Source organism: Cibotium barometz, chromosome 46 (assembly GCF_041138505.1).
Source record: "Cibotium barometz isolate CiBa-2024 chromosome 46, ASM4113850v1, whole genome shotgun sequence".
Classification (NCBI taxonomy): Eukaryota; Viridiplantae; Streptophyta; class Polypodiopsida; order Cyatheales; family Cibotiaceae; genus Cibotium; species Cibotium barometz.
This window is the reverse complement of record NC_141091.1, coordinates 38985737-39057825: the sequence shown is the minus strand read 5'-3', so window position 1 is coordinate 39057825 and position 72089 is coordinate 38985737. Positions and strand designations below refer to the sequence as shown.

General features: G+C 46.0%; 2 protein-coding genes across 2 annotated transcripts; one reads left to right on the top strand and one right to left on the bottom strand.

The window, feature by feature from the left end:
* Nucleotides 1-15585: 15585 nt before the first annotated feature.
* LOC147612199 (uncharacterized) lies at nucleotides 15586-71035 on the top strand. The gene is made up of 9 exons (XM_086784090.1): nucleotides 15586-16322; nucleotides 16661-16859; nucleotides 51900-51992; nucleotides 52078-52206; nucleotides 64384-64437; nucleotides 64514-64591; nucleotides 69755-69817; nucleotides 70004-70122; nucleotides 70413-71035. Exons 1-9 carry the CDS (start codon nucleotides 15625-15627, stop codon nucleotides 70498-70500), a joined length of 1521 nt encoding a protein of 506 aa, XP_086640216.1. The 5' UTR covers nucleotides 15586-15624; the 3' UTR covers nucleotides 70501-71035.
* Nucleotides 47262-49305, bottom strand: LOC147612200 (uncharacterized). The gene is made up of 2 exons (XM_086784272.1): nucleotides 49114-49305; nucleotides 47262-49008 (listed from the first exon to the last, which is right to left on the bottom strand). The coding sequence occupies exons 1-2, from the start codon at nucleotides 49156-49158 to the stop codon at nucleotides 48586-48588; spliced, it is 468 nt and encodes a 155-aa protein (XP_086640398.1). The 5' UTR covers nucleotides 49159-49305; the 3' UTR covers nucleotides 47262-48585.
* Nucleotides 71036-72089: the final 1054 nt, after the last annotated feature.

The following is a 72089-nucleotide window of genomic DNA, read 5'->3' as shown; positions in this document are numbered from 1 at the left end:
TTCATAAATTTTTGACATTTTTGGCTTCTCGGTTGTTCCACTTCTACATCTATCCATATCACCCCACATCCATTCAGAGCTCATCACATTCATCCACATCCATTCATCCATTCACATTGTATGGCTTAAAACAAGCACCAAGAGCATGGTCTGACAAGATTTCTGAATATATTGTCACTATTGGCTTTCATCATGTAGCCAATACAGATTTCTCGCTATATGTGAGACACAGTGATAGAGGGGTTGTGCTTGTTGTCATCTATGTAGATGACCTGATCACATGATGTAGAGATATTTGATGTAAAGATCTTGCTTAGACAGAAGTTTGAGATGAAGGATCTAGGGGAGCTCAGATATTTCTTGGGCATTGAGGTGATTAGGTCACCACATGGTATTGGATTACTGTAGAGACAATATGGCTTGGACATGTTGTCCAAGTATGGTATGACAGGCTGTAAGCCTATCTCAGTGCCATTGGATCATAATGGCAAGTTGAGTGCAGATTCAGGAGAGATTTTGGAGGATCCTACTATGTATAGGTGCATAGTAGGAAGCTTGATCTACATGACGATCACCAGGCCAGATTTGAGCTATGCTGTTGGGTTGGTGAGTCAGTTTATGCAGGTTCCTCGGAAGCCGTATTTGGATGCATTGAGACGCATACTGAGGTATGTGAGGTCTACTTTGCATTGTGTACTATTTTATGAAACTGGGACAGAGATATGTGTACATGGATACACAGATGCTGATTGGGCTGGTTGTATCTCAGATAGAAGATCTACTAGTGGCTTCATGTTTTCTTTGGGTAGTGCTGCTGTGACTTGGAGCAGCAAGAAGCAGCCCATGATTGCTCTATCCAGTACCCGAGTATGGAGGTGCTGCTATGGCAGCATGTGAGGTACCTTGGTTGAGAAAGCTACTTGCAGATTTGGGTCTATCAGTGGATAGACAAGTTGTCATTTTCTATGACAACATTAGCAGTATACAGTTGGCCAGGAACCCAGTTTTACATGCTTGCAAAACAAAGCATATAGAGGTCCACTACCATTTTATCAGAGAGAAGGTTTTGGTAGGAGAGACGTTGACCTTGTTTATGTCAGCACCACATAGGATCAGGTCACTGACATCTTCACCAAAGCATTGGGTACAGAGAAGCTCCGCAGATTCAAGGCTTTGCTTGGTGTACATGAGATGGAGTTGAGCTCGATGGGGAGTGTTGAGATATCAAGCTCATCTAGTGAGGCGGACACTGATGACCCGCCTGGGGGATAGGCGGACACTGATGACCCGCCTGGGGGATAGGCCCCACACTTACACCACTGGCATGGTTAGTGAGATCATGGGTGATATGCGGCCAGTGGGATGACAGGCTATGTGACAGCCATTCTAGAGACTGGCATAGTTATAGCCCCAGCTCATTTAGTTGGGTTCACACTATAGAGAACCCTAGTATGTATTTGGTAGAGTACCTTTTAATATTGTGTGTACTCTTATCTTTGTATATGGTGTGTTGAGTGTTGTGTGAAGACGAAGAAGATTTTCAGCCTCTCACCTTGTGTGTTCTCTTTTAGGGTTTTGTCAGTGTGTATTCTTGCAAGAGCTCAAGCTCTCTTCTCCCTTGCATCTTTTCAGGAAGGAACCAAAATATCAGAAATCAAAGGAGAAGGATACGCTCATTTTTTTACTATGTTTGTCTTCTGAGAAGAGTATGGCCGTATGCTTCTCAGAGCCATGCCCGTGTCTTCCTTAGCCACGGCCACTCCTTCCTTCTAGGCATATCTTCCCAAATCTGCTGCATTAATTTGAGCAATGTGTATTCAAAGGGAATAAATTACATTTATAAGGGTGTAAAGAGCATTAAAAAGGGGTACAAAAGGTTACTACAGTATTGTCAGAGAAATATTAGTGGGTGGTGTTAATCCCATTTGGATTAACAACATGATCCTCAATAGAGGACATTAATAAGTGTCATGAAAAGGAACTATGAAGGTTGTACATTATGAGATATTGGCCACCCAAGGCCTAGAAGTTTTGGGCACCCAAGTGTGAATAAGGGCCAATTGTATATAAGGCATTTTCTCATAATGAAAAGGACACAATCCCCTTTGTGCTATTGAGAGTTCTCCCCTTTGTGCTATTGAGAGTTCTCCCCTTGTGCTTTGTGAGAGAGTGAGAGCATTCTAGCATTGTGACTCTTTCATGCTTGTATGAGAGAGTGAGAGAGAGTGTGATTGGTCTATGTGATCATGTGAGCGACTCCATGGTGACAGTGTGGAGGTGGAGCTTGGAGTTTGGAGCTTTACAAGCGAGATTGGAGGCCTCAAGGGACTTGAGATCGAAGCATTGGTAAGTACCCCATGACGGTTGTGTTCTATTGCTCATCCATTAGGTGAATGTGTAGAGTTCTCTCTTGTAGGTGAGGTAGCCCATAACATTTTTGACGCCGCTATCGAGGAAACACCTTTGTTTCTTCCATACTCTCTTTGAGTTTCAGCTCCCATTGCATAGTATTCATTGTTGCCGTTGCATTCTAGTAGTGCATTGTGTGGAAATTAAGAGATAAGGTGTGTGTGGTTGAGAAAAAAAGTTATAGTTTTGAAGCTGTAAATGTTGTGGAAAGTAGTTTAGGAAAGGATTCATTGGTTACTCTTGTTAATTTTAAAGTTAGCACATCACAAAAAACACCAACGTGAAGAAGCAGGTTGGGTGTTGTTTTCTTCTTTTTTCAAGAAAATTCATAAAAATCAAAAACATAAGGGACCATTGATTGAGCCAGTAACTTGCATTTCACTCCTTAGCATTGGCACAATCTAATTTTCATCATTTGGATAAGTAGGACATATGTAAAAGAATGGTCAAGGGAGGTGTAAGGTCAGCCGATAATATTGATGAAACTCGAGGAAACACGAGTTGTTAAGATACTTGGCCATTGCCAGCACCTACTAAGTGGCAGAACTCCAAGCACTTGCAAAGGCCTCATGGACTGTCATCATAGTAATGGGTCCAAAAGGACCTGCTAACAAGCACAAGGCTACTATCAAGGAAATACAGCAATATGGGTTCCCAAACCAAAGACCATGGCCAAAACCACAACAGGTTCAAATCAATATATAAAGAAATGTGAGAGCTTGCAGCATCAACTACCAACACCACACCTGCTCTTGTGTGGAGGATAAAGAAAATTCAGCCAACTGAGTTGAAAATGACCAAGGAAACAACCATACCTACTCTGAATACAGAATGGAACAAGATAGGTGAAGGTAGAGAGGCAAAGGTGTTCCAAATGGAAGCCATACACAACCACAAAACACAGCAACAAAAATATTTAGTTGGGTGGAAGGAATAATAAGAAGCTCCCACATAGAATCAAAAAGACTACATCAGCAAATGCCCAAGAGTGCCAAGGCAAACCCTTGGTTTTCATGGGGACAAGGTAAGAAATGCATCATCATATGCATGTGTGAGTGTTTGAGCATGAAAGATAAAAATTTGATCTTATAAACTCCACGTGAAACTATAGGCCATGAACCACCCTATAGTCGTTCACGCTATGGACCATTCTTTGGTGTTTCACATCGTGAAAGAGTTCGAAGAAATTCATGCCCATGAAACGGTAAGAACTACGGCAGCCAATTATAAAATGACACGTGCCTCCTTCATTAAACATAGCCGCCCTGTCCGATGGCTACGCTATAAAATCAAATTTTTTGTCTTCTTTTCGTCACTTTGCCATGTGATTTCATGTCTTCTTCTTCGACTGCTCTTCGTGCATCACATGCTTGCTTCTAACGTCCTTCAACCACCTACCCAAGCTCATCGAGGTGGGAGCTTAACTTTTTGCTTTTTCTTTTTCTTTGCTTTCCTTGTTTCTATCTTTTGTTCATGATAATGTCAATGGATTGTGTAAGTCTAAAAAAATCTTTTTTGAGTCAACTGATTGAATGCTTGAATGCCTGCCAATGAATGCATATAGATCCATTGAATGCATTTAATAAATGAAGTGTTTCAATAAAATGAAAAATGCTCCATCTTGAACATGTGCACACAATGAATAAAATCTCCGACTGCAGTTTCACGTCTTAGACTTTCACATCTTGGATCTTCATGTCATCAATCTTCACATTCCGACCATTCATAACTTGAGGCTTCATAGCCCACCCATTCATGTCATGATTAACATACTAACACTAACATTATTTATAAAAAAAATAAAAAATAAAAAAGAGAAAAAAAAAGAAAAAAGAAAAGGTAACCTCCCATCGACTAACTGTATATGGTGATATAGATGTCGCCCCCCACTTGGGTATGCTCCATATATATATATATATGCATCCTTTGGTGTACTAGGTAATGGTCTAAGTGCATCCTCACTATGATATAGCATGGGTACTATTGGTAAGTTAGGTAAGTAGCTATCGTGAACTAAGCTATCTAGGAAATCACCCACTATAGCCAAGAAGGGACAAGGAAGTGAAAAAATGTATGCCATAATGATGGTGTATGTCCATAAGTTCTTGCCCTCCTCCACTGCTCTACAAGCTGTTCCTGCAATTCTATCTTGTTGGGGTCCTCCCACTGGGTAATGTACACTGTTACTATATTGTTAGTTAGGATTTTAGTATGTGTAGTTGCTATATTATTGTACACTGTTGGTTCAAGCTATATTGTCATGGATTAGCGTTTTTCCAAAACAAGCTCCCTCTTGATACAGACATGAACTTTGTCAACAGGGAGCAAAACATAGAGGGTGAAAATAATGATATTAGCATAAGTCCCCCTTCTTGCTTTTTATCATACCTTGATGTCATGAAAGGTATTGTAGGTTTTGTAACAATTCCTTCCAACTTTTCTCCATCAATGTTTGTTGGCTAGGAGCGCCCTTTGTTACTTGTTGTGGCATGTCAACTTCTAGCTTTAATGGAGGTAAAGTAATCTCATAAGACCGGATGAAGCTTATGGTTTCACCAGTATTTATGAGCAATGAAGTTGACACTTGCTTAGTGCGTCGCTCTAGGGAATCTAGTGGGGTTGGGGCTTGGATAGCCAACAATGGTTTTTCTCAACCTTTAGTGATGTAGAGGCTTCACCATCAATTACCATGTCTTGTGTGATAGGGTTTCTCTTTGGGATCCAAACTTTTTTGGGCATTGGTGGTGAAGGTTCTTTTACAATAGCTTTTCCTTTGTTGGAATTTGAGCTATTGAATCCTTTATCCATCATCATTGATGAGGAGCTTCAAGAATTTATAAGTGGCAGCTGAGACTAGTGGTTTTATATTTTGGTATTGTTGAAATATGCAAGTGAATGGTGTGTGCGGGGGCAAGCCCTTAGTAAGAGACTGTAAAAGGAAGTCTGTAATTAAGTGGGTAGAAATGAAAAGGTGAGAGGAATCTACTGATGAGAGAATCAAGGATAGCATGAGTGAATATAGGGGTGTGGAAAGATTCTAGGAAAAAGTGCCCCCAGATGTAGAGGAGGTGGCACAAATCAAGGAGAAATCAATGGGATTAGATGCTTGGCATCTTGTGGATGTAAAACCTATAAATTGAGGCATTGGCCTAATGAGAAATTGCTGGTTTTTGAGTATCCATGCCTACATTATCCTATTAGATTAATTGTTCACTAATCTCATCTTAGTCATCTTCTAATTACCTTTTAATCACCTTTTAATCTCATCTTAATCATCTTCTAATCACCTTCTAATCATACTGATTCTTGTGTTTGATCCAACATAGCTCATCACATTGCTGTAAATTTAACTTGGTATCAAAACCAAGCTTAGGATTCATCTAATTTTTAGCCTAATCACCCTACTAATCTTGATTAGGAGTTAATCACCTTTTTTTGTCTTTTTCAACTAACCTTCTGCACCCCCAGCTGGTGGAGGGGCTTGACCTCCCTCCGTCCATGAAATTAGGCAAAAAGCATTTAGCCATAGCTAGCTAACTCCCCCCCCATGCTTCATCCCATCACGTCAAATCATCAAAACGCCACCGGCAGATTTTCCTGATTTTGCCTCGATGCCCTTTTCTGCAGAAAATCTCAAATCTACACTCATTCAAAGTGAATCAAGCTAATTCCTCTTAGCCCCAAGGATTTTCAAGGGTGCTCTACAAGCCTATCATCTCACATTTCAGAAATTCTTTAAGGAGAAGTAGAATAAAGATCTGCATCAAATCTGCAAGTGACTTTGGTAAAACAGTGCTTAATCATTCAATGTTTGGTCAAATATTTTATTTTTGGGCTTGATCCTCTTAACTAGACTAACTTTTATTGATGCCCTTGAAAGGATTTGAGCTCATTTGATCTCTAAGGCACCAAATCTGGCCTCCCCGTATACTCTATTTTTTGCACACAAAACAGGGGATTATTTCACTAATCAATAATTAATTAGCACTAATCACTGCATTCTGATGCAATTGATGGTCCAAATTTACCATTGGGTATCTGATACATATCTCTATCACTTTAGATTGTAATTTGAAGGTGGTTTGATATCCCAACCATCCAGTACAAATCAATTACCTGTGGCTTTATGCAATTTTTGGTGTATTCATGTTTGTAAATCTATTGTAATCATCATTTAACACCAAAATGGAGTTGTAAAAGGGTAGACACTGCCCTTGAATCTTGAATTGGATCAAGAGGTAAGACCCCCTTCACATCATCATGAGCACTGCACAAGAAATAGCTAAATTTAACGGGGAGGAACAGTTCTATACATGTCAAAACAAAGACCATGTATTTGCTCATGAGAGGAAGAATATGTGGGGGCTCGTTGAGGGAAGAGATGAATATCCAGAGGAGCATGGGAAGAATGAGTGGAAGAGCAGGAATGTGAAAGCATTAGGGCTCATTGCACTTAGCTTAAATGGTGAAATCATTCACCACATTACAGGGATACAACAAGCTAAAGATGCATGGGATGAACTTAACAAATTATTTGGCACTCAAGCAAAGAATTCAAAGATAAATCTACTAATGTAATTCTATAAACTTGACATGAAGGAAAGTGAACCTCTAACCACACACGAACAAATACAAAACCATTAAGCAACAACTGGCAGCCATTGGGAAGAACGTAGAAGATGATGAGGCACTAGCAGTGTTTCTAAAGAGTGTGGACAAGGGAGAGTATGAGAACATTGTGGCAACCTTAAAGAATGTACCAGATTTGAAGCTGCATGAGATAGAAGGAGCTCTACTAAAGCAAGAGAACAAAGTCAAAGAGAAGAAAGGATTAGAACCAACAACTGGAGAGGAGAAAGCATTCTACACCCGAGGAGGCCTCGTATGAGGATGAGGACAAGGAAGAGGCAAGGAAGGAGAAAGGACCTTCACTTTCCCACAACTATGGTGGGAAGCCAAGACACATGGCTAGAGGCTACTACAGCAAACCAAATGAAGAAGGATCGACATCGGCAAACTTCATGGAGACTCCTAAGGTAGAGGAGTCAAGACATATTTTATAAGAGAGAAACCCCACAACCCAATGTAACCTTCCCCCAATAGAGTACCCCAATAGAGTAAAACCACCTCTGAGCTACCACAATGATGTAAGCCATGTGGTGGATGTATGTGTGAGCACTTTAGTCAAGGTCACGGGCACTTGTAGTAGCCTTGGACACATAGAGAGAGAGTGTCATGGACTATGAGTTAGGGACTTGAGGCACTAGTCGTGGTCTACCAAACGTAAGAGGGAAACTTGGTATAGGGTCTAGGTGTGCTAGACTTATTCACTTGAGGGGAGGTGTTGAAATATGCAAATTTGGAATCTGCGTGAGATTTTACCCTAATATAGGATTTTAAAGCATCCAAAACGGACACCGGATCAAGCTTATACGCAAATTTTAGTCATTTTAGTTAAAAAGCGACGACCTTTCAACCTTAATAAATGTACGACTAGGCGTCTGATTGACGAACGGTCTGAACCCCAACGACCAGGAGAACCTCCCGGACCAAAAAAAAAAATCGCCCCCTGGGGCAGTCCCGCACGCAAATCGACGCGGGCGTCCCAAATTTGGGTACCCCGTCTCAAAATTTGGACCATACACACTTACTAGGGTGCCCGTACGATAGCCGCCCAAGAACCAAAGGACAATCGCCCACTGTGTGGTCCACACGTACCCCTACGTGGACACCCATGCTGCCCCAGACCAGATAAGGTACATGCGTACCACTCCTTTCCCTGGCAACCGACACCGTACCTTTCCCCTAGACCCATGCAGGCCACTAATCCATAGCCTTTGATGTTACACCGTCCTTTCGTGCTTTGCGGAGCGCCCGTACCCATACCCACAGCTATATAAACCCCCGGGGTGCTCCACAGGCAACACGCATTTTTGTGTAGCGTACCGCCGTCCGTCCCTATGCAGCGTACTTGCTGTGGTGCAGCCGCCCCTCTCACACCCCCTCATTTGCCTCTTTTCAGATAAGCCAATTTTCCTCCATCCCCCTCTTGCTAGGAGGCAGTGTCCTTAACTCTTCTCCCCCCCCCCGGCGTGTGAATAGACTTACAGTAGCCCTCACAGCCCTCCTCCACGTTTTTGGTCTTAAGGACATCTCACAGTCCCCCCCCCCCCATCATTTGCATAAGGGTTTTTTGCCTTAAGAAAGGGTTCATGCGCTATAGTCTTTTGCTCATACGGTGAGCAAACGATCTCAGAATTGAGATCCGACTGAAGCGTTTCGACCCCGCGGGCAGTGAGCCCTATAAGACGCCATCCAGAATGGCCCCTTCTCGAAAACATCAGAATATTTCCCCAAGAGGAGCGCGCAACATTAGGGAAGATGCTCCCGATGCGGCTACAACCCTCCCTTTACAAGCTCCTCAAGGAAATGGTGGCCAGGTTAGCTTGGTTATATTTTAAAGAAGCATTTTTTTTATATTAGTGCTAATAAATGTGTATCTTTTTCTTTTAAAATAATGACATAAAATTGTATGAAGTTATGAATTGTGTGATGCTGTATTTAATAAATTGCATTGAAATTGTTATCTTTAAAGAGTGCAAGTTTTTCCTAGCTTCAACGCTAACTCCGTTTCGTGCTTGTGTAGCCGGGCGGGGTCGTTAGCAAAGCCTGGGATTGGCCCAAGGTATCCCTCATACCATAGGGAGAATAAGGTTCGCCGATTGAGGCGAGAGGTTATGATGCTGCCTAGTTCTAAGGGCCCAGGCTAGTGCAGTGAATAAGCCCACCCTAGTGTGCAGACATCCCTCTGAGGGGCGGGAGGATCGAGCGATGGAGCCTGAGAGGGCGATAGGATAGCTTGAGTCCTCGCCAGCGGCGGCCGATGATGAGGTGTATGGTCCCGTAGGGTTTTGCCCAGCATGTAGAGGCTGGAAGGCCGAATTCTAGATCATCGGCATAATAAAGGAAAAAAATAAGAGAGCCAGTTTGGCTTGTATGGAATTGATTCATGTATAAACTTTTTATATATATATCTTGTCTTTGGCATGATTGTATTGTGTAAAAAGGCTATCTTAAAAAGGGCTTTAATTAAGGAACATGTTTATTTATGTCAAACAGTGTGGCAGGATTAATTAGAAAACAAATTGACGCGTGAGTAGGGTGAAAAGTGGGAGGATGGAATGCCCTGATGGCACCATCCTACGGACGCGTGGACCCGATTATTCGGGTAGCTTTCCAATAGATTAAGTGAAAGCCCTACGCTAGATAATTAAGTTCTTGGGCAACTCTATTCTAGAAGACTAGGTCAGCGGCTGTGCCTTGCATGGATGAGGAAAAAAGAGTTGCCTCTAGAGATCAAGTCTAGTAGTTGCCCAATTTATGATAAATTACCCTATGGGTGATTTGACTTTTAGAAGATCACGCTTCCCCTGCGGGATAGGACTAGGTCTTACCTATGAATCGTATTCTTGAATCTCTACATGATCAAGGTGTCGATCTATAAGAAATTTTCTCCAAGTTAAGACTTAGTGGACTATCTTAAGTGTTTCTCCTATTTTAGAAGGGGGGAACCTTACATGACTAATGGTAACAAAGGTAACCTTTCTGCATAGAAGTCTACATAAAAACTAATTTCATATGATATCTTATTTTCATAATCTTAATAAATGCATAACACAGGTGACATGCTGTACCTTATCTTAATAAATGTGTAACACATGTGACATGCCTTATGTTATCTGCATTTGTACGCTCAAAAAATGTATTCTCAATTCATAGTGATCAAGTTAAAGACTTGAATCTTGGAGAGAAACTTGATGTGGAGCATGGACTCATTCATGATATGCATGTATTTAGTTTCAATTATCTTTGTTTCTATTAAGAATTCGTTTAATTTTGAGTTCGTTTTCAACATTTATGTACTTAGTTATCATTATCTTTATGTTCGTCATGTAGTTTTATTTTGAATGATAATTTATTGAATCACCAGAGTTCCTCCTGAAGATTTGGTTAAAAGAAAGGGCTCTTCTTATAGAGGGGTTGCCATAGAGGCCAGAAGTTTTGCAACAAGTATATCGTTTCATTGTTCAGCAAGCCTGGGGATATTATTGTAGATTTGTTCTCTAGAACTGGGACAATTGGTCTTGCAACATCATATATGAATCACAATGTGATATTATTAGAGAAGGATGAGCACATTTACGAGCGCCTACTAGAACCCATACTCTGCTAAGGTCATAAGCATTTCCAAGCTTAAGTAAAGTTATTTCCACTAATGTGCATTGAAATATAAATTCCTCTAACTAACATACATAATTCTTTTGCAGATTCAGAACAAAGCCAAACAACCTAGAATACCATTGATGCCTTCTTGTTTGGAACATCATTCCATGTTTCGATTCTTGTGTTTGTTTATTTAGTTTCAGAAGCTCCTCTTACACCTAGAGCTTTGAACATTATGGACATTATCTCAGTTTCACTATTGTAGACATTTGTTATGATTAATCTAGGTTCCTTGCCTTTGTTTATTTATGACTAAGAAGCTCCTTTTACCTTTATTTATGACTAAGAAGCTCCTTTTACCTTTATAGCTTCAAATATTATGGACATTATCTCAGTTTTGCTATTGTGGACATTTGCTATGATTTAAGTAGATTTACGATCTTAAACATTGTTTATTTGTGAAGGTCTTGTCAATATTATTACATTTTACAACTTCATTTAATTTTATGTTATGCTATACATTTTTCACATTGATGAGCAAAAAGTGGTACATGGTTTGTGAATTAATTTGTTGAATTCGCTTCTATTAGCTTTGGAATGTTTCTTAATACTTCTATTGGCATTGTCTCTTCTAGACACTTTATGAAAGAGTGTAATCAATCACAAAACTCAAATATGCTTGCTCACAGATCCAAACCATTAAAAAAAAGGAAATTTGCTCACTCAATTGTGGTCGCTTTTTGGCCATCCCCCTCAAGTTCCATAACTCCCTCTTTGACCTTTAGTCCCATTTGTTTTCTTTTGTCTTTTTTTTTTGGGGGGGGGGGTTTCTCATCACACTCCCTGGCATAATGCTCAATTCTCTTGCAGTGGTAACATGCATTTAGAAAAGATGAGAATGGGCTACTTGAAGTAGCCTTCCTATCCCATGTTTGGATCCACCCATGTTGGCGTTTAGCACTCCATCCTCCACAATGCACAAACTCCTCACACAAACTTTGATATTCTATCCCATACTCAATCCCTACTCATCAACCCCTGTTGCTTGGGCACACACAACACCCTACCCAAGCGGAGGCAATCCCATGAATGTGTTCCCTAAGAAATTTTGGTAGGCCTTTGAAAGTGACCCAAATAGGGCATAAAGCAAGAAGTTTATCCTTTGGGTGAAAATGTGGTGTGACCAAGGCATTGCATATGTGAAAAAATTGTTTCCCAAGCATCCACTTTGATATACAAGATCATCTCCTTAGACTTGCATACAACCAAGAAGAAGAAGAATCATCTCCCCAAGGCTACAAACGTGTTTATAGTTGTGTTTCTTCCGAGGGCTCATATGGTCAAGGCTTTTAGAGGGAAGCCTACCCAGACTTGCAGCAATTTCTAAAGACTCTAGGCCGCCCAACAAAAGAAGACGTAAAGGTAAACGTATTTACCTTTACGTATGAAGACTCTAGGCCCAACAATTTTTGAAGACTCTAGGCCCAACAAAAGAAGACGTAAAGGTAAACTTATTTACCTTTATGTTTGAAGACTCTAGGCCCAACATTTTCTGAAGACTCTAGGACCAACAAAAGAAGATGTAAAGGTAAACTTATTTACCTTTACGTCTGAAGACTCTGGGCTTAACAAAAAGAAGACATAAAGGTAAATTTAACTTCTTTTCATCTATTTGGTTTGTGCAACTCTTTGACTCATCCCTTTGATTATTGATCATCTGTTCCAACCCTGTTCTTTCGGTCAAGACCTGATTCTCCTCAACAATTGCTAGGCCACTCACTCCCTTCTGTAAGATTCCTCCCTCCAGCTTTTGAGGCGTAAAGGTGTAAAAACTTCCCCTTCTGTTCTTGTAATTATTCCCCTCTCTGAAATAGAAGAAAGATCTTGTTTTATCCTGTTTTGGCCTAGAGAGAGAAAAAGTCTAGAGAGAGATAATCCTAAATTAAGATATCTTTGGATATAAAAATCCTCCTAGTGTCTAAAATGGATTCCCCTAAAATAGAAATTCAAAAAGAACTTTCCAATGTGCATTTGGAATTAATTGAAAATGGGTATAAAGGACCTTAGCCTAAGGGTCTAGATTTTCAGAATTTTTTGGATTATGATCCAATTAAGGTTACAATGGGCTAATTGGATTAATCCAAGTGTTGGGATGAGATAAATCCAAAGAATAAAAGAAAATACCAAAAAATGAGTAAATGCTCACATAAGATGAAGAGTTGATTGAGTACAAGGTTTATTAGTTAAAAACCATGAGATTATTTCTATTAAAAAAATGAGATATTTTGGAATAATGATGCATTTTTGACACCTTGGTAAGGATAGGGGGACTCTTGAGGTAGGCACCTAATTCACACATGTGGATGAGTTTTTAATTCAAAAAAATATGATATTTTTATCTCTCCTCTCTCTTGGATCAAACCAAATCAAAAGGGAGCCAAATTCATGGATGTGATGTGATGTGATATGAATTGGGATAGATGTGAATGGATGAGATGTGATGTGATGTGAATTGGGATAGATGTGAATGGATGAGATGTGAATGGATGAGATGTGATGTGATGTGAATTGGGATAGATGTGAATGGATGAGATGTGATGTGATGTGAATCGGGATAGATGTGAGTGGATGAGATGTAATGTGAATGGATGTGATGTGATGTGATATGGATATGGATAGATGTGAATGGATGAGATGTGATGAGATGTAATATGATGTTACTAGATGAGAATGGATGAAGGACGATGGGAATACGTATGATTGGATGTGGATTAGGCAATGTGAATTGATGTAGAAGAATGTGGAATAACGAGAAATGATGTGGAACAATGTGGAAAGATGAGAGTTCATTAGAAATTGTATTTATGATCTATTTTTAAATGACTGTTTTATGTCAAGAATATTGGGGATAATGAGGTCATGGGTGGAGACCTAAGTGATAAAGTTGCAACAGGTGACGGAGAGTCAACGGAGGACGTCTCATGTAGCAAGGTCAACCGACCGAGGTCTTGACCAGCCTCGGTTTGATTTAAATGGTGAGCTTCCGGTACGGTGGATGAGGGACCAAGGAAGCGGCCTATGAGTGAAGCGCTAGGTGACCTGTGTGAAAGAGCCTAGAGGGTGCTGACCATACGGTGTTTGGGCTCTGGGTCACCGACGACGAAGATACCCACACGTGCGTTGAGGAAGAAATGGAACAAGGAGTTATAGTTGTTTTCTCTGAACTCGGGCATGGATCTGATTGATTATCCTTGACGGATGAGTCCATGGCTCTTTTATATGGATCTGTTGGTTGATTTTATTGATCTTCAACGGAGAGTCCATCTGGATTTTTATAAGTGAATATATTTTCGGGTACTATGAGCTAGGAACTATTGAAAAGGCCCATGAGTGAACAGGTGGTGAGCGTTCTGGTTGCCAATGAGACAGCCATAGGTACACCGATGATGAAAGAATGATTGAAATTAGAATTCAACCGGATATTTTGGAGGATTATGATCAGTGATACTATGGTTTAATTAAAAGATTGTTTTAAAGACAGCTGAATCTGTGAAATAGGCAATTTCATATTGGGTGTGTAAGTGGTGTGACTATCTTGAAGTTTGCTTGAAGCGCCGGCTAGGGGGCCTGGGAACTCTTTTCCCTGGTACCCGAGACAAAACATAACCAAATTCCTAAATGGATCCTATCACTACAGTGGTTGGGCGGTTGGCTAACCCATGGGAGTGGATGGGGTTAGGCTGGATTGATGGATCCCTAAAATGAGACTCAATTCTGTTATGGTACGATAGATGAAGTAAATCCCGGATAGTCCTTGTTCTATGGAAAAGAATCATTGGCTATGCCTCTTGATGAGGAAAAAAACGTTGGTCTCTATGATGCAAGTGCAAGTCTTTTCCTTGATTTGACCATGTGACTTACACGTTCGGTCGGATCAGTTTGGTTAGTTAAGGCTCTTGACTACGTTAGAATAAAAAAATCATGGAAGAATCGCCCGTGCTTTCTGGGCGAGGGAAGTTTTTCCGAGTTCGGTTTTGGAAGAACCAAGGGATTAGTCTCTTGTCCGGATATCCGTGGTGGACGAGGCCCCGAGTGAGAGACTCTGTCCTGCGTAAGAGGTGCTACTTCCGCTGCTGCTAGCACCCCCGAATTCGTTGCGCGGAGGGGGCAAGGATCTTTCACCTTCCAAGGGTCTTCAAATGGCCTCCCCCATCAACACACCGCCTTAATTTGACCCTTTGTAACACCTCAATGCCTTCCAAACAATAGTGAACACTTTCATGCATGGGAGTGGATTGAAGGGAATTGGTTCACCCATATTGCTTTCTCAAAAATCATAATGCTTACTAATAGTGAGCCCTTTCATGCAATGTTAGGGTGTGTCTTCACAAAAAATAGTATTAATACCATGTTGTTAGGGTCTTCACAAATAATAGTGAGCCCTTTCATGCATCGAAGGAAATTGGTTCACTTATGTTGCTTTGTCAAAGATCATCTCCACATGAATTCCATAGTAAATTCAATATGAATTCCATAGTGATGATCAGAGAGTGCACTCAAATTACCCATTTGTAAAAGGGTGTCTTGCCGCAAATAAGTAAATGCTTATCAAAACATATCTACACTAAATCTAAAATTTTCAACTTTATACACAAAATAAATATCGGCCTGCTTTGCTTTGATGATTGACTGAGTAATAGCTATACTTAAAAACATTAAATGCTTATTAAAACCGATCTACACGAAATCTAAAAAGTTAAAAAAATAAAAAATACAAAAATGAACGAGGATTTCCTCCAATAGGTGAACCGAAAACCCATTCCTTAGATATTCTTGCTATAGGCAGGACTACAGGCGTGAACAGGGCCCCGGCGCCTCAGAGTCCGGACAACCTAGTGTGAAATCCCCCAGGGGAGACATTTTTCGCAATGCCTATTATCAAGATATTTGCCGAGACCTGGGAGTGGGACACGCTCCCTGCCAGTTCATCATATGCTGAACTCTCACCTAGCTGGGGAAGAGAGTGCCATGGCTGGCTCTGCGCTTCTAGGTTCTCACAGTTGCATAGTCTCACGCCTCGAGCTGCCTGCAGGCCATGCTGTGCAACAGCAGCCGCCCCTTGCGCCTCCCCAGCAGACAGCAGCCTTTGCGCCTCTCTGCAAGCTGAGAAAGAGGTTCTCCAGAGTTTCCATCGTGTGTGCTGCGAAGTCCTTGCTGGACCACCGCAGGGACACAGACGCCGCCTTCTTCAGCCAAGAACTGCACTGGAGGGAGGAAGTCCCGTCCGCCTTGCAGCGCTCTCTCTTGGAAAGCCAGTGGGCGTTGCAGTCTGTACAGAACCTGGGAGAAGAGAAAAGAAACCCTAATCTGGAAAATTCTAACTCCACGGGCGCTGTTGTGAGGTCGGGTCAGCCATCTGCGAGACAGCGTAGGTTAAGTGCCAGGTTGAGAGCAAATGCTGTGGGTTCTAACAACGGCGAGGTGGACTTGAGAGGTGTGGATTTTACCGTGCCTGAAGAGATGCCAGAGCGCAAGAGAAGGAGGGGCAAGGCCAAACTTGAGCCCCTGCATGACTTTGTCTCTTCTTTCCTCAGACCAGCTGCTGGATGTGGAATGTTTACCAAGGATGAAGAGCAGGGATTCACCAGACAGATGAGAATTCACCAAAGCCTCGAGAAGGCCAAAAGAAAGTAAGTCTGTGTGTGAGTGTGCACATCGAAGATGATGGTTGTTCACATCAAATTCAATTCCTCGCCTGCAGTCTTGTGCCATAAATTTAGCACAGTTGCTCATGTACAAAAAATTGAATGATAAACGTAACACGTCAACCTGCACTGGACCATTCTTGGATGACCATTCTTGGATGCTGTTGACATGCTTATGAATTTTCCAGTGGCTGTGTTTGCTCTCAAAGCATATTCACATAGCATTTGCAGATCTGATACCCAACAAGCACTGTGGCACATTCGCTTTACGAGTTGTGATTGCAAGTTTTAAGGTTAAACTAACAGCTGACCTTGATGATCAGGTTAGAGAAGAAACTTGGCTATGAACCACCATATGAGCTTTGGGCGCAGTCCGTTCAAGTATCAACTGGAGAGCTGCTTTCTATGGTGGCTGAGGGTGAGATTGCAAGGAACAAGATGCTCATATCCCATCTACGGCTTGTTGTTTCTGTTGCAAAGCATTATCAGAACCTAGGAGTGGACATGGCTGACCTCATTCAGGTTAGTTCACAAAAAGTGATGCTCAAGGTTGGTCAGATCTTGTTTGCATGGTGTTTCTTTCCCTCCTTTGGCCTGTTGAGTTTGCATAGCCTTTCACGCGAATGCTTCCTTCCATCCAGTGCAATGCTTCCTTCCATCCAGTGCTTTACTTTGGTACTGACTTTATTGAAGTATTTTTTGTTTCAATTTTAGATGCCATGACTTTAGTCTTGTCACATAACTTTCAGCCTGTCTGAGTTCCTCATATCTGGTGCTTTCTACAGGTATCCACAAGATAGCAAGACAGCTCATTGTAGTAGATAAATTTTTGGAAGCAAGTCACATCTTCAAATGTACAACTTGAGCTGCTGGTGTAATCTTATTGGTTTTCTAGATGAGTGGAAATCTTGGTCTTTAGTTTAGTCTTTGCAGGCTTGTGTGTGACATGTATAGAGCTCCCTTATATGTCGTATGAGTACTTAAAGACATGATCCAAATGATCTAACAGAAGAGAGAGAGACAAGAGATGTAGCCCTAATTTACTGAATATTACACTATCACTCACAACAAATGGAGCATAAGCATGGGTGCACTCTAAACTGCAAAAGCAGTTAGGAAGAGAAGAGGAAGAAAATGGTACACATCAAGTCCATTGTATATTGTGGCCTACTTTTGGGTCCAAGGTTGGACCAAAGATTGATGTTATGGTTGTGTGTACAATCGCCATGAAGTCGTTGTGTGCAACTTGGCACAAGAATGCGCAAAGTTAGCTAATTTTCTGCCATTCTCTAAGTGTCACATGCACCCTGCCATTGACTTGGGTGCCATGTGGCACATTAGTCACCATTATGTGCTAGCTTTGTGTCATGTGCATGCACATAGAAATGCTAAATCTCAGGCTAAATCCCTGATTTGCAGTAGATAAAGATTAGATTAAGGCGCAGGCTAGGCATAGATAATTACAGCAGAAGTCCGATATGCTCAAGATCTTGTCGGCCACGTGTAGGAGGGTATGTACTTTCTGTCGGCAGCATATTTGATTAATTGGACCATTTGGAGCTGGCTGACTCCTTAATCGGCCAGTTGGACTGGCAGCTAAAGGGCCTATAAAAGGCCATGTTAGAGATTGTTGTAGGCATCTCACCCCCTTAGGGAGTAGGTCTTAGACTAGGGTTTTGTTTACAGTCATTGTACCTTTTCTGTACTCTATGAATATACTGAAAATACAGCCATCTCTCTCTCTCTCTCTCTCTCTATTCTCTATCTATGTTGATTGTTGTATCAGGTGTTCCTTTGCAGTGCTTAGGGCTGAAAGAAGACTCCCATAGCTTCCACACATTACATTGGTATAGAGCATCAGGCTTAGCTATGCTAAGTGCTGTTGGTGTCCCAAAAGAAGTGTACATGTGTAAGGATAAAAAACACAGCATTTGTCAAGCTTCAAGACCCCCAGAAGCTGGTTGGTGTCAGGCAAACCCAAGGGAGAGTTTCATGAGTGTTGGTAGCCAGTTGGGGCTACCCCAAAAGCTTTTATGGAGGACTCCAAGGGATGAAGTTCATCTAAGGGGTGGAGCCAAGGGTGCTGGGATTAGTTTTCAAGAAGGATTCATGTTTGTGTTTAGGGAATGGGTAAGGAGGCAAGGGGACAAAGTGGAACAGATGGAGTTGATGGTGTAATTTCTTGTGGATGACTCCAGGCTCTTCGGAGCCCTATTCTTTAGAGCCCTTATTCCCCGGTTCTGCTTGCTACCATGAGGTTATAAATTGCACTTTCATATTAGGTGAATTTGGGCATGTTCTTGGATTCATCTAGGTATATCAAGTTTATCGATGTCATGCGCATGCACATGGACATGCTAATCCCAGGCTGAATTCCTGATTTGCACTAGACAAAGATTAGATTAAGGCACAAGCTAGGCACATATAATTATAACAGAAGCTGGATATGATCAAGATCCTGTCGGCCATGTGTAGGAGGGTGTGTACTTCTTGTCGCAGCGTATTTGATTTACTGTACCATTTTGAGCTGGCCGATAGCAGTGAGCAAGTTGGAATGGCAGCCAAAGGGCCTACAAAAAGCCATGTTAGAGATCATTGTAGTCATCTCACTCCCCTAGGGAGTAGGTCTTAGACTAGGGTTTTGTTTGCCTTTTGGGAAGGAGGCCATAGTCATTGCACCTTTCTGTACTCTATAAATATATTGAAAATACAACCATCTCTCTCTCTCTCTCTCTCTCTCTCTCTTCTGCGTCTATGCTGATTGTTCTTGCATGAGGTGTTCCTATGTAGTGCTTAGGGCTGAAAGAAGATTCCCAGAGCTTTTGCACGTTACACTTTGGTTCAGTGATGTGCATTGTGTTCCAATGTGAGCCCTAGTTGAGAGACATAGGTCATTTGCTATCTGGGTAGCCTTGGGTATCCACTCGTGAACCCTGCACATTTTTGTATTTTACTTGCAGTTGAGGTGTGCACAGATGTCTTGTACCTTATTAGGTCAAGTGCTGAGCGCAGGGCTCCCATGGGGTCTCTTGCTCTCATACCATAGATCGTGAATTTCACCATCCCACCCCCACCCATTCTCATTGACTATGCATATGTAAATGGAAGGGGCAACTGAACATGGAAAATCTAATCAATCATGAAATCTGAAAAAACACATAAGCATGCTAGATAAAACAAGATGACAAATCAGCACAGTACACCACACTAGGGGCCAGTAGATGGGTTGACACCCCCCCCCCCCTTATGGTTAGATTACCATAAAGGAGTTTGCTTCCAATACAACTTTGCGGGTGCCTAGGGTTCACCACACTGGCTGCACCTGTTTCTTCCAATACAATATGAAAACAAGAAAACATCACATAATCTGAATTTGCTGACAATTCTCAGCACAAGTGAGCATTCCCGGTATCAAGCACATGCAGGACAACTATGGACATCCCATAGCACTCCCACATCAGCCCGTGACAACTCAACATCATCATCTTCCTCCTGTCTGGCTCATAGAGCAAGTCGACCAGCCCTCAAAGGTTGTTTTCAGTAGTCGACCAGCCCTCAGTAGCCATAGAAGAAAGCGACCAGCAGTTGTGCACAAGCTTGCAAACCTCCGGTCGGAAGGAAAACTGTCTAGAAGTCCATGACCAGCTCTTCCTCCCTGTTTTTAACCTCTGTCCTTCCTCTATTCAAGCTGTAAATCAGCCGGCCAGCAGTGGAGAACATGCAGAAGGAGTCGGCCAGCTTCTCCCATGCATCTGGTGAACTTCACTCACGATGGATAGCTGTAGAAACTTGCCAACAGGCTGAAAACCAGCCGACCAGCCCTCATGCACCCTGAAAAGCACGTGCCCCCCTCCAATCTGGAGTTTTTGTCAATAATAGAGTCTGTCCCATTGAAAATAGCCCCCACGTGTGCTTTTCTAGTCTAGAAAGGGGCGCCTACGTGAAGGAGGTCCAAATAATGTCTAGTGCCCGGTCTTTGGCCGCCTCGTGTATTAAATAAGTCTGTGTACTCACTTATAAGTTGTCCGGTCACTTATAAGTGAGTGTGTACTCACTTATAAGTTGTCCGGTCACTTATAAGTGAGTGTGAACCTACACCCATAATTATTAACATGTGAACTCATAAAGCTGTAAATTGAGTTTTTGGGAATACTTACCACCTGCAAAACACATGTAGACCACCTGTCAATCCCAAACAGGTGTGCACGTACACGTCCACAGGGTGCCCAGGCGTCCCCGGTCCCATGGACAACATAGGCAGAAATCTCAGGCATTGTCCAGGCAAACAAGACAAGTCATCCAAAGATAAAATCAAAATCATGCACACACACGAGTGCAATTATATTGGAAGAAACACCCATCTGCTCAGTTGTATCCGATAAAATGTCCAGGGCCCATGATCCTTCCGGAACCTTCCCAGAACACAAGATCTCCAAGATAGCTAGTCCCAGGGACTTTCATCATGTTAGGCTCCATGGCCATACATGTACACCATGTTAGACCCCACAAGCCACACATGTACTATCATGTTAGGCTACACCAGCCATACATAGGCTCCATATGCCACACAGACACACCATGTCAGGCTACACCAGCCATACATGTATGTCATGTCAGGCTCCACATGCCACACATGAACAGTAGAAAAATAGAAGTTGGAAGGAATTTTGTGACAGCATATCTCTCATTTAGTCTCTTGCCTTGTTTTGACTTGCACCCCTAAACCTCCCGTCAGCCCCTACATTTGCATCCTCTTTCGCCATGAATTTGATCATGTATATGTGGACCACTTATTCCATGGAATCCCCACCCTAGATCTATCACTACCTCTCTAACATCACAACTCAACTCTCCTCTATTATCTATGACTCCATCCATGCCAACTTTCCCCACACCACACACTCTATGGCCAGCCTACGAGTGAGTTCCCAACCCCAGAATGGGTGGTATGATGATAAGTGCCGGACCACCAAATTGCGTCTCTTACGTCAGAGAGAACTTGGACAGATCACAATAGGTGAGATGCAGCGTAGCTTTCACTGACTCACTTGGTGCAAGAAGAGGGCTTCCTTGCCAGACAGAAAGAGGAATTGTATTGTATCAACTTTTCTTGAGTGAAGACAATTCGGAGGCTTCGCACATTTTGGATGAGAAGAAAATCCCACCCCCGTCACAGACATGCGAGGCTGCAATACATGGATCAACCTATACCATAAGTGGCACACATCCCAAGGCCCACATCCCATATTTTTTTTCCCGGGAAAAAGATCCTTCTATCAGTCAACAAAAAACCAGATGTTATGTGCAAGACATGCATTGGCTAATCCCAGGCTAATCTTGAAGAGGCAACAAGACAAAGACAGAGCAGAAAATAGATTTTGGAGCATGATTTGCTACTGCGGCATGGGGTCTGACTGATGGTGGCCATGGCGGGCTGTCGGCCATTATATACAGGTTTATATCCATTCGATTTGTCTAGGAAGCTGGTCGACCAGTAGTCAGTCGGTTTATTATGTCATGTCTAGCCTAAATAAGGCAGTTTGGCTCATCGTTTTTAGTATTCAGTCCTTGCTTGGGACTAGGTCATAGAACTAGGCTTAGTTTAGGTTTAATACCTTTTCATTGAAGGTAGTCTTGTAAGAATACTTGTACCTTTTTGTACGTTATGATATACTGAATACTCAGCTATCTCTCTTTGTCTTTTCTCTCTCTTGTGCATGCGTTTTGCATTAGCATGTTCCTAGATGGTGTTTAGGGCTGAAAGAAGACTCCTAGAGCTTCCGCATGTAACACTAGCCTTGAAGGGCTAAATACAACCAGAAGATACAGACTCGCCTCCATGTACAGGAGGGCAGGAATCAAAGAATCAAAAGGTGGAGAAAGATGCACTTCTCCAGGTAGTCCTTCAAGGGCGGCAAACTTGAGTGCGCATGATATGTTCCAGCAAATGATGTGAGCAATTGCAGAACAGAGTACCAAATTGGAAGAGCAAAAGGCGTAGATCTTGGTGCTGGAATAGCGCACCCGTTTTCCAGTCCCTTGTTCTCCGTCTCCTCCTCCCTCTCCTTCCGTTTCTAGATCCTGCCAGAAGATCCTCTACCGAATGACCCTTTTGAAGGGTTAGGACCGCAGTTGAGTTCGACGCTCGAGTTGCAGATGCGAGCAATGGAGATTCGAATGATGGAAGATTGTGCGGCAATATCCCGTGCTGTTGCACAAGAAGACACCAAGCGACGCGCGGAACACGAAAGATACCTTGCGGCTTTGGACGCAAGAATGATACCAGCGGCTTCCTCGAGTCATTTACCCAAGAAAATGAACTTCAATAAGTACAATGGTAAACTTGACCCCACAACTCTTCATTCCTGGTTGCATTAGTTTGAAGCTTATTTTGTTGCAATTAGAAAAAATGATACTGACAAAGTGAGATCTTAGTTGGTTCTTGGAAGGTGAGGCCATTCCTTGGTGGACCCAGTGGCCTCATGTCCACACCAGATTAGGTACAACGGCTTATGCTTGGGACGAGTTTGTCTTCGATCTTAAGTGGCGGTTTCTACTAACCCATTACCTTGAGCGACTCGAAGATGAGTTTAGGGGGATGCGTCAAAACGTGCAACGAGTCCTTCAGTTTGCCAATAAAATTTTGAACTTATGTTTGCAATTAGGCTTATTTGACGAGGACAAGAAAGGGCAGTTTCGTTATGGCATGGACACGCAAATCCAGTGGGAGGTGTGTATGTTTAGGCCAGCCACCTACGAAGATGCACTCTCACTTGCGCAGAGTGCTGAAATGAAGCACAATGGCGGAAAGCCCAAGACTTCCGAGCCTGCCACTCCCAAGGCAACTGCATCGAGGGGAAAAGGCCAGAACGAGACGGGGTCTTCCCCATGACAGAGCACGGGAGTCTCTGGCTCCAAGAACTCGACCAAAAAGCTCAGGCAAGCAAGATCGATAGGAAATTGAGTGTTGAGGAGACAGTTGAGTACAAGGAGGGTAGGTGTTTCTTTTGTCACACTTCTAGGGATTGTCCAAAGAAGACTACCATGCCACGGACAACCACCCCAATCCTGACGGTTTTCGTGGTGAGCCCAGCTCCCACATAGACCCCAACAATTGGTCCTACTTTTGATCCCAATGCTTCAGTTAGTGCAATCGTTAGCTGGGAGCTCCGAGACGAGCATGGCCATAGAGTCGTTGTCTTGTTTGACAGCGGTCGCACGGAGGATGTGTTTACGGAACAGTTTGCTCGATGAGCCTCTTTTGTCCCGACTTCGGTGGACAAGAAAGTTGAGGGTTTTAGCGCAGGTATGACGACGAGCATCAAGTTTGAAGCTCAAGGTGCTAAATTAGTCATTTAGGGCATAAAGTTTGTGCTAGATTTTATGGTTTCCCCTCTTGTAGCAGCGCACATAATTTTGGGAATTCAGTGGTTTCACAAGTTCCAGCCAGATATCGATCGGGACACGCACACTTTTCAGATTAGCCGGAATGTGTCCAAAGTCCCAGTGACCATTAAGTGCGAGCCAAGAATCCCGAACTTTCCTCTCATAAGCCATTTATAGGCTAAATGAGAAATCAGGAAAGGTGCACAGTGTGCGATGATATATATCCAGACTGCCTAGACCGTGGTGGTCAGTGCTTCAGAGAAGTACTAGGCTCTCCGTGACAAGTTCCAGAAGATTTTTCTTTGGGACAATCTCCCTCCCCAGCTTCTCCTGTCTAGACTGGAGGACCGCAAGATAAGACCTTCTCATTCCCGGAGTAAGTTTCCATACCGCTTGTCCAAGGCAATGGAATCAGAGTTGGACCGCCAACTCCAATAACTGTTGCAATTTGGCTTCATATGTCCCAGTGTGTCGCCATTTGCAGCATTGATCCTGTTCGTCAGGAAGAGGGATGTTTCTTCTCGATTGTGTGTCGATTATCGTACACTCAATAAGCTGACTATCAAGAGTAAGTTCCCGATGCCTCGAATAGATTATATTATTGAGAGGATAAATGGGGCCAAGGTGTTCTCGAAACTCGATTTAAAGAGTTGTGCACTCAATAAGCTGACTATCAAGAGTAAGTTCCCAATGCAAAATTGCACTTTTCCTCTCCAATTGAAGGCCCAAATGTGAAATTTCAGATTTTGGCCCCCAGCCTTCAGATTTTATGTATATTATCATTTTGGTCTATCGTTTCATTGTCCACTTGCCCGGTGTTGAAACGTTTCGTTCCAAAATAAATCGTTTCAGCAACGCTTCATTTTAGCTATCGCGGTGACCTTGATATCAACTAGGCTTTTGAGCCGACTTCATTTTTTTGTTACAGTCAGGGTTCTCTGTTGGAGATGTCCCTTGAAATCTAGAAAATAATCTTGTGTGTGTGTTTTTCCTGCCTAAATGTTTGTATCGCCTTCTGTTAATAAAAGGCTCTGTAGTTTCCTCGTTAACTCTGTTTTGAGTCACGCCCCGCGCGCGCGCGCGGGGGGGGGGGGGGTAGGGTAGGCTGAAGAATCTTATGTGTGGTCAAGCTTCATTTTGCAGGCTTGGCTACGATCTGTCGTATCTTGCCAAGTATGGCCATTGTGATCTTTTGCATCACGTGGTGCTAGTGAGACCAAATCACTATAATTATGAAGGCTATTCCTCATAACTCCACCCTCACTCTGAAGGGGGGTTTGTTGGGTATTTTGGAGTCTCGTGTACGTGTGTGTGTACCTCTGTTTATGTACCCGTATGTGTGTGTGAACGGCCCCTAAAAGGGTGTGAACACTCGCCTATGTGTGTGAACCCACCCTTAGGTGGATAAGATATTATGTGTGTAGTAAAAGCAGTGATGTCAATTGCCATGCCATGGGTCATTCACCTAGAGTATTTTGTGTGATTGCGAGTTAAAAGATAAGGTTTGCAACCTATAAAAGCATGTACTTGGTGTACTTCAAAATACATGTAATCAATCAACATTGAGTCACTCAATATCAACTCTCTGGGGCATTGTTATATTCTCTCTCTCTCTCTCTCTCTCTCTCTCTCTCTCTCTCTCTCTCTCTCTATCTATCTATCTATCTATCTCTCTCTCTCTCTCTCTCTCTCTCCTGGTCGCTTCTCTCAGTACCACCCTCCATAGCTGTACCTGTAGCAAACCCTAATAGGAGTATGCACCATAGGGGAGGTAGAGAATGAGGCCCACTATATCATTAGATGCCCAATGTATTATGAGATACGAGGAAGATTTCACTACCTTATCTGGGAGGGGTTCGGGCTAGTGGCACGAGTGATGCAATATGAGGATGAGAGATGTCTTGGGATGTACCTTATAGAGCTCAGACGACACAGGGAGAGAGTATTGAGAACATGTTGAAAGACAAGGCCAGCCCATACAAGATGCTACCTAGAGATCTAGCACTGATTTCTTCATGGCACGAGCATCCACATCAGCCACCCACGCGGACACCGCCGCATCAACATCAGCTCATACCATCAACTTCTAGGTATATATATACATATTAGCTCATACCAGCAATACAGAGGAGCCATATTCGTGTCCGAGAGGATTGCTTAGTGGGCAGGCCTACTCCATCCTGTCAGCATATATCATCTCGTGTTGGTGGCTTTTCTGGTGTTTACTGGGGACATTTCTATGCTTAGGCATTCCCCATGTTTTCCAATAACTTTCCCCTATTTTATGGGCCTTTGATGTGGGTTTCCCACCCTTTCATGGAGTTTTTTGAAAGAGTGCACAGAGCGGAAGCAAAGGGGCACTAGAATGTGCTGAACAGAGAGTGCAAGAGAGAGAGATATGGAGCAAACTATGCTGAAGATACTGAAGCAAAACAGTCCCAAGCAACAGACACTACAAGTCTCATAAGTGAGGGAGCAAATATGTACAGGACTGAATGAACAATGAGAGGCAAGCACCTCTTATTTATAGTTGAGGTGAGCTGGCCGATTGGAGCTGCAAAACAGGCTGACTGGAAAATGCAAGAAAGGTTGGGAAAAATCGCACAAAATACATAAAAAAGGGGTGGCCAGCCCACAAGCAAGGGCCATGCAAAAGGGACCGCAAGAACCCGTTCTTGGTGTAACAAGCCAATCCCAAAGATCCACGCCACGCAAGGCCGATTTCACCTTCACCTTCCATAGGGTGTAGTTGGAACCATCCAACTTTGCAGACTCAATGAACATATGAAGAGAAGTGGGTGCAGCCATCACAAAAGCTTGGGCTCAATCTCAAGAAAAAACGCACAAACTCTGAAGTAGAAGTGTCCTCCACAGGTACCGAGAGTGCCACCAAAGCCTGCAACACCAAAGACCCCCTCTGCAAACGAGCAAGCCCACTGGAGAGGAAAATGTAGCACAGAAGGCTGTTGTCCTCAAGAAAACAGGCCGCCTATGTCCCAAACTCCACGTGGAAAAGAAAACGCTGGTCAACAAGTACCTGATGGCTGAGTTGATGAAGCCAATCTGAAGGCGAAGCGACCAGCAGGTTCAGTCCAGAGAACGCAGCAGTAGAGGGCTGCAGATCTGTGAGAAAATGCAGAGGAGAAGGTGCTGAAAACAGGGCTGTATCTGGGGCAGCAAGGAGGTTGCTAAAGCGGGAGCAATGATTCCATGAATGAGTGCATAGAGCGGAAGCAAATGTTGGTCATGTCCACTCCCGGCTAGTTCAGGTGTGAAACTAGCTTTCTCACGGGCACTTTTTCCTGTGACTGGACACAGGTTTTTTCCTCGTGTGAACACACTTATGTGTGTTGGGCACTTTGCCCTAGGCCTTTTAGTACTCACTTGTACTTTCATTTCATATCATTATTGAGTACATCTTTTCCAGCACTCACGTTTCTCTGTGCTTGAGGTTGTGTGTGTGTGTGTGTGTGTGCATGCAAGCTTCCCTCCTACCCAACATTGGTATCAGAGCTTGGCTAGGGTTAGCATTAGGGTTTCTCTGTGCTTGAGGTTGTGTGTGTGTGTGTGTGCAGGCTAGCTTCCCTCCTACCCAACATTGGTATCAGAGCTTGGCTAGGGTTAGCATTAGGGTTTGCCCCCTGTTGCCCGTCAGAGCTTGAGCCTATTGCACACATCTGGAATTAGGGTTTTGCTGCATTAGGGTTAGGGTTAGGGTTTTGCCTGCAGCCGCCCTGCCGCTGCCCTCAGCTGCCTTTGCACGCTCCCGCTACGTTGTCCGTACGCCGTACTGTACGGCTCTTCTGTCGTCGCCACCGCTCTGCGTGCGCCGCCGTGTGTGCGTTGCCGCCGTCGCTTAGACCTGTGTGCGCCGTCGTCACCCGTCGCCCCTGCACCGCCGTCGCATCCGACGCCTGCCCGCCGTTGCTGCCGCGGTCTGCCTGGCGCCGCCTTCACGGTGCTGATCCAGCCCATATCTGCAACCGCCTGCACTTTGCCGCCCTATACTTGCGCCCTGTACCGCCCCCGTACGACGCCTGTCAGATATGCACTTGTCTCGATTTTGCAGAAATTGGCACTATTTGTAGGTAATTTTGGGTTTTGCAGGCACTTTTGGTTGGCATTGGAGTATTTCCCCCAAATTTTTGGGTATTACAGGCACATTTGGTTGGCATTGGAGCGTTTCCCCCAATTTTTTGGGTATTGCAGGCACATTTGGTTGGTATTGGGGCATTTCCCCTAATTTTTGGGCATTGCAGCACTTGGCACAGGTGACAAACGCATTAGCAGATTTACAGGTGCAGATCCGGTTCAGATGTGGTCTAATTGGTTGCCTAAAAATTAGGGCTTTTCTACATTGAGCCCATTTTTGGAGCATTCGACCAATTTACATTTGATCTGCCAGGATTTGAGCACTTGCAGCTCTTATAGGTGTCAGCTGATTGTGTTTTTCACGGCACATGTATACATTTGTGGTTTGCTGCAATATATGTATGCCATTGTGGATACTTTGACAGATTTGCATCATCGTGCAGTACACTTGCAGATTTGGGACATGCATATGTATTTCTCGTGGTGAAGGAGTTCTCTTTCAGTCCAGTGGTTATCCTGCTATTTATCTCCCGAATTTTTACGGTTTTGCTGGACATTGCATACTCTTGGTGACTTGTGACAGATTTGCTGTCCTATCATGGCCAACAGTAATAATGACCTCTTTGGAATGCTATCTCAAGAGGACAAGCTCAATGGGGACAACTACCCTATGTGGGCTTATATGATGCGTCATGTTTCTGTTGCCAAAAATGTATGGTTGTATGTGGATGGCACTGAGGAGCGTCCTCTTGTACCTGCTCCAGCGGAAGGTGAAGTGATTCCCGCTCATCCTCCTGTAGGTCCACCTCCTCGACTTCCTCCTACTCAGCAGCAGCGTACTTGGGATGCTAGAGATGCTCAGGCCCATGCATTGATTGCTCTCTCGTGCCGCAGGCATATCATTCCGCACATTTGATCTTGCACCACTGCAAAGGGTGCTTGGGATACCTTGGCGTCATTGTATTCAGGTCCAAGGTAGGATCAAAACGTACGTACGGATCCAATCCGTACCGTACATCCGCACGTACGGGGATCCGTACGTTGTTGTTGTTTTTTTTTTTGGGAGGGGGGGTTCGCCTGTGATTAACGTTTCGCCGTTTTGTTGTGTTTTGTTCTAAACTTTGTGCCTTTTGTGCGGCGTGTCTGCGTCTTGCGTCTGGACTCTGGAGGCCGTACGACCTCAACCCTCCGTATGTGTATTTTTACTAATGGTACGTATTTTTACGTACCTTAATTTTTTTCTCTCGTACCAAACAACGTATAGTACGTACGGATCCGTACAGTACATAACGTTTGGTACCACCTTGTTCAGGTCGCAATGAGGCTTGTGTAGCTTACCTTCGGGGCAAGCTTGAGACTGACCGCATGCTTGAAGGTGACTCTATCGATCAGCAGCTCATTAACATTGATGAGGTTTTGACAGATAGCTACCTTGTTTAGACAGTTTTGCGCAACTTGCCTGACTCTTATCAGACATTTGGCACCACTTTGCGGTTGTTGGCTGGCAATGCACCTAATGCGGTCACTTTTGACAACCTTGTGACTCTCTTGCTCAGTGAAGAGCAATCTCGTTCCAACAGGAACAACATGATGTCTGTTGAGTTAGCAATGGCTGCTCCTTTTCGTGGGAAAAGATCTGGGCCTAAACCTAGTCCATCGAATCCTCCCAAGACAGAGGACAAGCCTGAAAAGAAAAAGCGATGTAACTGTTGCAGGAAAACAGGGCACACCATAGAGGAATGCAGGAAGCGTATTGAGAGTGAAAAAAAGAAGCAGCTGGCATCTTCTTCCACAGGTGCAGATCAGGCCAATTTGGCTACGCATGTGTCAGCCTTGACACTTACATCTTCATTGCCTGCAGAGATGTCTTCTGATGCCATTGCTTTTGATGACTATGCTTTATAGTTTGTACTCCATGGTATGCATTGTCTGGCAGATGCATTTCAGGGGGGGATTCTACTTGCTCACATGCAGTTGGTGATGCCTCATGGTCACTTATGCTTGTTGACCCTTATGCTGGTCTATGCTAGACGCTTTCTCTTATGTGATGTCTATTGGAGATGCCTTTTATGCTGTTTTCCCTTGCAGCGGGATTGTTTCTACAGTGTTGACATTGTCACTTTCTCACATGTGATGTTTACTGGGAGTGCCTTTTACACACTTGGCCAGTGTCGGCTTGCTCTCATGGTTTTGACATGTCACATGTATCTTATTCATTGTGGAATTATGCATCTTTACATTTGCCATACATGCCACTGATCATGGCATCGCTGAGAGTTTACCTATCCTCTCATAGCATTGGCTGATACCCGCCTCGAGCCCCCACTTTCTCTCTCCATTTTCAGCTTTTCCCATTGCTGAATTTTTACTCTTATCAGCCCTACCATTGCTGATTTTTTCCTCATCGGATCCTCCATTGATGAGTATCACTTCTGTAGCTTACATTGCATGTCTCACAGGCATGACTTCTGGATCTTGTTGCCTTTACACATGCGTATATCCGCTACCTCTTCTTATGCTTATCCACTGGTGCAGTTACAGAGCATTGATGTGGATTACATGCAATTCAGCTTGGCATTTGGATGCTTGCCTTCAGGGAGGTATTATGCGATGCCTCTTGATTTGATGCAGTTGATGTCCACATAATCTTTGCCATGCATTTCAGGTGATGCGTTTATGTACTGCTGTGCTCTAGCATTAGCACTATGACATTGGGGATTCTCCTTTTCCCCGTCATATAGTACTTGCTTTTCCCATTGGCTCTGCAGTTCACTCTTACTGTGGAGCATAGTGCAGGGCAGCATTCACAGCTTTATCACCCTGCTGCTACCCGTTCACACCATTCACTTGAGGGGGGTTTGTTGGTCATGTCCACTCCCGGCTAGTTCAGGTGTGAACCCAGCTTACTCACGGGCACTTTTTCCCTGTGACTGGACACAGGTTTTTTCCCGTGTGAACACACTTATGTGTGTTGGGCACTTTGCCCTAGGCGTTTTAGTACTCACTTGTACTTTCATTTCATATCATTATTGAGTACATCTTTTCCAGCACTCTCACGTTTCTCTGTGCTTGAGGTTGTGTGTGTGTGTGTGTGTGTGTGTGTGCAGGCTAGCTTCCCTCCTACCCAACACAAAGGGGCACTAGAATGTGCTGAACAGAGAGTGCAAGAGAGAGATATGGAGCAAACTATGTTGAATATACTGAAGCAAAACAGTCCCAAGCAAGAGACACTACAAGTCTCATAAGTGAGGGAGCAAATATGTACAAGACTGAATGAACAATGAGAGGCCAGCACCTCCTATTTATAGTTGAGGTGAGCTGGCCAACTAGAGCTGCAAAACAGGCCGACTGGAGCTACTGGACTGGCCGACTGGAAAATGCCAGAAAGGCTGGGAAAAATCCCAAAAAAATATTTAAAAAAAGGGTGGCCAGCCCACAAGCAAGGGCTATGCAAAAGGGACCAAATGGGCACCATAAATGAGTAGAAACTGGGGATGAATGTGCTAACGTTTTTCACCTATTTTCAGGTGGTGTGAGGGACTAGGGAGCAGTCGGCCAGCTCATATTGGAGTATAAATATGTGCTGCCCTCTTTCTCACTTTCCATCATTCCTTGATCATTCTTGTTGATCACTTTGGTGAGCACCTTTAGCCCTCTGCCTACGGAGTCCACTCCTTGCCTACGGGCTGGTGCCCCACTCTTTTCTTGAGGATTAGTGCATGAGCGTTTTGTTGTTTTCTTTCATCTCTCTCTTGGAGCTTCAGCGTTTTTGTCATTTGTCTACATCTTTTCATTGCCCTTTGACATGGTACCAGAGCCCATAGACGTCTAGACCAGGAATCGCTGATTGGAGGCTGATTTTCTATGTTTTCACGCAATCTTGGTGGCTGTCCACAGTGTTTCAACTTTCGAACTTGCTTTTTCTTCTCTGGAGGGGCAAAGCTGCATTTTTTTCTCCTCTCTACTCTCTTTCTTTCCCACCCACCGTCCCTCCCTACAAGTGCAAAGAGCAGCCCTTGGGCTGTTTTGGTGGATTTATTTTTCAAAGGAGGTACATCATGGCACTCATCCAACCCTGGGCGGTTCAGATACCCACTCTTCCGACGTTTCCTTTAGATGCCAAGTTGGATGGCACAAACTACAACATCTAGAAAGTCATGATGGAAGTAGTCTTGGAGACTTATGATCTTTTGGAGTTAATCTCTCGACTGGTCTTCTGGCCCACAACCCGGACTCCGTAGAGGATGAGGATACGAGGGATGTCCATGCGCACGAAGCTGCTCTATGGGATCGGCTTAATGCTCGTGCTCAGTCATTCATTCTTCTCAACTCTCAACCCTCAGTCATCGCTCACATCAAATGGGATATCCATGCATATGTTGCTTGGAAGAGACTCTCCGACATCTACGACCAGAAGACATCCATGAAGAGAGTTTCCTTGAGGCTTCAAATGTTGAAGCTTTCACCCACTGATTCTACTTCCATGCGGGAGCGCATCAACAAAGTGGAGTCATTGCGATTTGAGATTTCTAGGTGCAGGAAGGAGATTTCCACCGAGGATATGGCCATTCGGCTACTTGCTCAGTTGCCCCCAAAATATGAGTTTCTGTTCTTTGCTTCTTACCTCAGGATAGAGAGAAACCATTACCTCGGGTGAGCTGGTGCCTATGGTCCTTGATCAAGAGAGTAGATTCAAGGATTCTTCTTCAAAGAAAGGTAACCAGGATTTTCTTTGGATAGAGAGGGGGGCAGTCTAACAAAGGCAAAGGTGGGGCATCTCCTTCTAAGGACTCTAAGGACTCCAAGGATGCAAAGCCGAAGGAGTCTTCAACTTCTAATTCTTCAGGCAACCAAAAGGTTTGTGATTATTGCTCCAAAGAGGGGCACTTATGGCAACAATGCCGGAGTCGCATGTGGGATTTGGAAGGGAATTCAAAGGACAAAGGCGCAACCTCATTGCCTATTTATAGGCTCTTGAACAAATAGAAGAGCAGTCGGCCAGCCGACTGGCAGTATATTCCCATAAATGTGATGCGCCCTGCAGCCGCCTCAAATGTGGTCTAGCCGACAGCCTTCTCTTGCAGCCGATAGTCCCCTCTTGCAACCGCCTGGTCATCCTAGTTCCCTCTAGCCAAATCAACACTTGATGCTCCAACTTTTGGTTCTTATCATTCTTTTTCTGGCTGCCCCTTCTGGACTAGCTCCAGAGAATGTCCATGGCAATTTCATGCACATGACATCCCCCTCTGCTAAACTTGATGACGGGATTCCCACTTGTTCTTGGATGACTGTCATCATCCCATTCTTTTCCCAAAGTCCCTCTGTCATCCATCCAACTCTGGCAACCCTTTTCACTGAAAACCCGGCTCGGTCTCGAAAACCACTCTGACACTGAATAAGATCTATGCATCTGTTCCCTCCAGTCCCCAATCCATTCTTGCCCCGACTCTGAACACTGTCTTGGTCTTCATTCCTGAGAAATGAGTCTGGCACTCTCACATCACCCCTTGGAGGATAATCCTCCCTTGGGACCGTTGCCCAAGAACCTATCTGGCTCACAGGACTGCCATCCCCTCTGGCTATAATATGCGGAAGCTTCGGAGAAGGATCGGTACTTCAAAACTCAAAAAACAGCACTCTTTTCGCGACGGAATTAACGCACAAACTGAAAGACGATGTGAGAGAGAAGGGGGAGATGGAGAGGACACAGTATTGGGTCCCAATTACCCTCTGTAGGGCCCCCACCACGGATGGTGTATTTGCTTTATTAGAATGATGTAAATCTGAAAACAAATACAAAGTACTTGACCTTTTCTTGGCTGGAAAACCTGCCCTTGACCTTCAGTCCTTCACCCCTTTGCTTTAGCAATGTTCTTGGCTGTCCTGGCCCTTGGTTGCTTGGAGCTCTTGGTGAATTATGAGATGACTACAATGAATTCTTGGCTGGGCTTTTATACTTCTCATATCATCCAGTCGGCTGGCTTCAGGGAGCTCCACGACTGAGTTTTATTAAATAAGTGTTTTCACACTATGAATACCTTCTGTCCAGCCTGCGCATGTGTTCACACTGCTGTCCAGCCTGCGCAGCCTTCTGGGGCAGCATCCTGGCTGCTGGGCACCATGCACATGAACCAAGAAGAGTCCCCTGACTGCTGGACAGCCCTGCGCAAGGGTACTGTACTGCTGGGCAGTCTGTGTGGGCTGTCCCACACTTGGCTGACAGCCATTCTAGACCTTGTTGCCCAGCCGGCTGGCTGTCCCAAGGTCCTAAGGCTGGCCGACAACCCTTCCAGCCCAAGCCATGGCTGGTGGGCACAATGTGGGCCCTCCTGGCCCCTTGGGGGTGGTTCTACACCTCCCCCATGCCTACACTACAAGTGCAAGTGCAAGATCTTCTAACTTGGGGTAGCCCTATGGGCTGGCCCCATCTCTACATGCAAACCTACATGCCTACAGAGGCCTGGCATCCAGTTGCAAACCAGATACACAGCACATCTGACATCATTCCAGAGGGAGACTCACAGCGCGGACTGGCACTGCTTCATGTGCAGGACAGTGCACACCTGACCTCGGACTCATGTGCAGGACAATGCACACCTGACCTCTGACGACCGAGATGGATCCCTGGCTGACTCGTCCCGGACTGGGCTCACATGGGACCAGTTCACCATCCCAGGTCCTGCACCTTCTGTACAGAAATGTCTACGTGGCATCCAAGTGCGGGATGCACGTGACATCCCCTTCTGCTTAACTTGACGGAAGCTGCATAGCCTCCAAATAATCCGTCAATAATGCCGGATAGTCTTCGAAAAATTCTTTGTCGAGCCATACCGCTTCATGAGTTCCTCGGTCCTGAAACTTCGTGAGAAACTGTCGTAGTCTTCGGCCTGAGCCATGCTTGAAACGGTGCAGAAGGATCTGTTCTGGAACCATTACTTCTGCTTCATCAATGATGTCTGGTTCCGCTTCGTCTTTGACCTCTGAAGGGGGTGGACCTGCATATGGCTTTAATCAACTGACATGAAATACATCGTGCATAGTCCAACTCGGAGGTAGCTTTAACTGCATAGACACCTCATTAATCTTTTTCCGGATGGGGAATGGTTCGAAGCTCCTGAAAGACAACTTTGGGCATCGCTTGCCCACCTGCTTCAATCTTTGCTTCATAATCCGAAGATACACCCAATCTCCTTCCGAAAACTTCATGTCCCTTCGGTCTTTATTGGCCTGTCGAGTGTAGGCCTCTTGCGCTTTAGCCAATCTGTCTTTAACGGACTCTAGGATCTCCTGGCAAGACTCCGTCACTCTGTTCGCCTCCGGTACTGAAGACGAAGTCCTGGTTAACAACGACTGGAAAGGCCTTCCAAACGCTGCCTCATATGGAGTCCTGCCAATAGCTGAAGAAAAAGAGTCATTCAAAACAGCTTGAACTAAAGGCAAAAACGATTCCCACTTACCTTGCTGATCGTGGACATAACACTTCAGCACATCAAAGGCCAACTGGTTGTATATCTCTGTCTGGCCATCTGTCTGTGGGTGGAATGCACTTGAAAAATTCAACTTAGTACCAAAATTATCAAACAATGCCCTCCAAAATTGACTGGTAAACTTGGCATCTCGGTCTGACACTATGGTCCTAGGAATCCCACCAATCGGGTACCAATGCCGAATGAATAGCTGGGCGACATCCTCGGCGGTCACATTGGCCCTGCAAGGAATAAGCATCACAAATTTGCTGAACCTGTCAACAATAGTCAAACACTGTGTATTACGCTTACTCGGACTGGGAGGCAGATTTGTGACAAAGTCTATCGAAATGTCCTGGAAAGGACCCTCAGGAATCGGCAAAGGCTGTAACAACCCTATCTTCTTTCCACGAGGAGCTTTCACCTTTTGACAAATGTCACAGCGTTGTACATATGTAAACACATCACGCCTCATCTTTGGCCAATAGTATTGCCGTTCTAATTTCTCCAGAGTCGAATTCGTGCCCCTATGACCACCTGTAATGGCGTCATGGGCATCATGGAGAAGAGCTGCCCGGAATGATTTCATGACACACAGTCGGCCTTTGTAGTAAAGCCAACCATCGCGTATCAGAAAATGGCATGGTCCTGTGGCATCCAATGCCTGTTCCCACTGAGCACCGAATTCCTCGGAATCCGCATACGTGTGCTTCATGTCTTCTAGTCCAGTACCAACAAGGTCAATTCTAGTGGTCTGAATCGCAGATACTTGTCCCTTCCTGCTCAAAGCATCGGCCACTGGATTGGCCTTTCCTGGAAGGTACTCAATCATGCCACCAAACTGCTGGAATATCTGACTCCAGCGGTGTTGTCGATCACTCCACTGTGCACTTGGCATCGTCTGAATCCAGCGCAATGCCTGATGGTCAGTGCGGACCTCGAAGTCACGGCCATACAGGAAATGTTTCCAATGTTTCAAGGCCTGTATAACTGCTAGGAGTTCACGATCATAGACTGAGTAGTTCTTTTCGGCGGGCAGTAACTTACGAGACATGTAAGCTACCGGATGACCATTCTGTTGCAATACACCTCCAATTGCGATGTTACTCGCATCGGTGATCACCTGAAATGGTTCGTCCCACGAGGCAAGGGCTAAACAAGGCGCTTCTGACAAAGCCACCTTGAGGTTCTCGAATGTCTCCAACGCTCGTGGAGTCATTCGAATCTTTTGCCTCCTTGTTTTCACTCCCTTTAGCAGATCGGTGAGGTCTGTCGAGAGATCAGAAAACTTGTCAATGTGGGTGGAATATGCCTGGCATATACCCACAAATGATCTAATGTCATAAGCAGTCTGAGGTACTTCCCAGTTAACAATCTCGGCCACTTTAGCCGGATCAAGTCGAATGCCTTCGGCACTGATTATATATCCCAAGTAATGTACCTGGAACAGATAAAATTCTGACTTTTTTTCATTGACATAGAGCTCGTTGCTTTCCAGCAACTTAAGGACTTTCTCCACATCAATGTCATGCTGCTCAACTGTAGCTGAAAATATGAGTATGTCGTCCAGAAATATGAACACACACACTCCAATCAACTCCCGGAAAATACGCATCATCATGCGGTTAAATGTAGCTGGGGCGTTCGTCAAACCAAATGGCATGACCACAAATTCATAGTGGGCCCGTTCTGTACGGAAAGCTGTCTTGGGGATGTCCCCCTCAACAATCCGAACCTGGTGGTACCCACTCTTTAAATCCAATTTAGAGAACACCTTAGCTCCATTCAGCCTCTCGAGAATATAGTCAATTCGAGGCATCGGAAATCTGCTCTTGATAGTCAGCTTGTTGAGTGCACGATAATCGACACACAACCGAGAAGACCCATCTTTCTTCTTGACAAATAAGATCGGTGCTGCAAATGGCGACACGCTGGGGCGGATGAAGCCAGCTTGCAACAATTCTTGGAGTTGGCGGTCCAACTCCGATTCCATTGCCTTAGAAAGGCGATACGGAAACTTGCTCGGGGGTTCCGAGCCTGGGAGGAGGTCAATCTTGTGATCCTCCGGTCTGGACGGGGGAAGCTGGGAGGGAGACTGTCCTGAAGAAAAATCTTCTGGAACTTTTCATGGAGAACCGAGTACTTCTTGGAAGCACTGGCCACCGTCTGGGCTGTCTGGATGTAAATCATCGCACACTGTGCGCCTTTCCTAACTGCTCGCTTAGCCTGCAAGTGGCTTATGAGCGGAAAGTTTGGAATACCTGGCTCACACTTAATGGTCACCAGGGTATTTGACACATTCCGATCGATCTGGAACGTGTGCTTGTCCCACTTGACATCAGGGAGAAACTTGTGAAACCACTGGATACCCAAAATTATGTCTGCTCCTACAAGAGGGGCAACCATAAAGTCACGCACAAACTCTATGCCCTGAATCACTAATTTAGCACCTAGAGCTTCATACTTGACGCTCGTTGTCATACCTGTGCTAAAACCCTCAACTTGTTTGTCCACCGGAGTTAGCTCGAAACGGGCACGCCTAGCGGCCTCTTCCGTGATCACATCCTCCGTGCTGCCGCTGTCAAACAAGACAACGACTCTCTGGCCACCTATGTAGCCAAAGGACTTGAGCAATTCGTTGCGCTCATATTCCTGGTCATGGGCGCCCTTCTGCTTATCTTCGAGCTCCCGGCTAATAATTGCTCCAACTGAAGCACCGGGGGTTGAAGAACTAGGGGTAGCCGCTGGGGTCTGTGTGGGAGCTGTGCTCACCACGGAAGCTGTGGAGGCGGCGGCGGCCTTTGGAGGCTTCTTCGGACAATCCCGAGAAGTATGTCCTTTTGTGTGACAAAAGTAACATCTACCCTCCTTCCTGTACTGAGCAAGCTCCTCAGCACTCAACTTGCCACCTGTCTTGCCTGCCTCCGCTTTCTGGTCTGGAGTAAGCTTAGACGCATTGTTCGAGTTCTTGGAGCCAGAGGCTCCCGGGCTCTGTCCTGGGAAAGACCTCGTCTGGTTCTGGCTTTTGCCCCCCCGAGGCGGTAGCCTTGGGAGAAGCCGGCTGGGAAGTCTTGGGCTTGCCACCATTGTGTTTCATTTCTGCACTCTGTGCAAGCGAGAGTGCGTCCTCAAAGGTGGCTGGCCTAAACATACGCACCTCCCATTGGATTTGCGTGTCCAGGCCATACAAAAACTGTCCTTTCTTGTCCGTATCAGATAAGCCTAATTGCAGACACAAGGTCGAAATTCTATTGGCAAACTGAAGGACTGGTTGCGCGTTCTGACGCGCACCCCTGAACTCGTCTTCGAGTCGCTCAAGGTAGTGGGGCGGTAAAAACCGCTGCTTAAGGTCACGGACGAACTCGTCCCACCCATAAGCTGCCATACCTGATCTGGTGTGGGCATGAGCCCACTGAGTCCACCAAGGAATGGCCTCACCTTCCAAGTACCAACTGGCTAAGATCACTTTGTCAATATCTGATTTCCTAACTGCGGCAAAGTAAGCTTCAAATTGATGTAACCATGAATACAGAGTAGTGGGATCGAGTTTACCATTATACTTACTGAAATTCATTTTCTCGGGAAAATGATTCGAGGGCGCCGCCGGTGTCAATCTGGCGTCCAAAGCTCTGAGGTAACGCTCGTGTTCCACTCGTCGCATGGCGTCGTCTTCGCGTTGTCGAATCTCCAATGCGCGCATCTGCATCTCAAGCAAGGAGCTTGGCTGCGGCTGTGACCCCGCGAGAGGGTCCCTGTGACGAGGATCTGGTATCTGGGATACGGAAGGAGAGGGAGGAGGAGATGGAAAACGCGACGCTGGAGAGCGAGAACGCTCCTCCAGAGCCAAAATCCGCGCCTTCTGCTCATCCAACTTGGTTGTCTGGTCTGCGATTGCTCGCATCATCTGCTGGAACATGTCTTGTACACTCAAGCCGGGTGCCCTAGCTGGGCTGCTTGGTGCACTCTGGTCCCATGGTTCTGGTTCTCTCTCGTCGCCGAAGTTCGCCATAGCGGGAAAATGCAGTTCCTTTCCGGAACGCAATCTGACCATCCACTATCTATGTGGGAGACTTCCGGAGGCTTCCGGAGGCTAAAAACCAACCGTCCTTCGAGGGACAGGAGTCACTCCGAAAGGGGTAGTCCACCGGTGTCTAAAAACCAACCACACGAGCGAAAAAATTTTCTGGTTTTCTTTGCTGAATCTTTGTCCTTGAAGTGAGCTCTGATACCACTATAATATGCGGAAGCTTCGGAGAAGGATCGGTACTTCAAAACTCAGAAAACAGCACTCTTTTCGCGACGGAATTAACGCACAAACTGAAAGACGATGTGAGAGAGAAGGGGGAGATGGAGAGGACACAGTATTGGGTCCCAATTACCCTCTGTAGGGCCCCCACCACGGATGGTGTATTTGCTTTATTAGAATGATGTAAATCTGAAAACAAATACAAAGTACTTGACCTTTTCTTGGCTGGAAAACCTGCCCTTGACCTTCAGTCCTTCACCCCTTTGCTTTAGCAATGTTCTTGGCTGTCCTGGCCCTTGGTTGCTTGGAGCTCTTGGTGAATTATGAGATGACTACAATGAATTCTTGGCTGGGCTTTTATACTTCTCATATCATCCAGTCGGCTGGCTTCAGGGAGCTCCACGACTGAGTTTTATTAAATAAGTGTTTTCACACTATGAATACCTTCTGTCCAGCCTGCGCATGTGTTCACACTGCTGTCCAGCCTGCGCAGCCTTCTGGGGCAGCATCCTGGCTGCTGGGCACCATGCACATGAACCAAGAAGAGTCCCCTGACTGCTGGACAGCCCTGCGCAAGGGTACTGTACTGCTGGGCAGTCTGTGTGGGCTGTCCCACACTTGGCTGACAGCCATTCTAGACCTTGTTGCCCAGCCGGCTGGCTGTCCCAAGGTCCTAAGGCTGGCCGACAACCCTTCCAGCCCAAGCCATGGCTGGTGGGCACAATGTGGGCCCTCCTGGCCCCTTGGGGGTGGTTCTACACCTCCCCCATGCCTACACTACAAGTGCAAGTGCAAGATCTTCTAACTTGGGGTAGCCCTATGGGCTGGCCCCATCTCTACATGCAAACCTACATGCCTACAGAGGCCTGGCATCCAGTTGCAAACCAGATACACAGCACATCTGACATCATTCCAGAGGGAGACTCACAGCGCGGACTGGCACTGCTTCATGTGCAGGACAGTGCACACCTGACCTTGGACTCATGTGCAGGACAATGCACACCTGACCTCGGACGACTGAGATGGATCCCTGGCTGACTCGTCCCAGACTGGGCTCACATGGGACCAGTTCACCATCCCAGGTCCTGCACCTTCTGTACAGAAATGTCTACGTGGCATCCAAGTGCGGGGTGCACGTGACACTGGCTTTGTGGAACACCACCAACAAACCTCTTGGGAGCTCTTCTCGATTCTGTGTTCCTTGCCTTGGGCTTCGTATCCGTGTACTTTCCTGTACCTTGGACCTGTACACCATCATATGGGACTGAATCAATGTTTAGCTTTGCTGAGCCTAATGCTCTGATACCAATGTAACACGCGGAAGCTCTGGGAGTCTTTCAGACCTAAACACTACTGAGAACATGCTGATTCAAAAACGCAGACAGAAGGGAGAGTAAAGAGAGAGAGATATGCTGGAAATTCAGTATATTCTTATGGTACAAAAAGGTACCCTAATCTACAGCCATAGGCTGCCTTACTTAAAAGGTCGAATACACCAAAATCTATCCTACTCTAAGGACCCTAAGGACCCACCCCTTATGGGAGTGAATGAAAAACACAATGAGCATCCTTGCCTATTTATAGGCTCTTGAACAAATAGAAGAGCAGTCGGCTGGCCGACTGACAGTGTATTCCCATAAATGTGATGCGCCCTGCAGCCGCCTCAAATCTCGTCCAGCCGACAGCCTTCTCTTGCAGCCGACAGTCCCCTCTTGCAGCCGTCTGGTCATTCTGGTCCCCTGTAGCCAAATCAGCACTTGATGTTCCAACTTTTGGTTCTTATCATTCTTTTTCTGGCTGCCCCTTCTGGACTAGCTCCAGAGAATGTCCATGGCATTTTCATGCACATGACACCTTGATTGATCTTGAGTCCGAGACTCCTCCTCCAGTGGTTGAGCATGCTCTTCCTTCTTGTTCCCACTCTCCTCGTTGGATTTTGGACAGCGGTGCCACACAACACGACTTATCACAAGGATTGGCTGATGAACTGCAGCAACGTTGTGGCAGAGTTGCCATTGGAGATAACTCTACTGTCCACATTCTTGGCGAAGGGACAATGCCCCTCATTCTGGATGCTATTGGAGGGAAGTACACCTCGAGAGTGCTATATGTGCCATATTTAGGATTTCATCTCCTTTATGTACACGGGATTTGCAAATTGGGTACTAAGGTGGAATTTATGGAGGACTCAGTGATCATTCAACACCCTCTCATTGACAAGATCCTTTGGCAAGGCATCGAGGACCATGGCCTCTACAAACTCATGGCTCTTTACTCTCACACATTTGGAGTTGGTTCATGCGGGTTTGTTCGGCTCGATGACACTCCGTCTCTTGGTTCTGCTAGTTATGTTTTTTTCTTGGTTGATGATTTTAGCCGGTATACCTAGGCCTATTTTCTCAAATCCAAAGATGAAACTTTCGACAGATTCCAAACATGGAGAATCTTGGTGGAGAAATAGTTGGGACACTATCTTGACTTTACGAGCCGAAAAGCAGGCAAGTTTACTTCTCGTCAATTTAACCACTATTGTGAGCTACATGGCATTCAAGGGGAGTTTGCCAATACAGGTACTCCTTCAGAGAGCGGCGTGGTGGAGTGGAAGAACCGAACGGTGATTGAGATGGCTTGGACAATGTTGGAACATCGGAGTCTCCCTCAAAATCTTTGGGCCAAGGTAGTTGCTACTGCTGTTTATATTCTTAATCGGTCCCCTACTACTACTCCCAAGATAGATCCCCTTTCAGGCCCACCTCGGTAGAAAGCCTGCAGTTTCTCATTTTTGGGTTTTTGGATCATATGCATTTGTTCATGTACCTGATGGTGACAAGGGGAAGCTGGACGCTAAGTCCAACATCATATTTTGGTTGGTTACAGCCCATAATCCAAAAGGTTATCGGCTATAAAATCCTTCAGCCTCGAAGATCATTGTTAGCAGAGATGTGGTGGTTGATGATGTAACATGCGGAAGCTTCGGGGGAGATCGGTAACTTCAATGCTCAGAAAAACAGCACACTTGTCTCGTGACGAAAATAACGCACAAAACTGAATGTAGATGTGCAAAAAAATAGAGAGAGAGAGAGAGGGAGAAAAGGGACACAGTATTGGGTCCCGAATACCCTCTGTCGGGCCCCCACCACGAATGGTGTATTTGCTTTATTAGAATGATGCAAATTTGGAAAGAAAATACAAAAAACTTGACCTTTCATGGCTGAGATAACTTTGCCCTCGACCTGCAGTCCTTCACCTCTTCTGCGTTAGCTCATCCTTGGCTGTCCTAGCCCTTTGATCAGCTTTAGCTCTTGGTGAATTATGAGATGAATGACCTGAAATGAAGCATGGGTATTTATACCCTTCTGAACAGCCAGTCGGCTGTCTCAATAATGCTCCACGACTATAAAATACAGCAAAAAATGCTAGAAAATACTAGAAAATGCTGCGCATGTTCCCATACTTGGGCTGGCACTAGGCGCATGGATCTAGGGGGGCTGGGCACTGTGCGCCTGCTGTATTGGGGGCTCGGCAGCCTGTATGGGCTGCCCCACACTTGCCCTACAGCCATCCCATGGCTGGATAACCAGTCGGCTACCCTTGGTATGCCTCTAGGGCTGTCCTATAGCCCTCCCATGGCCTACCCATGGCTGGTGGGTACAGCCAAGGCCTTCTTGGCCCTTATGGGGATTGTCTTGTACTTTCCCCATGCCCATATGAGTTCCTGGGATAGCTGGGCTGGCCCTTTTCCTAAATGCAAACCCTAACTGTCTACACAGTGTTCTGGCATCCGGTATCCTACCAGATACACAGAGTCACTGACAAGAGACTCACAGCGCGGGCTGGCACTGTTTCATGTCTAGGACAATGCACACCTGGCCTTGGATCCATGTGCAGGACAATGCACACCTGACCTCGGATCAAGGTTGATGCCGTACGTACGCACGGATCCGTACAGTACGGTACAGCGGTACGGTACGGTACGGCACCGTACTGTACGGATCCGTACGGAAACATTTAAAAAAATAAAAAATTGTGTGGTGTGTGGCGAGGCGCCTGTGGCGACCATGCAATTGTAGATAAGCGACCAAAATTTGGGCATTTGTGTGTACTTGCAAAATCGTGTCCCCTGTGTGTACCTGCAAAACTCTGCAGAGCAAACTTCTTCACTCTCTCTCACGCCCAGGCTTCATCATGCCGCGCATGACTAACCCGAACTGGGCAATCCACACCAATGTCTTGAGGGTTGTTAACACCCCTTCTCAGCAAGGGTCAGGTACTCGGCTAGGGGCATGCAAGTATTGCGGGGAGCAGTACACTAGCACCATAACTCGCGTCATCAAGCACATGACAGGTATCGGGTGCACCAATCAATGTGGTCCATGTGATAAAATACCACAAGCTGTGACGGACCAATTGATTGCGGAGAATTGTCCTGCAATGGGTGGTGCAAGCAGTGTTAGAGGTGGTGAAAGTACGCAAGATGCTCTCCATGATGCTTTTATTGGAGATGTTACAGGTTCAGGTACAGTAGATGAGGGTGAAAGTCATTCGGCTTCAGCCCAATCCACCACAGGCAGGAAGAGGGCACGTATTGCCGATGATGAGGACCTCCTGCCACAAGATGCGAGAGGTACAGGGGAGGCATCAAAGCAATCCACTCTGCGTTCTTGTATCTCATCACAAGCTTGGGTAAAGGAGCGGCAAAGGGTGGCAGAAATGGAGATTTGTCGTACTCTTATTGAGTGTAATATATCCTTCAATGTGTTAAGGACAGACCAATGGAAAAGAATGGTGAAAGCAATTGCGCAGGTAGGGCCTACTGAGACGTGGACAGGTCTTGAGTATACGAAGATGCGTACATCCATGTTGGATGAGCAAAAGGCCTTGATAGACAAGGCGCTCACTCCTGTGAAAGCAGGTTGGCAGGAGTTTGGATGCACTATTATTTCAGATGGGTGGGCAGACATTCGCAAGAGGCACATAATCAATATCCTTGTGTCATCTTGCTTGGGCACCTATTTCTTGCATGCCGTGGATGTAGGGAGAGCAGGCGACAGGATCACAGGGGAGTTCATTTATGGCCACATTCGACAGGCTATCCTTGAGGTTGGGGAGGACAATGTTGTGCAGGTGGTGACCGACAACGCCTCTAACTGCAAGGCAATGGGTCAAATGGTCGAGGCAGAGTTTCCACATATAGTGTGGACTCCATGTGCTGCCCATTGTCTTGATTTACTTATGGAAGACATTGGGAAGCTTATTTGGGTGCAGCCCATTGTTGCAGATGCTGTAAAGATCACCACCTTCTTCCGCAAGAAGCATCAGGCTCTTGCCATCTTTCGGAGCCATAGCCCTTTGGATATGGTGAGACCCTCCAAGACCAGGTTTGCCTACATATTCTTGGTCTTGGATAGGCTCTACAAGATAAGAGATTCACTATCATCAACAGTTGTGGATCCAAGGTGGCGATAGATGCATCATTCAGAGGATGAGCGTACAAAATACTTGCAGAGGCGGATCCTGGATGATGATTTTTGGCAGCAAGTTCATAGCCTTTCAGTTGCACTTAAGCCCCTGTATGTCCTCCTCCGACTTACAGACATGGAGGGCTCAACTTTGGGGCTGGTCTTTCATTTGTTTATGCAAATGAAAGACCATGTTGCTCAGTGCTCCATGATGACTGCTCAACGGTAAGCAATAGTTCTAATTTCTTCCTCTTTCTTTGATTTTTATGACTTCTCGATTCTCGATTCTCATGACATGTTAGGAGTCAGGACTGACATGTGTACACTTAGCACTATAACCTAAGACATGTATTTTCAATCTCTCATTTTCAGCCGAGGTGAGATCTTGGACATTGTAGACAAACGGTGGACACTCATGAGCCGTCCCATCCATGCGATGGCTGCCATGCTCCATCCTCTCTACACGTCGCCAGAGCTATGGAATAATACTGCTTTGAGCATGAAGCAGTTAGAGTATGTTGGAAGGATGTTCTTAGAGGAGGAGCAACTTCAGATCGATAGAGAGTTCACCACTTACATGAGTGGTATTGGTGCTTCATTTGCGAGACCTGTGTCATTGAGGAAGGAAGCCATGAAATTCCCTTTGACATGGTGGCACTCTTATGGAAGGGTTGGTCTGCCAAACCTTTCACGAGTTGCTCTTCGTGTTCTATCTTAGGTAACTTGTAATTAATCTCTAAAGTATAGTCTTCGGAAATGAAGATTGATGTTTTAGCATTAAAAGATTTACAAATTTGCTCGCATTGCACTCATTTTTGCACAGGATTGCTCAGCTGGAGCATGTGAGCGGAACTGGAGCTCATACTCTCTTATACACACTAAGATTCGGAATCGCCTTAGTACTTCTCAATTAGAGAAGTTGGTGTATTGCAGAGCTAACATGAGGTTCGTGCGAAGCTACCATGCTTTGGGGTCACCGAAGCAGGTATAAATTGAAATTTGGACTCAAGAAGAACTTAGAAGTAGAAATTTTTTTCTAGTTCAATGAATATCCATTGTCCAATATGCAATTTGTGGCATGTTTAAACAGGTTGATCCAACACTACTCAAAATGGTAGATAAACCCAGCCCGGAGCGTGTGGATCGGCAGATTAGAGATGAGCAAGAGGAGATTTTGAGAGCTTTACATAGAGAGCTTGAGAGTGTGGGTCGTTGTGTGACATCATTCCTCTACGCCAGGCAGCTCCAGATCCATTCTTTGCGAGAACGAGAGAGCATTCGCAGGGGAAAGCTTCCAGTTCGTCGCACCCAGCAGAGGCGTGCAAATGAGGCTGTGGAACTCATTCACACTTAGATTCCCGAGGCACATGACGAGGATGCACTGGAGCTTGTTGCTGCTGAGCCAGAGTTCGATGAAGAGGGCAATGGTATCAATGATGGAGGCATGCTCTCTTCAGAAGACTCATCATCTTCATCTGATGATGAGATTTGAGACTCTTGCGTCTAGACAACTGTAGTGTTTCATTGTTTTGCTTTTTGCACTTGTGGACCAGGACATGTGTTGTAGACATGATATTTGTACTCTCTTTTATCATCTATGACTTTCATGGTTCTTGCTTATATCACTATGACTGTTAACATGAGGTATTGTGTAATGGGCTTGGTAACTGATAATTGATTTAAGTAATGAGGTTCAGTCTTTATTTTAAGTATTTTGGTTGCTATGTCTACAAAATATTCAGGTTTCTAGGACTGTTTACAAATGGTATGTACTGTTTACGTACCTTAAAATTTGTTCCGTATAGAAGTACGTTCCGTACGTACTGATAGCGTGCCGTACACTACGTACCTTACCACCTTGCCTCGGATGACCAGGGTGGAACCCTGGCTGACTCGTCCCGGACTCGGCTCACATGGGACTAGTTTACCATCCTAGGTCCTGCACCTTCTGTACAGATATGTCTACGTGGCATCCAAGAGCGGGATGCACGTGATAGATGAGACTTCATCTTTCATTGCAGAGGGGGCTTGTTCATCTTCTGGGGCTCTCCTTGGTTCCTCGCTGGTTTCTGCTGTTCCTCTTCCTTGACTTGACCCGGCACGTCCTCGAGCACCTCACGTGGAGGAATCATTCGACATTGACTAGGAGGAGGAGATTTTGGTGGATACTCCACAACAGGCTACATCACATGAGCAGGGTTCGATTTCCAAGGGGGCATCTCGGATTCCCAATTGATTGTACCACTTTGTGAGGGAGGAGATCTTGGAGGGAGACATTATCCTTGAATATTGTCCTACCCAAGACAACGCTGCAGACTTATTCACCAAAGGATTATCCCAGTCAGCTATTGGCGTGCATGGCAGCTGCTTGGGTCTTGTGCCACCCCTAAGACCTGAGAGGGGGTGTCAGCATATATCGTCTCCTATTGGTGGCTTTTCTAGTGTTTACGGGGGCCATTTCTATGCTCAGGCATTCCCCATATTTCCCCTTTATGGGCCTTTGATGTGGGTTGCCCACCCTTTCATGGAGTTTTTCACCTACTTTTAGGTCGTGTGAGGGACTAGGGAGTAGTCAGCCAGCTCATATTGGAGTATATATATGCGCTGCCCCCTTCCTCACTCTCCATCATTCCTTGATCATTCTTGTTGATCACTTTGGTGAGCACCTTCAGCCCTTTGCCTACAGAGTCAACTCTTTGCCTACGGGCCGGTTGTATCCACTCTTTTCTTGAGGATTAGTGCATCAACGTCTTGCTGTTTTCTCTCATCTCTCTCTTGGAGCTTCAGCGTTTTGTCGTGCGTCTACATCTTTCCGCTGCCTTTTGACATCCTACATGCCAGCGCCCTCGACCTAGAGCATTGAGCATCCCCATCACACTGACACAAATCCTCGAGATTCTCGATGACACGACATGCCCTCACCATAGCCACATCTGCCATCATGAGGCTTATAGAGTCATGTTTCAGTTTTAATTTGTCATTTGTCATGTTCTTTTCCATGGCACTGCATACCCATGGTATCATTGTACTATTCATGGTCTCATAGGCCCTTTGGGTATAAATTTTTTCTTTCCTTCTTTCTCAAGTTAATGCAATTGCATAATTAGTTTTGTTGTTCAAGTAAGAGTCTTCCCCTTGTGATAGCAAGGGCATGACAAAGCATTACTAATAGCATTTACTCTTGCTTTCAGCCTGATTCAAACCTACACTAGGTCATCCGAGGCAAGGTGGTAAGATACGTAGTGTACGGCACGCTATCAATACGTACGGAACGTACTTCTGTACGGAACAAATTTTAAGGTACGTAAACAGTACGTATCATTTGTAAACAGTCCTAAAAACCTGAATATTTTGTAGACATAGCAACCAAAATACTTAAAATAAAGTTTGAACCTCATTACTTAAAGTTTAAATCAATTATCAGTTACCAAGCCCATTACACAATACCTCATGTTAACAGTCATAGTGATATAAGCAAGAACCATGAAAGTCATAGATGATAAAAGAGAGTACAAATATCATGTCTACAGCACATGTCTTGGTCCACAAGTGCAAAAAGCAAAACAATGAAACACTACAGTTGTCTAGACGCAAGAGTCTCAAATCTCATCATCAGATGAAGATGATGAGTCTTCTGAAGAGAGCATGCCTCCATCATTGATACCATTGCCCTCTTCATCGAACTCTGGCTCAGCAGCAACAAGCTCAAGTGCATCCTCGTCATGTGCCTCGGGAATCTGAGTGTGAATGAGTTCGACAGCCTCATTTGCATGCCTCTGTTGGGTGCGACGAACTGGAAGCTTTCCCCTGCGAATGCTCTCTCGTCTCGCAGAGCTTGGATCTGGAGCTGCCTGGCGTAGAGGAATGCTGAGAGATCGTGCACGTGAGCGGGTCACACAACGATCCACGCTCTCAAGCCCTCTATGTAAAGCTCTCAAAATCTCCTCTTGCTCATCTCTAATCTGCTGATCCACAAGCTCCGGGCTGGGTTCATCTACCATTTTGAGTAGTGTTGGATCAACCTGTTTAAACATGCCACAAATTGCATATTGGACAATGGATATTCATTGAACTAGAAAAAAATTTCTACTTCTAAGTTCTTCTTGAGTCCAAATTTCAATTTATACCTGCTTCGGTGACCCCAAAGCATGGTAGCTTCGCACGAGCCTCATGTTAGCTCTGCAATACACCAACTTCTCTAATTGAGAAGTACTAAGGCGATTCCGAATCTTAGTGTGTATAAGAGAGTATGAGCTCCAGTTCCGCTCACATGCTCCAGCTGAGCAATCCTGTGCAAAAATGAGTGCAATGCGAGCAAATTTGTAAATATTTTAATGCTAAAACATCAATCTTCATTTCTGAAGACTATACTTTAGAGATTAATTACAAGTTACCTAAGATAGAACACGAAGAGCAACTCGTGAAAGGTTTGGCAGACCAACCCTTCCATAAGAGTGCCACCATGTCAAAGGGAATTTCATGGCTTCCTTCCTCAATGACACAGGTCTCGCAAATGAAGCACCAATACCACTCATGTAAGTGGTGAACTCTCTATCGATCTGAAGTTGCTCCTCCTCTGAGAACATCCTTCCAACATACTCTAACTGCTTCATGCTCAAAGCAGTATTATTCCATAGCTCTGGCGACGTGTAGAGAGGATGGAGCATGGTAGCCATCGCATGGATGGGCCGGCTCATGAATGTCCACCGTTTGTCTACAATGTCCAAGATCTCACCTCGGCTGAAAATGAGAGATTGAAAATACATGTCTTAGGTTATAGTGCTAAGTGTACACATGTCAGTCCTGACTCCTGACATGTCATGAGAATCGAGAATCGAGAAGTCATAAAAATCAAAGAAAGAGAAAGAAATTAGAACTATTGCTTACCGTTGAGCAGTCATCATGGAGCACTGAGCAACATGGTCTTTCATTTGCATAAACAAATGAAAGACCAGCCCCAAAGTTGAGCCCTCCATGTCTGTAAGTCGGAGAAGGACATACACGGGCTTAAGTGCAACTGAAAGGCTATGAACTTGTTGCCAAAAATCATCATCCAAGATCCGCCTCTGCAAGTATTTTGTACGCTCATCCTCTGAACGATGCATCTGTCGCCACCTTGGATCCACAACTGTTGATGATAGTGAATCTCTTATCTTGTAGAGCCTATCCAAGACCAAGAATATGTAGGCAAACCTGGTCTTGGAGGGTCTCACCATATCCAAAGGGCTATGGCTCCGAAAGATGGCAAGAGCCTGATGCTTCTTGCGGAAGAAGGTGGTGATCTTTACAGCATCTGTAACAATGGGCTGCACCCAAATAAGCTTCCCAATGTCTTCCATAAGTAAATCAAGACAATGGGCAGCACATGGAGTCCACACTATATGTGGAAACTCTGCCTCGACCATTTGACCCATTGCCTTGCAGTTAGAGGCGTTGTCGGTCACCACCTGCACAACATTGTCCTCCCCAACCTCAAGGATAGCCTGTCGAATGTGGCCATAAATGAACTCCCCTGTGATCCTGTCGCCTGCTCTCCCTGCATCCACGGCACGCAAGAAATAGGTGCCCAAGCAAGATGACACAAGGATATTGATTATGTGCCTCTTGCGAATGTCTGTCCACCCATCTGAAATAATAGTGCATCCAAACTCCTGCCAACCTGCTTTCACAGGAGTGAGCGCCTTGTCTATCAAGGCCTTCTGCTCATCCAATATGGATGTACGCATCTTCGTATACTCAAGACCTGTCCACGTCTCCGTAGGCCCTACCTGCGCAATTGCTTTCACCATTCTTTTCCATTGGTCTGTCCTTAACACATTGAAGGATATATTACACTCAATAAGAGTACGACAAATCTCCATTTCTGCCACCCTTTGCCGCTCCTTTACCCAAGCTTGTGATGAGATACAAGAACGCAGAGTGGATTGCTTTGATGCCTCCCCTGTACCTCTCGCATCTTGTGGCGGGAGGTCCTCATCATCGGCAATACGTGCCCTCTTCCTGCCTGTGGTGGATTGGGCTGAAGCTGAAAGACTTTCACCTTCATCTACTGTACCTGAACCTGCAATTATCTCCAATAAAAGCATCATGGAGAGCATCTTGCGTACTTTCACCACCTCTAACACTGCTTGCACCACCCATTGCAGGACAATTCTCCGCAATCAATTGGTCCCTCACAGCTTGTGGTATTTTATCACATGGACCACATTGATTGGTGCACCCGATACCTGTCATGTGCTTGATGACGCGAGTTATGGTGCTAGTGTACTGCTCCTGGCAATACTTGCATGCCCATAGCCGAGTACCTGACCCTTGCTGAGAAGGGGTGTTCAGGACATTGGTGTGGATTGCCCAGTTCGGGTTAGTCTTGCGCGGCATGATGAAGCGTGGGCGTGAGAGAGAGCGAAGAAGAGCGAAGAAGTTTGCTCTGCAGAGTTTTGCAGGTACACACAGGGGACACGATTTTGCAAGTACACACAAATGCCCAAATTTTGGTCGCTTATCTACAATCGCATGGTCGCCACACGCCCCACAATTTTTATTTTTTTAAAATGTTTCTGTACGGATCCGTACAGTACGGCACCGCACCGCACCACACCGTACGGCTGTACCGTACTGTACGGATCCGTACGTACGTACGGCATCAACCTTGGGACTCACCACTGTGTATCTTCTTTTGGCACTTCAGCTTTGGCTGCTTGGCATTTAATGAGAGATTTGATACACTGTATGGCTAGATTTGGCATATCATGCAACTTCTTGCTTAGATCATGTTTCATTGCAGGAAGGTTCAAAGGGTCTCCTCCGTGGGTTGGAGAGATTCGATCATCGAAGAGGCTACAAGATTTGATACACTGTATGGCTAGATTTGGCATATCATGCAACTTCTTGCTTAGATCATGTTTCATTGCAGGAAGGTTCAAAGGGTCTCCTCCGTGGGTTGGAGAGATTCGATCATCGAAGAGGCTACAAGATTTCAACATATGTGCATTGGTGGATTCGGCATGTAAGCTTGCACTAATAGAGAAAATCTTCTTGGGTTTGAGACTTGAGTTGTGCTTGTTATGTGATTGGGATACTGTTAATGGCAGGGTGTTACAAGAGCAATTGCAGATCACTCCAGGATGATGCGTGTTCCTGCCTACTTACATGAGATCATGATTGCGGTTAAGAGAGGCAAGGCTCAACTAATTCATCAAGGAAAACCTGTTACAGTGGAGGTATCTCTTACATTGTTAACCTTGTCTTTGGTTGCAAGTCTTAGGCTGAGTGCTTAGGCAAGAGTGAACATGTATGTTTGTATGGTAGTCTGAGCAGGAACAGAAGAATGACATGTAGTTTGTATGAATAAGAGGGGATGGAGTGGATAAGCATGGGTGGAAAGCAAAGATCTTGAAGTGGGCTGGCTTAAAACGGAAAGATTTTCTCATTGTGCTTTTTTGTAACACAAACTGGGAACCAAGCAATGGTGTGCCTCTTCTCCTTCAGTTTCGACAAGTCACTGTGCTGAGGCTTTAAGGAGATGGTCTTCTTTTGTGCAGATTTGGGCTAAGTACTTCCTGATGAAGGCTGGGGGTATCTATTTTTAGCGCGCACGCGTGCGTGCACACACATGCACACACCCTTTCCTTCTCCACAGGCATGCATCCTTACTCTACACATGTGCAAACTTATCTCACTATCATGCAGTGACCTTGTTCCTTTAGCAAATGGGGATCACAATGGTCTTTCTCTTACCTAATTTACCTCATAAATGCCTCTGTACTTGGGACTATGGTGCTGTGTAACATGCGGAAGCTTACAGACAGGATTATACTTTGATAATGAATTTCAGCACTTTGGTTCTTGATGATTGCATAATGTAGTGGAGATAAGAGTGCAAGAGAGAGGGGGAGATAGAGAGAGGGGGGAGAAGAACAAAGACAAAGTACACCCGATTGGGTCCCAAACACCTTCTGAAGGGCCCGCACCAAGTACAGGTGTATTTGCTTTCTTTAATGATGAGAAAAATACTGACTTTCTGTAGGTCCCTTGGCTGTAAATCATTTGGGCTGCTGGCCAACTTGACGGTTAATATGCACCATTAAATAGCCCCTTTTCACATATGAGCCATTTGGGCTGCTGGCCAACTTGACGCTTGCGTGAAGCTGAAGATTCACATGATGGCTGACTGGGCCCTCAGCCCCTCTTGGGCTGGCCGACTAAGGACTGAGCCACCATGAGCTGACCGTGACCCATGACTAGGTTTGGTTGTGGCCCTTGCCATTGGCAGTGGCTGCCTTGGCTACTTTGAGCTGGGAAATCTTTTGGTTTTCTGTCGTCGTTTTTCATCTCGGCGCTTCGCAAGCGAAGGTGCCCGATGAAAAGTCCGTGGTTCAAATATGCGCAGATTTACAAGAGGAAGTGTATGTAAATCAGCCCATTGGCTTGAAGTTCCTGGTGAGAAACATAAAGTATGGAGGTTACACAAAGCATTGTATGGCTTAAAGCAAGCTCCAAGAGCTTGGTATGATGAGATACATGCTCACTTGACCAGCCAAGAATAGTCCACCTGAAAGCACTTTGTATGTGAATAAATCTGGTGCCAGAATTCTTAGTCATCTTGTATGTAGATGACATGCCCATAACAAGGACTTGTGAAGAGGAAATTTCAGATATCAAGGATGATTTGAAATCTGAATTTGGTATGTCAGATTTGGGGCCTTTACATTACTATCTTGGCATACAGTTTATTCATAGAGATGATGGCATTGTTATCTAGCAAACTAAGTACATAAAGAGTTTGTTGAAAAGGTTTCAAATGGAAGAATGCACGCCGCTTTCTACTCCAGCAGAACCAGGTTTACGGCTTAGCATGCACGACATTGGTGAACCTTTTGATGCCGGCATCTACAACCAAGCGGTTGGATGCCTCATTTACTTGTGTAACATGGGGCATGGCATAAAAAACAGCCACAAAAGGGCTAAGTACAACCACGAAGGGCTAAATATAGACTCGCCTCATATAAGGGCAGGAAACAAGTGATCATAAGGGGAAGAGATGCTTCTCCTCCGGCAGGCCGCTTGATGAGGAGAAAGTTATCTCATAGGGGGGGGGGGGGGGGGGGGGTGGAACAACCACACAGGTGGTTTGTAATGCCAAATGGGGTCACCGCCTCTATCTGTGAGGAAAGGGCCAGGCTTTCAAAGTCTCAAGAAGGCTTCCCACTGCTTCCGCATGTGGTCAGAATCTTCCTGCAACTTCCCCCCATTGACTGCGAAGGTTGTGAATGATGTCGAGCCATATGCTCCTCATGTTCTCAGCCAACGGAGTGTGGGTACCCTTGATGGCCTCGCTACATCTACCACACCAGATGTGCCAGGCTGCTATGCTACTGCAAATCTCCCATCGCATCGCTGGCATGAGCCTGGTCGCCAGACACCTGCAGGTGGGGCTGTGACTGGTACTATTGTAATACGATGGTGGGAGACCTGAAGGGCAAGGCCTCCCCCCATCCTCCTCGTAAGTCCTGACCACTCTAGCCTCAGTGGCCCAAGCGACATTACCCCAAGTGATGACCCGGGTTGATGCCTTGTCTCCATAGTGAAGATGCGGATAACCCGTTGCCAAATTCGCTGAGCCTTCGGGCAATCCCAAAGGCAATGTTGCTGAGACTCCTGGGGTGGCCGCACCTCGGGTAAGCTGTTGATTGACCTCCCACTGCCAGCCAAGTACCCACCGCTAGACTCTTGTGTGCCAAAGGAAGAGAGCGATCTTCCTTGGCCGAAAGCTGTCCCAAAGCCTCTTCCAGAAATCCGAAAGGAAGCGTTGTGATAGGCCTTGAGACTGCTAGTGTGCTGTTGCTGCCGGTGTGCCATCCATCTCCGGCATCTGGATCCTGTGGCCGAGCTGCGTTGTATACGCAAAGAAAGGGGCATCCAGAGTCTCCACCCGATATGTAGGATCATGCCAAGTCCACTCTCCAGGGTCCTACTGCAAACGTATGAGAGGTTGTCACTCCCAAATCCATAACTGCCAAAATCTCTCCTTGGCCACCTTGGCCGGTGTTGGATCTATGTGCCATGCCCGTGCCTGAAAACCATTCATCCTCACCCTCTGCAAGGTGCAGCCTCTGAAATCCTCCAAGGGGTGCTCTGATCTCTCTAATCTGCCATGTAATCCAATAGAAAAAGTGAGTAGACCACTGTCCTCATCTGCTCCATGGATTGTCACGAGGATATCGTGTCTAGTGAACACGCCTAGCCACACGGCAGGGGGGGGGGTGGGTTTCAGGTCTGGAATAGGAGTCAGCTACTTCAGAGGAATAGCTAAGTCAATGTCGATGTTGAGCCTGTCTCTATGCCGGATCCGTGTCAGGCCTCTCTCCTGCTCCTCCTAAGGTAACGGCTTGTGTGCAACCCAATCTCCAAGAGACTTGGCTGGTCCCATGCTCAAGGCGCCCCAGGATGTGTGCGGTGGGGCTCCTAGCATGTAGCCACTCGGTAAACGGATTTGGGGGTTCTAGATCAAAGGTTGCCGAAGTTGCTCCTTTGAGGCCACTGGAACAATCTTCCTGAGGGTTGGCCTGAGATGATCCCAAGCACGAAGTAGACTGGCTGCGAATCTGTCCTCAAAGGCAGGACTAAAACCACGGGCTCATGTCCCTGCAAAGATCCATCTAGTACTCTATGGCCACGGGCCTCCAAGGCGCGAAGTTGCTCCTTTGAGGCCACTGGAACAATCTTCCTAAGGGCTGGCCTGAGATGATCCCAAGCACGAAGTAGATTGGCACGAATCTGTCCTCAAAGGCAGGACTAAAACCACGGGCTCGTGTCCCTGCGAAGATCCATCTAGTACTCTATGGCCACGGGCCTCCAAGGCTCGGAGTGCAGGTTGAAATCTGGGCCAAGAGGAAATCCTTCCAAGGCTCACCACCGGGTAATGGGTCTCCATTGCCGTCCCTAGAAGGGTAATGGGTCTCCACTGTTGGATCTCTTACCACCCTCCTTGGAATCAAATGTATCAAGCCCTCTGTGAGCCTCTCTGGCATGGCACGGGCAGGTTTTTGCCGCGTGAGCTTCTTTGAACACTCCCCGCTAGCTGTTGGAAGCGAACTTCCCTTAGAAAAACACACATACCAAATGCTCCCTCCCGCATTCTGGTGTAAGACAGTCCTTTAAGAAAACAGGGTTTCTATGCAAGTTTTCAGTTTTGATTTTCTTTTGAATACAATGGGTATATCTTAAATCCGTATCTCAATACTTCTAGATCGCAGGTCTAAAATTCCAACAGAATTTCTTGAATTCTATAACCTTGATCCTCAGATCAGAATCAAGGGTCTTAACTTGATTTCAGATTCGGTGGGTGATTTGAGTGAATTTTTCTAAACTGGTCACATCGTCTTTTCTTGAAACTGACGAAGGAGTTATGTCTTGGTCATAGTCTGATTCAGGGTTTGAGTCTGGAAAGGTTCTCCCTGAACTATCTTTCTCGAAGGGTAATATTTCAATTACTACTTTATTGAATTTCATTCATTGAGTATTTTATTTAACTGAATTTCATTCATTGAGTATTTTACTTAATTGAATTCATTGAGTATTTTATTTAACTGAATTTCATTCATTGAGTATTTTACTTAATTGAATTCATTGAGTATTTTACTTAACTGAATTCAAAACTAATCTTCACGAATTCCTATGAGGAATAAATTAATCATTTATCTAAAATTCCGACTTCGATAGTTTTTCTGAGTTTTCTCATTACTAATCTCATTGAAGGCAGCGCGAAGGCCACCTTCCATGAGTTCCCAATGGCGAAGAAAGAAAGAAATAGGAAGCCCATCGGCCCACGGGCATTTGCCCCTGGGTAATGCCTTCACTGCCTCCGCTAGTTCCTCTGCAGTGAAAGGGGTCAATAAGAAAGACCGAAGGGAGGGGGGAACCACCTCTCTCGTGTGCCTCCAGATTGAGATCTCGCGTGCATCCATCACCTGGGGGGATAATGGGGCACCAATGAGAAGAGATCGGAAGAAATCTGTGGTGATGGCTCTCACTTTTGGGGGGTCAGAAACAATAGCTCTATCCTGGCCACGTAGCCTGCGAATATCGTCTCTCCTCCTGTGTGGGCGGCTATCTCAAAGAAGTCTCTAGTAACTCTGTCACCGGCTTGAGTCCAGAATCGGCTTGAGTCTAGAATGAAGCCCTGGCATGGTATCTATACTCCACCCTCCTCTCCTCAATGGACCGAATCTCCGTGCGGGCGGTAGCGATCTGACTTTCAATCCACGGGAGGTCTGGGGAACTCTCTTGAAGATGTTGTAAAGAGGCGAGGCCCCTCCTCAGACTCCTCTACTGCTCCCGAAATGCCTCCGATCTACTTAGGCTGCCTCCTGTAAGAAAATACTGACCTCCCCTAGGCCATCATCCAAAGTGCACGCTGCAGATCTTGAGGAAAAGTCCAGCCCCGCCCATATCTGCTCAATCCGGCTACAAATCTCGGAGTCCTGAATGATGCTGTCTGGGATCCTGGAGCTCGCATGTCTGTCATGCCTCCATGGGTTCTCTAGGCACATAATAATTGGGGCATGATGTGAAAATGTAGTGCGTGCCAGAATACCAACCATGCCTCCACGATTGCAAACCCACTCGTCAACATAAAACCTGTCTAGTCGAGAGAGGTTGGGACTAGTGTTCTGTCTATCTGATCGAGAGAAGCTAAGATTCCTAGGCTACGCCCAAACTCTAGAAGATGCCAAGGGTCCTGTCCCCTAAGAATCAATATCATCTCCTCCCATGCAAAGTACTCCACTCCTGAGACTGTGGCCGTGCCACCTCCAAGTCTGTCCTCTGTTGCCTCTATCATGTTGAAGTCACGGCCCATGCACCAAAAATTAGCTTGGGGCAGGGCCTGTTGGATAGTGCTCCAAAAGATAGCTCTACTTGCAGCCGCATTCGGGGCATAAATGGTGAGGAAGCCAACGCTATCCTCTCCAATCAGAATGGTAACCCACTGATCACGTCCTGGAACTGTGACTCCTGATCCTGTCACAGACGGCAGAAGCTGCTCATTGACAGAGAGACACACTCCTCCCTGCGTCCTTGAAGGGGCGAAGGATGGAGACCAAAAAGTACGACTCCTGCCTAGTAGAATCTTCCTGCAGCAGCAGGTACGCCCCTTGGTAAGATGGTGCTCCTAGAGGAAAAGAATGTCGATGGGTCTCCCCCGGGCCCCACCATAGCTCGATGCAGCTCTCCTCTAAGGACGCCTCGCCTCTGAAAGCACTGAGGTCCCCTAAGCCCTGAATGTTCCATGAGACAATCCTCAGATCAATCTCTGTGTGAGGCAGAACTATCGGAACTGCCCTCCACTTGAGGAGTCTTGGGCGCGGGCTTAGACTGGGAATAGTCACAATCTGTCTTGGTGCGGAGTTGCGCCAAGTGGGCGTGGATCCTGCCCTCCATGTATTGCCACTTTACTCGAGCGTGAGAGTATGCATACTCCGTGCTCCATCGATCACAATGGAGGTATCTATAAGAAGGGGGGAGAGGTACTGCGAGAGAGGTATGCATGAACACAAAAAGCAGCACCTCCAGGCTGGAGGTCACCATCTTCCCTACCTAGTCTCTGTGGGCTGATCCACCAAGCTCCATCCTGGCCAAAGGCCATAGATGAGTAAGAACGTCGGTGATGCGGAGATCCTGTAGATGATTCGATAGCTCAACTGCTTGATCTTGAATGGTAGCGGCTATCGACTCTGGATCCCACTCTGTCTCGAAGGCTGCCCTCAAGGGGAAAGAGAAGATCATCGCGCCATTCTCTGGCGTAGAGGGTCTGGAGTGGTGGAAGACCACACAGACCCGAATAGGGGCTACAGTCTCCTCAAACCTGTCTGTCCGTTCCGTCGGAAGAAGCCGGAAGAAGCTATAATCCACGGGCTGCCCCAAGATCTTGGGGGACTGGTCAAGAGACTCAGGTGGGAGAGCAATGGTCATCTCCACCGGCTTTGAGAAACAATGAATGAGGTGGTGAACGGTACTCGTTGGCTGTCTCTTCTCCGGATCAGGGGCTGTAGGAGGCCGACAGGAATGCTCTGGAGAGGTGGGGGGGGGGGGGACGGAGGAAAAGGAAGGGGCAAATGGAGTGACTGCGGGTAGAGTCGGAGGAGGGGGGAAGGAGGCGAGGGGGAGCGGGAAGGTGGAGAGGTTGGAGAGGGATGCTGCTGAGAGGTATCGGAGAGGAAGGTTGTTGGGGAAGGCTTGACGAAGCGAGGGTGGAGTCAACCTGCCCCACTGGGCGCCGAGGGCCAGAGGACAAGTCACGATGAGGAATCGGCCGCCACATCGCGCGCGGGGGGGGGGGGGGGGGGGGGGGGGGGGTTCCTCCGTGACTAGAGGGGGCCTACCATCTGCGGGCGGGTGCTGTGATAAGTGCTCGAAACGGTTCTCTGACAAAACCGAATCCTCTTGCATGTTGCCAACTTGGCGCACACGGCGGCGATGCTTAGCTTTGGTGCTTGACCGGCGACTGGGGCGGGGGCCAACCGTCCACCACTCTCCGGCCGATGGGTCATTCATGGTCAGAACCTGGTGCTCCGTGGCCTAGGAACTTGCTCCTCCCTTGGCTCCCTGTTGAGGATATGAGCAGGAAGTAGGAGGGGGAACCACTGGCGGCGGTTGCCTTGTCTGACGCTGAGGGCAAGCTCTAGCCAGATGACCCATCTGTCTGCGAATAAAGCATTGGCTTGGAAGGCCGCGATACGCCACTCGCTGCACAATGGGTTGCCGTGAAGACTGGGAATAGATATCATGTGAGGCATAGAATCCGGTGAGGCAACACAGATGCGGAGAGATGGAATCCCGATTGCTCGTGCGAGGGCTGGGGCAGTGGTTGGGGGGGGGGGGATTCCATCACTCCCCCGACAGCACCACCAATCATCGGGAGAAGAGGAAGATATTCCTTCTTGAGGCCTGGAAAGTAGACTGTCACGGGAAATCTTGAAACTCTAGCTAATGGGTCGGATGTCGGGTCGAAGCTGTGTTGCCACCGTGCAAAGAAGGCATGGGCCGTACACAGTGCAACGGGGCTCAGCTGCATGACAAGATCAGACACCGCTGGTGAGTCGAACTCAACCTGGTAGTAGCCATGCCCCAAAGGATGAATATTTGTGAGCTTTGCTGGTGCATCTAGGAGGCTAGCCTGGCTACGCGCAGGGTGGCTACTGACAATCTCGCATACTAGAGTGGAGGCCTCTAGGGATGCGACAGGTGTAGCGAGAAGTTGCAGGTCCGCTTCGGAGAACGAAAGGCAGGTAACGGTGGCCTCGATCGGGGGAGATGGAACGGTTGCCATGGAGTCATCTTGGGGGCGAAGACCAGAAGAGGCCAAAACTTGCCGAGAAAATGAACTGCCCACAAGCTGAGGGCGCTTCCGAAGGAATAAGGATGGGCTAGGGACGGCGGCGAAGAAAGGAAAGGAAGGGGCGGAGGGCGCAGAAAAGAAAAGAAAAAAGAGGGTGGGGGAGGCAAGTGACGAAGGGCTGGGGGCGGGTGTAGAAAGAAGGCAAAGGGAGGTGGGGTGGCGTAGAAGGAAAAGGGATGGGGGTCATAGGTGGCGAAAGGAGGAGGGGGTGGCGGCGAGCACAGGAAATAGAGGGGGGGAGGGGGGGGTGCAGTCGAGCGTGATAGGGGCAGATAAGAAGTTTCAAAAAAGAGAGTGGGCGCAGGCGGGCAGGGGCGGATAGGGGGGGGGGTGTGCAGTTGGGCTTGGAAGGGGCAGGGCACATGCGCTAATAGGGAGAGAAGAGGGGGCGCAGGCGGTGGAGCTAGGGCAGGGGGGCGCCGGGAGCGACACAGAGCTGGAGGGGGGGAGTGTAGCTCGCTACTCAGATAGTATTGTGGCATGGCATAACTTTTTGGGGTGTCTTCGTTGAGAAAATTCATGCACAGTCGAGGTACAAAGCATTGACAAGCCGTAAAACACATTTTTCGATATTTGTAGGGTACCTTGGATCTTGTATTGTTCTATCCCGAAGCTTGATATGAAGCAATGAAGAGCTCTCACTTGTGGTTGCCATAGCAATATGCAACCTGTCAATGCCTGACTCCCTGCAAAATGTGCAAACACTGCACCAAAAGCACACAAAGTGCTCACAGTTGTTCTCCCAAGCTTTATCTCCCACTGCGGAAGCACAAATGCAACTTTTCTCCCACTGTATGTGATGAAAACACCAAAATCTGGTTGCTGCAGATTTAGGACAGCACCTTAAATGTGCTCTGTTCCCCTTCCAAAGTACTGTACAGCAGTACTAAGTGCTCACCAATGATGTACCAAACCTGTACTGGCAAGTACAGCAGCTGAAATCGAGCCTTTTCCTCACTCAAATCAGTGTACAGCCATGCCAAAACTTGCACAAAGCTGTGCCAAATCTGTACCAGCAGGTAGAGTAGCAATAAATGCTCTCTTGGCTGTCCAAATGAGTGAAAATCAGACTTTTACAGTCCCGAACACTGCATACAACAGTCCCGAACAGAAATTGGGCAAAAGCCCCTTGACTGCAAGCTGATTTCTGAGGATTCAAGGCATAAATGTCTTGCCTGCTGCTTTGCCAAGCTCAACAAGCATACGAACTTGAAAAGCCCCTTGATTTAAGATCAATTGCTGATCATACATGGTACATTGACGCACATGAAGGCATCCAGAGTCTTTGTGATGCTTCCCCCTAGCCACATATACATCAAATACATGAAACCCCCTTGATTTACAGGCACATTGAGTGCTTGTCAGGCATCAACACATTGCCCAAAGCATCAACTGCGAGTGCCTGCATGCAAATCAACCAAATCGGCACAAAAGCCCCTTGATTTGCGCTGCAATTTGCTGCAATTTTTGCCCAAATGTGCGATTTCTCACATCATACAGCATGTATGAGTGCTTAATTGCACAATTACATCAAAAGCCCCAAATTTTGATATCCAATTTCCTGCAAATTGATCTTGATTATGACCAATGTCACCCAATTTTGCCAATTTTGCTCAGAAATTGAGCAATTCGGCACCTGTACCTGCTCAATTGATGATTGTATCTGCTCAATTGCAAATCCCCAAAAAAAATTTGAAGCATGTACCTCGTAAATTTCTGAATTTTTCGTTGCAGAAAAAAAAGTGGGTGATGAATTTGGTGCTGCTCTGCAGAAATCTGATGCTGTTGGAGGGCTCTTCAAGCGTGCTGCAGAATTCGTGGAGACACAAGCTGTTGGTGATGTTTGCTGTAGCTGTACCTGATGCTCAGATGGCTGGCTGCTATGAAGCTCTCCTCAGCAGGCAGCAACGGGGACACGATTTATGCAGCAGCACCATAGCGATTTCGTAATGAACAAGCCGCTTGGCTCTTACGTGTTCACTCACGCCCAGTTGCCAACACCTTCGTCCACGCTCACCGCACCAGGTATGCGCTTGTCCGCCTGCTTCGCCTAGCGCGTTGTGTGCCTTCGCCTAATAGCCTTACGCTACGATGCGCTCGCTCACGCCCAGCAGCCAGTCGACGCCCAGCGCTAGTGATTACGCCTTGCCTTCACAATTACACGCCTGCGTATGGACACCCGCCACCTGCTCTTTCCGTCAGGCCTCTATTCGGCTGTAGTCATCGCTTCTACCATGCCGTGCGCTGCTAACATCTTAATCGTGCTACCCTTGCTATGTTTCTTGGCTATGCTTACATCGCCTACCTTGTATTCAGCGCTTCAGTCTCCTACCTGCTGCTCTCTGCAGAACCCAAGAAGGCTCTTGTAGCAACATGGGAACACACTCTCAAATTAGAGGAATCGTGAAACCCTAAAACACAGCCTGCTCTGATACCAGTTGAATGGGAGAGAGTTAGGGTTGGAGTTCATGTGTGGGAGACATACCAGTTGAATGGGAGAGAGTTAGGGTTAGAGTTCATGTGTGGGAGACATACACACAGAGAAGCAAGGGAGAGAGAGAGAGAGAGTTGTGGGGATAAGTCAACTCATGGGAATGAGTGTGTGACTCCCCTATCACACATGTATATTGCACTAGTACACATAGTGCACTTAGTACATTAAAAGTACTAAGTGTACTATGTACTATAACTTATGGGCTTGTACACACTATAAGGGTGGGCATAATGCCTTTACCCCAACAGATAAGGTTGACACAGAGAAGTAGAGAGCAGGAGAAGAGAGACACTTTACCTAACTACTTCTACTGTTATCACTAAATGAATGATTGCAAATCATAAATCAAATGCAACTCTTACATGCTATGCATAAACTAAATGCTTACTGTCCTCCTATGTGCGTTAATGGAAAACATTGGTTTGGAGGTGGACTTTGTTGATCCAAATGTCATGAGTGCGTGTCCTTGGTCTTTTGCCCTTGGTCTTGACTTTGCAACCTTTTTCTCTGAATGCTTACAAATGACCCATGGCTTGCCTTTATATAGGGTTCTTGATTGCAAGTCATATTCACGTCGGCCAGCCTTTTTCATGCCATAAACAGTCATCAAAAATGTTATAAAATGTGTTCATATTGTGCCCAATACTTATCCCAACCATTGGTGCATGTCTTGGCCACCTCTAGGCATCAATAGGGCTGTCACAACTGCACCAAACTGCCCATATACAACCTCTGACTTTACCTTTTAGGTGGCTGCAAGGAATAAGCATGTCTACATAGCACCGGATTAAGGATCTGCTATGTTTATGCAAGATGCGAACAAAAACCAAATCAGTTGCTGATGTAACCCCTTTGACTTCGCTTGATCTTTGGCTCTGTGACTGAGGGAACACACAGCGTTACCCTGATTGTTAGGGGATTGGAGATGGTTGGCTCGTCTATCCTGGGCTTTTTAGGTGGAGCTGTGCATGCTTTGAAAGATGAAAACCAGAACCTTTGGAAGTGACACATGTCATGCATGTGAGAAGTCGTAAGGGTGGAATGTGTGTCGGATTTTGGGAAATGTAGAGGACGTAGCAAGTGGTTGAGGTGGCTAATATGAAAGATCAATGCCAAGAGAGAGGACCACAGCTGTAACTGGACTGAGGAAAGATGAATTACCTAAAGGGGTTTGAGCCTTAGGAATCTCGGGGCCATATGGCAGCCACTGGTCAAGGAGGGGTCAATGAAAGGATGGGCTGAAGAAGTCTCAAGGGAAGTTGGAAGGAAAGAGAAGAATTCACACAAAAAAATGAATTTGGCTGGGAGATGAGAAGCATTAAGAAGCCCTTATGTGCCATGTGAACTTTTTTGTACCAAAATTGAAGAAAGCAATTTATTTTATGCTTGAGAATTAGGGCAGAGGGAAGAACTTACATGTTTCTTAAGATACATGCTCACAAACCTCCCTACGTGGGTTCACGTCCTAATCACTTTATTAATTTGGTACTTGCTTTGTGCATGCAGAACCTCTCATTATTGCTAAACATCCCAAGCAACAAAATAGAGAGGGCATTGCAGGTGAATGAAAGTTCATTTTTAATGCTTTTTGTAGAATCTTTCAAGTGTCTCATGAAATTTGATATTTGTTTTGCAGGCTAAAAACAAAATCACATCTATAGATAAAACCAGCAATTCATATGGGCTAAAGATGGAATTTAATGGGCTACATGAGGTGATGCCAGTGTGCATGTTTTTTAAATCTTATTTTGTACCCTTGTGTTGTCTGTAATTCGAAGTTGAGATTCACTTAATTGTGATCGTGGGTTATATGTTATTTTAACATCATGAAGCTCTTGAGCTGCTGACCCATTGATGTTAGTATTTGTGTGCTTTTTTGACCAATCCTGCACATGTCAATGTAAAAAAGTGTTCTAAGGGCCAAGGAACACATTTTCTCAACACAGGCGCCCATCTGCACATGCATGATGGGCTGCCAGCAATGTTCCCAAGCTCACATACATGGGGAGGGCTAGTGTTGCTGGCGGAGATCTCACCTCTTCCACTGGCCTCCTTTTCCTTAAGAGACGGGGCCTGCCTTTTTTTTTTTTTGGGGGGGGGGCAGGGGGCTGAAGACATGGAGCAACCCTTTATGGCCTATACAGCCCTACTGCCACACGACTTTTCTTGCAATGGGATAATTCAAGAACCGTATGTTAAGGGGGTTTCCCAAGGGACCTTAGATTTCCTTTAATAAAGATGACTTCCCATTATGCTAATGGAGTTAGGATGCACTTGCAGAGGAAATTCTTGTATAAAGCTTTGTGTTCACCCAATGAACGTCACTTTTTAACATGCAGAAACCTTTGGACGTTTATTTGTGAGTATGAAGGAGAACCGGTGTATAGTACCCACTCCTGACAGATCGCCAGAGCCTTGGTCTCAGGGGACTAGACAGAGTTGGGAGATCATCAGCAGCATAGCTGCATGGCATATATGGGGGGCCCGTTGCAGTGAGGCCTTGTATCAGAGCTACGGTCTCTTGCGCCCAGCTGATCTGCCTCGCCACCAACTGTTCCTGCTGCTTACCACTTCTTTTGCCATTGCCGCCTATTTCTGCCACCCAACTTGCGGGGCCCGAGCTGAGCTCAGCAGGTTGGGCGCGGACCGGGGGAGCAAGGCCACGGCTGAGCCACCCTAGTGCCAGGCGGCGCTACTTGCCAGCAGCCCTTGCGTGGACGTGGTCATATGTCGGTCCTGTATCTTCACTTCGACAGCCGGGGGGGGGGGGGGGGGGGGGGGGGGGGGGCTGGCTGGCTGGCTGGCGGAAGATATGGAGCGACCCTTTATGGCCTATACAGCCCTACTGCCACACGACTTTTCTTGCAATGGGATAATTCAAGAACCGTATGTTAAGGGGGTTTCCCAAGGGACCTTAGATTTCCTTTAATAAAGATGACTTCCCATTCTGCTAATGGAGTTAGGATGCACTTGCAGATTCTGTGTATATTTGTGGTCTGCGTGCTTTGTACTCCACACTAGGGGCTGAAGATGGGCCGCCCCCAGGAAATTCTTTAATAAAGCTGTGTTCGCCAAATGAACGTCACTTTTTAACTTGCAGAAACCTTTGGACCTTTATTTGTGAGTACGAAGGAGAACCGGTGTACAGCACTCACTCCTGACAGATCGCCAGAGCCTTGGTCTCGGGACTAGACAGAGTTGGGAGATCATCAGCAGCACAGCTGCATGGCATATATGGCGGGCCCGTTGCAGTGAGGCCTTGTATCAGGGCTACGGTCTCTTGCGCCCAGCTGATCTGCCTCGCCGCCAACTGTTCCTGCTGCTGACCACCTCTTGCCGTTGGGCGGACCGGGGGAGAAGGGCCACGGCTGAGCCACCCTAGTGCCAGGCGGCGCTACTTGCCAGCAGCCCTTGCGTGGACGTGGTCATATTTAGGTCCTGTATCTTCACTTCGTCCGTGCGCCAATTTTTTCTTAGCCGTCCCACCCTTCGCCATGACCTCCCTCTCCGGCAAAACCTCGTTTTTGACCTTTGCTCGCCTTCGCCTCCTTGCCTCACTTGTGAGCCCGCAGCCTGGAGTCCTCTCTCGCACCGCTCCTGAGGGCCTTTGTGCGTGCTTTGCTCTTGACCCGTGACCTGTGCCCGCCTGTGTAGCTTCTTCACCTGTGTGCCCTCCTGACCCTTCGTACGTGCTACATTGGTGCCGCCTTTACCGCTCCAGCTGGCTCTGCCTATCTTGACCCTCTTACTCACGCCCTTGCCTATCTCTCTCGAGCCTCTACGTCTGCACCGCTTCATTCCTCTCAGCTCCTCTGACTATACAACCTACACCTGCTGTGAGTCTCTCCACCTCACGTTTGCCATGCTCTTGACAAAACTTGTTGAGCTTCTTTTGTGTTATCATCGGTAGCATTTCATCTCTGATTGCCCACTGCCCATTGAACCTGCCTTTTGCTTTGACGTCAGGGCATTATCAATTGCAACAATCGATAAGTTTTCTGGCACCGAGTTTCCTACCCAACAAACCAAGACGCAGCCCCTGCTTATGTGAGAGGGGGTATGGGAGCAGTCTTTGGAGATGACGAAGATCGAGGAGATATTGCTTGAGACAAACAAAAGGAGTGGTGACAAAGAAATGAGAAAGCCATCGCTCAGATTGATTATTGGCCCAAGCCTTGCAGATTCTTTGGTGCACCACATTGACTTCAAGTCCACAACCAAGCAGATCTGGGCAAAATGACAAGGTATCTTTGGTAACAAAATCACTAACTCTAAGGTTTTCCTTAAGCTCAAGTTCTATGATCTTAAAATGAAAGAAATCAAGAGTTAAGTGATCATCTGGCCAAGTTTAGGTCAATAACCCAACGACTTATTGCTAGCGGTAAATGTGAACCCGAGGATGAAGACAAGGTGGCTGTATTCATTAAGAGCATGAGAGGGGTCACTCAATTTGAGCAGACTTTGGAAATTCTTCGTGTGGCAACAACAAGGTTTGAAGGCCTAATGGCTTTGCTTCTAGAAGAAACAAAGAAGAGCAACAAGCCAATACTAGTCTTCAATATTTTGTAGAAGAACAAAAATGGAGTAATAAGAAGATTCAATGTAGGTACTGCAAAAGGATGGGGCACAAGGAGGCCAACTACTTCAAGAAATTGAAAAAAGAGCAAGAAAAGCATCATACAAATCTCATAGTTGAAGATGAGAAGGTACCAACTGAAGAAGAAGAAATAGTTGCAGCACGAGCCCAAGTCTCCCTCAATGAGGAAGACTATGTTTGCCTTAACTTATAAAAGGCTTCGTGTTATCCTTTATTCTTATTAGGAGCTAGGGGGGTAACGAAGAGCATTCTTGTGATTACTTTTTGTGTGAGTGTTAATAAGGGTTCTTTGCCTAGGAGGTCCCTTGAAAAAGATTTGTAATAAATGTTTGTGTGTTGTGTGCCTTCACTTATAAAAGAATTCGAAGAACTAGTCTTGTTGCTTCGATCGGAGGATTAGCATTGCACCGGAGGTGCACATGCTAGATCGCTTCCTTGTAGCATATGATGGAGTTAGAAGATAGCTACTTTCTTTGCATATTGGTCTCACCACCTTCTCTTTGAAGGGGGGTTTGTTGGGTATTCGGAGCCTCGTGTGCATGTGTCCATCTTGTGTATGAGTCATCTTATGTGTGTGTCCTTATCATGTATAGGTGTGTGTGTGAACACCTGCTTAGGTGTGAACACCCCCTTATATTTGGATAAGATTAAATGTGACTATGTGTTTGAGAGTGTGATTTGTTTGGATAAAGATAAGGTTGTAAACCTACAAAAAGGCATCGTACTGGTGATTAACATATCAATCAAATCTTAAGCATTGAGTCGTGCAAATACTCTCTTACAGCTTTCTTCTCTCTCTTCTCTCTCCCATGGCTCACCACTTTCCACAGTTGCTAGTACCTTGGAGCAAGGTTCACACACAACTAAGACTCATGGCTAGCCACACACCTAGACACGGGCCTGAGTTGCCCAAGATACCGGATGTGCATCTAATAAGTAACAGGGTAACTCGTACATCATTTCATATTGCTAGTGGGTTATAAAGACGGTGCAGGACACACACAATGCAATTGACCACCCTTGGCGGTATAGGCTTACAATGAAAATGTTGTGTCTGGTCTCTGGTTCGGGCTCGTTTTGGAAGCGGTGAAAGATCGTCTGGCCAAAGCACAAGATACCTATACTAGGCGAGCCGTAAGCACCGATGAGACGCGAAGTATTCAAAAGAGGATTGGGTTTATCTTCCGATAATGAAGCAACGGTTGAAGCAGGTGGGCAAGGGATGCCCGAAGATAGCCTTTCAAAGCTTCCAACCTTATCCCATTCTGAAGAAAATCAATGAGGTCTCCATAAAGCTCCACCTTCCATCAGGTTGAACCACACATAATGTTTTTCGTTTCAGCTGGATAAAGTTGTTTGCAAGTCCTATCCCTCCCAAGGGAACACATCCTATCCCTTTAAGGGAACCGATCTTGTGGTTAGACTCAAAAATTTGGTTGGCTTCGAGCATTTGAAACATTTTGCTTGTCAAGTGGCTGGAACTGTCGTCCAAATGCCGAGTCTCGTCAATGGAAGACGAAAAAGAATTGTTAAGCACATCGTGAACAAAGGCGAATGGAGTTCCCACTTACTCTGTTGGTCGTTGACGTAGCATTTCAACACATCAAAGGCAAGTAGTTGTAGATCTCGGTTTGGCGTTGCTCAATGGGTGAAAAGCACTAGAAAAGTTAAGCTTCGTATCAAAATTATCAAACAATGCTATGCAAAAATGACTGGTGAATTTAGCATCTCGGTTTGATACAATGGTATTCGGAAGACTACAAATGGGGTACCAAAACCTAATGAATTTAATAGGCGACATCTTCAGAGGTGGTGGCATTGGATTGACACGAGATAAGCATGACAAACTTACTGAATGTGCCAACAATCAGCAACTCTGTGAATTTCGTTTCTTGGTGTGCTTGGAGGCAGGTTTATCATGAAGTACATTGATATAGCTTGGGAACGGTTCATTGGGAATAAACAAGGGCTGCAGCAGTCTGCCTGGTTTTCCATGGGACACCTTAACATTTTGACAACCCGGGCTTCACCAATTGAAGACATATTGGCCAATAGAAATCTTGCTTAAAACTTCTCCAAAGTGGAATTCATTCAAGTGGACTATTTTTTTACTGCAAATAAAGAAAGGGTAATCTGTAAATGAGAAATTTGGGGAAGTGCTGGATGGAAATTTCAGCCGAGATTTTTTAACAGTGATTTAAATGTTGTAATTGTTCCAATTTTACACTGTGCATGTGTACTTATCTCTGAAGTTGGTTATGGGTTGTGGTACACTTGCAGTTTGTTCCTGATCAGAACACCGAGAATCAACCTTGGGACTCGCTGTATGAAGAACATATGATAGTAATTTATACTCTGCCTTTCTGGATTCAGCTTCCCATAGTTTTTACCATACGATTGTAATAAGTAGGGATGCAGGTTAAATGAGAAAACTGAGTGTAAGGTAGAGTACTCTGCTTTTTTTTATTTCAAGAAGATAAGTTGGTTGAAGTGATAATATGGCCTACCTAAGCAAATAACCTCTTTCAGGGCATCGTAAGGAACCGGATGGCACTACTAACACCAAAAGAACAGAAGATTATTAGGTGGATTTTTGGTATCGATACAGAAGGTGGTGCTTGCTCGAGTCTGGTATCAGTGGGTGAAAAGTATGTGGTTTCAGTGCCAAATCTATTTGTCCATTTGCCGTGTTAATGCTGTGAAGCTAAGGGTGGCTTCACAACTAGTCCACAAGTCCTTGCCCATCTGCAAATGGACAGGCCCAAAATGCCGGCCAGCCTCTGTAGCCTGGATGAGTGCAGCATTGACAGATTAACCAGATGCTTCACTTATTTATGAAAGTGGCAGTCAGATCCTTTGAAGCCCTTCTAATTTTGTTTTACCACTTCACTGCGTTGTTCTCTTGTTAATCTACTTACTGCAGGAGATTTTTCTACAGGTTGGGTGTATCCAAAGAACGAGTGAGGCAAATCAAGTCTGCTGCTATGCTCAAAATGCAGATTATGGCTGGGGATGATAGCTTTTAGGATGACAGTATGCCTTGGAGTGTACATGTGCATGACCAACTTCTGACACTGCCTTAACACATAAACAAGACAAAGAGCTTCATCAGCAAGATGTCTATCTTCCTTAGATCTATGAAGAACAGGAAATTTCACGCCAACTAGGTCGAATTTCTGGCTCACCAGTGTTATGCAGGAAGATTTGGGCAAGACGAAGACGCCTTGCCCTATGGGCTGACATACTTTTGTCAATTCAATGGATCTTCGAAAAATTTAACCTTGTAAGTATATGCCCCTATTCCATTTGTACATATGAGGTTGTAGACATGATTCTTTTACCTACGGTCTTGATGTGGCCACTTGAAGAGCGCCATTTTGGAAGACCATATTGGGGTACGCAGAATTTGCCTTCGTATAAGCATGCTCTTATTTACACTCTTGGTATGGTTTGTTCAAGCTCCACTTGTTCTATGCCACAGCTGGAATACTTTGAATAGAAGTGTAAGCCATGTGTGTAGAGTTTCTCCTGCAAAAAAATCTTCATGTTTTCTATGAGAAACAATTTTGAATGGCAAGTGCAAAAACCTTGGTCAGCTTGCTGGGTGGTGATGGGCATGGCTGAAACCATTAAGTGGAGCTTCCTACAGACAATGTATTGCCTCTACACATCCATCAATGTAAGTCTGCACACCAGAGTTATACCTTGGAGAGAGAAATTCACATCCCTACAGGTGGAGCACAGGAAAGTACACCAAAGTATAACTTGGAGTTAAACTCATGAGTCACATCCCTACAGGTGGACCACAGGAAAGCAGTGATGGTTCAGGTTATGGACGCTCAGTTAAACTCATGAGTCACATCCTACAGGTGGACCACAGGAAAGCCGTGATGGTTCAGGTTATGGGACGCTGAGAAGGCTGGGCAATGGTCCTGTAGCATTGTCGAGTATGATCCCAAATAGGAGTGTAGGGTGTGAGACCGCTTCGGCTCTGCAGAAAGACACTTGGAACGCAATGGCACCTTATGGTCTGATGAAGAGGATTTTTGGAGACGTTTTCAGGGTGGGCAGCCACCCTACTTTTGGCACTATATAGGGATATTATGGAGTTTTCCGGCCTAGGGGACATCCTTCTAGGGGATTTCAAAGCACGGAATTGGAATAGTCAGGTTGAGCTCTTTGACTTCAACAGGAGACCCCATCATCTTGGATGAGACTCTTGGGGACGTGGGAGTTTAGAGGATATCACAAGACTCTGGTCATACTACGTTCTCTCGTAGGTCTTTTTTAGAGATGGGTGCTAAACATGGGCTCATCATATATAACGGCATGACCGGTTGGCTTACCTCAGGAGATCTAACATGCTTTCCCCATAAGGGGGGCTCTAGTTCAAACAAATGAATTTGCTCCCTGGTCTTAATCCAACCGATCCCCCCGCCCCCCCCCCCCCCCCCCCCCCCCCCCCCCCCCCCCCCCCCCCGCGGTTGCCTGTACTCCAATCACACTTGTCATTGGCCATCTTAGACACCTTTACCAAACAACCCCCTCATAGACCCATTTCCGCCTACACAGATACCCGCTTCCACCGTGATGTTGATAATGTTTCTCAATGTCA

Excerpts from the sequence above, each read along its gene's own strand:
- LOC147612199 (XM_086784090.1), top strand. The coding sequence starts at position 15,625 with ATGCTGAACTCTCACCTAGCTGGGGAAGAGAGTGCCATGGCTGGCTCT. Across the intron at positions 52,207-64,383 it reads GAAAACCTGTTACAGTGGAG|AACCTCTCATTATTGCTAAA; the intron begins GTATCTCTTACA and ends TTGTGCATGCAG. Across the intron at positions 70,123-70,412 it reads CTGGTATCAGTGGGTGAAAA|GTTGGGTGTATCCAAAGAAC; the intron begins GTATGTGGTTTC and ends ATTTTTCTACAG.
- LOC147612200 (XM_086784272.1), bottom strand. The coding sequence starts at position 49,158 with ATGAGGCTCGTGCGAAGCTACCATGCTTTGGGGTCACCGAAGCAG. Across the intron at positions 49,009-49,113 it reads CTTTGGGGTCACCGAAGCAG|GTTGATCCAACACTACTCAA; the intron begins GTATAAATTGAA and ends ATGTTTAAACAG.